This window comes from Mesoplodon bidens, assembly GCF_964165515.1.
Source record: "Mesoplodon bidens genome assembly, chromosome: 12".
In the NCBI taxonomy this organism is placed as follows: domain Eukaryota; kingdom Metazoa; phylum Chordata; class Mammalia; order Artiodactyla; family Ziphiidae; genus Mesoplodon; species Mesoplodon bidens.
In genome coordinates, this window is record NC_138168.1 from 68,171,836 (window position 1) to 68,243,924 (window position 72,089).

General features: G+C 42.5%; 1 protein-coding gene across 2 annotated transcripts; it reads left to right on the plus strand.

The window, feature by feature from the left end:
• Positions 1–18,170: 18,170 nt before the first annotated feature.
• On the plus strand, positions 18,171–33,996 carry TNFAIP3 (TNF alpha induced protein 3). Of its 2 annotated transcripts, none has more exons than XM_081250674.1 (9): positions 18,171–18,528; positions 21,980–22,289; positions 25,606–25,796; positions 26,419–26,566; positions 26,731–26,901; positions 27,983–28,163; positions 29,318–30,222; positions 30,894–31,075; positions 31,801–33,996. In XM_081250674.1, the coding sequence occupies exons 2-9, from the start codon at positions 21,995–21,997 to the stop codon at positions 32,083–32,085; spliced, it is 2,358 nt and encodes a 785-aa protein (XP_081106800.1). In that variant the 5' UTR covers positions 18,171–18,528; positions 21,980–21,994; the 3' UTR covers positions 32,086–33,996. The 2 variants fall into 2 exon arrangements, with proteins under 2 accessions (XP_081106800.1, XP_081106801.1); XM_081250675.1 differs by lacking the exon at positions 18,171–18,528 and adding an exon at positions 21,466–21,878.
• The last annotated feature ends 38,093 nt before the right edge of the window (positions 33,997–72,089 follow it).

Sequence of the window (72,089 nt, forward strand, 5' to 3'; positions counted from 1 at the left end):
GGAATTGATGTGAAATGTGGATACTGAAGTAACTGGGTCTCCTGGTGGGAGAGGGGAGGGGCAGTACTGAGGGAGACAGAGTAGTGCCCTGAGAGCCCTTCTTGTGGTTTTCGAGGCCCGGTGCCCTCAGCCCCCTCCTAATCTCTCTCCATCCTGCCCAGGCTGTGCCCTGCCACTCTGGTCCAGCTGGCCTTCTTTCAGTTCCTTGAATGCTCTGGACTCCGTTTCACCCCAGGGCCCCTACAAATATAATTTCCTCTTCTCAGAATTTAGAACCCACTTCAGCTCCTACTCTCCCTTCCTCCACTCCAATCAGATCTCTCTCTCTTTTTTTTTTTTTTTTTTTTGTGGTACGCGGGCCTCCCACTGTTTGGGCCTCTCCCGTTGCGGAGCACAGGCTCCGGACGCGCAGGCTCAGTGGCCATGGCTCGTGGGCCCAGCTGCTCTGCGGCATGTGGGATCTTCCCGGACCGGGGCACGAACCCGTGTCCCCTGCATCGGCAGGCAGACTCTCAACCACTGCGCCACCAGGGAAGCCCAGATCTCATTTTGAATGTCACTTCCCCCAAGAGACTTTCCCCAAGTCGTCAGGCCGTAAGTCTGCATTAGAACCCTCTCTTAGACTTCCCCATACTACCCCTCCCTTCTCAGTACTTACCACCATTGTAACTAGTTATTTCTGTCATGATTTGCTTACAGCCAATCTCTCTCGATGGTCAAGCTTTCTGAGGGCAAACAGTGTATCCGCCCTGTCTACCAATACAACTCCACTCCTAATAGAGTACCCAGTTAATTATTTTTACCTACCCTTGGTCCAAAGGACCGGAAACAGCACAGTACAATTGTATGGAGTATTTTGATACAAAACATTGAAACAATATTGCATTAAATGAATTTACATTACTGGATCACCTGTCTAAATGAATGTGAAGGTAATTGATTCACTGGGTGTCGAAATAGCTAATCTCCCAAATCAAGACACTAGTTTTATATAAAAAATAGAAGAAGCGTCTACCCAAAGGACTACCTTTCAGTCTTTGCCAAGGTACACCACTGCCAAACCAATCTTCTTTAAATACCAGTTTCATCACAGCTCTTCCCTGCTTCAAGTTCTCTCAAACTCCCTTTTCCCCTCCCTAAACAAAGCTGAGGTCCTCTGGTGACTTGCGGTGGCCTCTACAATGTGACTGAGTCCGGTTTTTTTTCTACTCAACTCAGGCAAGTTTTTTCACTCTCGCATTAAACTTCTGGGCTCATTTCTCACCTCCATGACTTGGCACATGTAGCTCTGGCACAAGGGTCTCTGCTGGAAGGCCCTTGCCCTTCTCCAGAACCCACCTGACACCGTCCCTGCCGTTTCAGACCTGACCGCCAAGGTCATTACTTGCCTTGTTACTGTCTCCCCCTTTGAATTGGATAGAATTTGATTATTGGAACCACAGAAGAGCACTTAACTGTATACAGAACTGGACTGCTCGGTATAGATGTTGGGCAGCTACACGTATCTCAGTATCTCCTAATAGGTACTAATAAATTCCTCATCATCTAACTGAAGTGAACCAAAGCTTAAAATAACCTAAATTACTTTGTATTCTCCAAACTATGATGTTGGTCAGGTTTTCTTTTTACTGAATGTCCAAACACCTGTAAAAATCATTTGCCTCAAGAATTTCTTTTCAGCTTAAAAAATTTTGGGAAAATGTATTTCAGCAGCCTTTTTTTTTTCTGTGGTTTTTCTTTTCTAGTCTCATGTAAGCAAATATTAGTTAATGCGGTATTGGGGGGTTGAAATCTGAACAATCTCTTTCTAGAACACAAAATCAACACTTTACTGCTGTAAGGATGGGTCCCCAGTCACTTACTAAAGGTCATATGGTGTTTATGAGTGAGGCCAGACTGAGGTTAGGAACTCCTGGTATTCCATGTATTTTTACAATTGACTGCACTCTCAAAACATATTAAGAAATTGCTACAAAGCATGTTTAAAGCAATTCAGGACTTTTTCTATGACTCTCACTTAACTAAACTTTTTCCGATGATTTTCTGGGCTGTATATTCCATAGAAATGGAATAAAATAATATAAATGGAATAAAATGCAGGCAAGCTCTGCACTTTACCTGCTGAAGGAATATTTCTCATAAAACTGAAAATGATTTCATTTTTAAATCTCCAGGAATTAAACCAGTAAAAAAGAAAACTGGAAGTCAAGTGCCACTTATGTGTAAAGTCCTTATGTTCATGATTATCATTATATTAATACAAATATTATTATCATTATATATAATTTTCTATAAATAAAATGTTAATTACGTGCAGGGCTAGAATTCAAGACATACCTATTACTCTACTGGAAATAATGCAGAGGTATACAGTCACCTGGAAGGATTTCTTGGAGAATTTAGAGAATTTGAGAATGTTTTGTTTAGCTGGGAAAGCTGACACTAGATCATAGTCAAAGCTTATGAATACAGTTTTTTATAACCATAAAGATATGCAGTTCTTTATCCTTTAAGAAAAGGTAACATAACATTTTTAGGTTCAGTGTCCTTCTCGCAAATTAAAAAATAAAAGTGGTAACGGCAATTCTGGAATATCCAGGAAATCTGATCTCACTGATGAGGAAGCTACCAAATATGGGCACATAGAGTGAGAGAATTCTTCAGTGCAAATTCTCTGAGGTATATGGAGTTGGGAATACCCTTATTAAAAATTCCTTTTCCAAATTGAATACAGAAAGATCTGTTTTATTGTTAGAATGTAATTGATGGGAAAAGCAATAGTCACGATGTGGGGAATCACCCAAAGTTTTCTATAGACTCACAGGATCCAAGTAATCAGAGGCACTAATTTTGGAAGACCTGGTTCAAGTGACTTTTCCTTCTGATCCACAACAGGCATCTTTCTGTTTCATGTTGCCTGTGCACAGTCCACATTTGAGCTTAGGGTCATCACCCACACAGAAAAGAGGCAAAAATATGTGTGCCACCTCCACCCGCTTCGGGTGGAAATGAATCTACATCAAGATACAGAATAGTCTAGACTCTGGCTTCAGTGGTTAGTAACCGTGAAACACAAAGACAAAAAGAGTATATCAGATTTGCTATCTGTCACACCCCCGAGGCATAAAAGAATTGTAAAGGCCCCTGACCCCGTTTGCTCCCTGGAAGAAGATTCCCCACCCCAGCACATCCCTGTGCCCCGCCAAGCTAATTTCATCCAGAGACCCTAGAACTCCTGGAGTGAAAACTTCCAGCGTGGTGATCAAGAGCAAGGATGCTGGAACCCAACAGTGCTGCCACTTAAACAAAGGGTGGCCTTGGGCATGTTACTTACTCTCTCTTTGTCTCAGTTTTTTTATCTGTCAAATGGGGATAATAATAGTGCCTACATTATTAAGTGACCATGAGGATTAAAGAGATTACTGCTTATAAAACACTAGAATATTACCAACCACGTGGTGAGTGCTGTGCCAACTATTAATTATTATTATTATTATATTAATACCAAAGTACTAGAACATTACCAAGCACATGGTAAGTGCTATATCAGCTATTAATTGTTATTATTAAATTAATACCAACTATGCCAACAGTTCTCTGGAGGGTTTCTCTTGTCTGTCTTAAATAGACATCTCCCTACGGGCTCTGCATTGACCTCACCCCCACTTTACAGAACTTTACTTAGTTCTCGCTTCCTCAATGTGCTTTCCTCAAAATTGGATGGCCGTTTATACCCACAGTGTGATCAGCGAATCCTCTCTCACATAATCTGAGCTGATCAGCTCTGATTAGATTAGATCAGATTCTGGTAGGTTCTTGTCCTCACATCCTGTTTCAGTCATTGATGCTAACACTGGAATTCTAACATCGTAATTCATCTCTGCTGGGTATCACAAAAGCTTTCTGTGCATTAGTTCATTTCTTTGTGTCTTCACAATAACCCGGCTCTTTTTAGTCCCACTTTGCACATGAGGAAAGTAGGACACTAAGATCTAAAGGCTTTTCACTGAAAGTGACAAGGCCTGTGACAGAGGTGGATCTGACTTCCAAGGCCTTTGCGTTCCCATCTCAGCTGCACATCTGCCAGCTCTTGCGGTTGCTATCAATCTCTGAAAACCTCAGACGCTGGACCATCCTTCACCTCTGTCAGATCAAGGCCATTACATTTCTAGACTGAATGGGAGACAGGAAACAATGGTCTATGAGCTGATCATGTTTGTCACATTTTTACATGATTGAAAGCAAATCAAAGGAAAAACAGTACTTTGTGACATAGGAAAATTATGTGAAATTCGTGTCAGTCTCCATAAGTAAAGGTTATTGGAACGCAGCCACATTCATTTCTTTACGTATTGTCGATGGCTACTTTCACAGTATCCCGGCAGAGCTGCGTAGATGTGACAGGGACCACGTGGGCCACGGAGCCGAAAATATTTACTATCCAGCCACCCCTACTCTAGACCTTTGCTCCTCTCTGTGTGGTTCAGAGACCAATAGCATCAGCATCACCAGGGAGCTCATTAGAAAGGCAGAGTCTTGGTCTCCATCTCAGAATCTGAACCAGAATCTTCATTCTAACTCAGTAATCCATCTGCACATCAGAGTGTGAGCAGCGCTGGTCTAGGGAAAGGACCATGTCAAAGAGGTTTGGGGAAAGGTGGTGGATTCTGAGCCTGACACTACTGTTCCAGCATTTCCTGTCTATGTAGCCTTGGGCATAACATGCAACTTAATCCTCAGGTTTCTCAGCTGTAAAGTGGATCCAAGACCATCTACCTTTAAGGATTCTGTAGAGGAGCAGAACTACTCTCCATGGTGGACCTACCCCAGTGACAGTCACATAAGAAGCATGTAAGTGAAACTGAATGGTAACTCCAAAGATCACGATCCCTGAATATTTGGGGCATGTGACTTACCTAAGAGCGTCCACCATCTTGGCTCCATGGAAACTGAGGAAACTGGCCAAATGTTTCAATGTATTTGATCAAAAGTGCAGACCAATTCAGTGTGTGCCCTCCACACACATTCATATGTTGAAATCTAATCCTTAATATGTTGGTAATTGGAGGCAGGGCCTTTGGGAGTTGATTAAGTCATGAGGAAAGAGCTCTCATGGATGAGATTAGTGCCCTTATATTACAAAAGAAGCTCCAGAGAGAGCCCTTGTCCCCTCCCCCATGTGAGGACACAATGAAAAGATGGTCATGTCTAAACTAGGAAGAGAGTCCTCACCAGACACCAACCTTGCCAGCACCTTTATCTTGGGCTTTGCTGCCTCTGGGACTATGAGAAATAAACTTCTGTTGTTTATAAACTACGAGGCATTTTTGTTATCGCAGCCCAAAAGGGCTAAGACAGTGTACTTGAGCAAAAGTGAAGACCTAATAACAATGTAAAGCTGTCAAAGAATGGGTAAGAAACTGCCTGCCTACTCCTCATCCTCCTAATTTCCCCCACCTGGACCCTTGACCACCACCTGCAGGTTCAGTCCCACCCTAGGCTCTGGGATAACCAAGTCCTTAGTCACTGTACAGGTGACCAAGCATCAGGTCAATTCCACTCAGAGACCTGCTGGCACCATGTGTCCTACATTCAGAAACAGGGTGTCTGCTTTATGAGTCATAATCACTCCACAAATACTTAGTTGAATGGCTCCTATGTGCCAAGCAGAGGGCCTCCTGAAGACTCACATATAGCTCCTAGGAACAGGTTTTCCCCTTACAACCCAGTTGGTATTAATTTCACCTGAGAACCTGCCTTGCGAAAATGCCAAATACTCCAGTTCCTCCAAGACCAAGTCCCAGACTTGATCATCCCAGTTATTCTAGGACTGAGGTCCTCTGACACCTAGTCCAGCCAGCATCTCCTGCCAATGCTGTGACCATGTGGATCTCCACTCCCGCTGCTCCCGGACTCTAGGCCTTTCCTCCTGTGGGATTTCACCAATGCTGACCTTCTCACTCAATGGTGGTCCCCCAGCTCTAGGCCCTCCACACCTGGAAGGAGTCTCCTCTCTGACAGAGCATTCTTCTGTATGCTTTAGTGATGATCCCTCATTCTTTACCATGACAAGCCTAACCAGCCTGTGTAGAAACAAGCCTAAGCTGATCACATCAATGGAAACTATAACAGGAACTCTGGCTTTGTTCATTCACCTTTTTTGATCATGGGACAGTCCTATGTCCTGTGACTCATGTTGAACTGCCTTGAGTGTGCTCTTCCCTGGGCAGTCAATTTCCCCTGATTCACTGGTCACATGCTTTTTCCCCCAGGGAATAAGTAATTCGACGGATCATCTTTCTTATTTGCTGAAATATTTCTTAGATGTTGGATAGGTTACCTGGGAAAGGCCAAGTGGAGGTGTGACACAAATGAATTTCGTATCAAATTAAGGCATTAAAAAAAGGAAGACAAATAATTGAATAGAGTCCTCCTTGGTATTGTTTCTATGGCACATTCAGATAATATGAAAATGTAAATCTTGTTCCCTGAAAGCAAATGCAGCTGAAAAGATCATTAATTTCCCCTAAGACTTTTTCAGGTTTATTTTCAAGAAGGACCAGGCACTGTACCCCTCAGTTGAGGTGTGATTTTATTAACAAAAAGAATACCTACACTAATAATACCTAACATGACAATGCTTCCATTCCAGATGAAGGAGCATGCTCAGACATGCAGTCAAATGGTATTTCAATTTATTTTACAGTTGATTTTGTTTAACTTGTTCAAACTGTGCTAAATTAAGCATTGTGGTTAATAGCACAGACTTCGGATAAACAAATCTCTAGTACCAGTTTTGTCAGTTTCTAGATCTGTAAACTTGACCCTCTTATTTTATCTGGAAAATGGGATGATCATACCCACTTGTGAAGATTAAACATGATAAAACAAATAAAACTTTAAGCTCAATATTGAGAATAAAATAAGTGTGCCATAAAGGTGTATAAAATACATGGATATGAAGCACCAAATATCAGAAGATGATAATAAGGCCCTCCATTTGATTGACAGCTGAACAATCTTAATCAAATCCTCTACTATCCTATGGATGGAGATTCTGTACCTTCAGAACAGAAATAAAATCTATATAGCATTTGGCAATATTTTCTTCATCCTGCACACAGTTGTCAAGGGAGATGTGAAATGCAAGTCCTATCCAGTCACCTCTGCCTGGGTGACCTGATACCTCCTTGGATAAGCCGGAAGCCATAACCTGTTTAGTTAACTCATGTCCAACAAGGAGGCCACAGATGCCCCCAGTGGGACTTCTAGTCACCTTACAAAACCTGCCACAGAGGTGAGTAGGACAGAGGGAAGAATGGCAAAGACAGGGGAATCATTGCTATTTCAGGGTAGAGCCAAGTATGAGTCATAATCATGGAAATTTCAGATTACTGAGAGACTAATTTATCTTAATAGATTAGTCACTCCAGGGTATGGCAATAAAGTGTGCATTTGTCATATATTATATTTTGTCAGCATGTGAAGGGCCAGGCACTGTGTATTATCTTCATTTAATCCTCACAAAAACTCTTTGAGGTAGGTACCATTATTACCCCTCTTCATATTATCTCCACTTTTTGACAGCTTCTACTGAGAGACACAAAAATAGTTAAACGGAAAAACATACCATATTCTTTATTTTTTATTTTATTTTATTTTTGCGGTATGCGGGCCTCTCACTGTTGTGGCCTCTCCCGTTGCGGAGCACAGGCTCCGGACGCGCAGGCTCAGTGGCCATGGCTCACGGGCCCAGCCGCTCCGCGGCATGTGGGATCTTCCCGGACCGGGGCATGAACCTGTGTCCCCTGCGTCGGCAGGCGGACTCTCAACCACTGCGCCACCAGGGAAGCCCAACATACCATATTCTTGAATTAAAAGTTTCAAAGTCATAAATATATAGTCTTTCTTTAAAAATTATAAATTTAATGCACTCCCCTCCCCAAAAAACTAATCAATTTTGTTGTAAGGGGAGGGACTAGATAAGTGAATTCTTCATATGAGAAAGTAAATAAGCAAGATTAGCTAGGAAAATTCTTGGAAAAAATAGAAGATATTATTATTAGATACTCTATCAGATATTAAATTGTTATTAGATACTCTATCAGATATTAAACATTCTAATTGTTAAAACAATGTTTTCTTTGCAAAAGACAAAAAAATCGGTAAAATAGTGTAGTAAGTCCAACCATATGTTGAAATATGTACAGAAATTTAGACGATGATAAATTCAGTTGGAGATTAATGTATTATTTAATAAGTGGTTTGCAACAACAAGGTGGCCACCTAGAAAAATAAAATAAAGAATAAAATAAAATAAAATTAGAGCCCGACTTCACAGCTTAAAATAAAATAAATTTCAGATGGATCAAATATTTGAATGTTAAAAATGAAGTCACAAAATATTCTGAAGAAAGTTGGGAGATTTTAATTTTTTAATTTCAGAATGATAAAGACTTTCTAAATATGATTTTTTAATCCTATATATATATATATTATATATATATATACTTGCAATTCATACAACAGATAAAAGACTATTTTTCATGTACATAAACAGTTCTCTTTTTTTAAATTTATATATTTATTTTTGGCTGTATTTGGTCTTCGTTGCTGCACGCGGGTTTTCTCTAGTTGTGGTGAGCAGGGGCTACTCTTTGCTGCGGTGCGCAGGCTTCTTATCGCAGTGGCTTCTCTTGCTTTGGAGCACGGACACTAGGCACGCGGGCTTCAGTAGTTGCGGCACGTGGGCTCAGTAGTTGTGGCTCGCGGGCTCTAGAGCACAAGCTCAGTAGTTGTGGCACACAGGCTTTGTTGCTCCGTGGCATGTGGGGTCTTCCTGGACCAGGGCTCGAACCCGTGTCCCCTGCATTGGCAGGCGGAATCCTAACCACTGTGCCACCAAGGAAGTCCATATAAACAGTTCTTATACTTTAATAAGAAGAAATCCAACACCCAAGAGAAAATGCACAAGACTTGACGTTTACAGAAAGGGAAATAAAGATGGTTCTTTAAAATGTGAAAGGATGCTCACCGTTAGTCATGACAAGAGAACATAAAACTACTATGAGGGGCTTCCCTGGTGGTGCAGTGGTGAGAGTCCACCTGCCAATGCAGGGGACACGGGTTCGTGCCCCGATCCGGGAAGATCCCACATGCCGCGGAGCGGCTGGGCCCGTGAGCCATGGCCACCGAGCCTGCGCATCCAGAGCCTGTGCTCCGCAATGGAAGAGGCCACAACAGTGAGAGGCCCACGTACTGCAAAAAAAACCCCAAACAAACCAACTACTATGAGATGCTATTTTTACCCAACAGTTTCACAAAGATTTCCATGGGAAACAGCACTGGCAGGCACTGCTGGTGAGAATATAAAGGGACAACCACAATGCAGAACAATTTGGCACTGTCTATCCAACTTTCAAATGCAAAGATCTTTTTACCCAACATTTCTACTTATAAAAGTATATCTTACAGAGATGTATTCCTGTGTGTGCAATGGTCCATCCACACTGCAGCATTGCCTCCCAGAGCAAAAGATTGAAAGCAGCCTAAATGTCCAGCGATAGTTAAATCATGGTCCAGCTATATAATGCAATGCTGTGTAGCCATTTAAAAAATTATAATAAAGTGGATCACATGTGCTGATATGGGTCAGTTCCAGGATATTTTAAGTGAAAAAATATGTAAGCCTGAGGAAAGAGCTTTGTGAAATTGAGTAACTTGCCTAAAATAACCTTGCTATTATAGGGTGGTTGGTACTAGAACCCCGTTCTTTCTTAGTACAAGGCCCTGCTTAAATGTGCACTGCTGTTTTGTTGTTGTGGAAAAGTCATGTTGTTGAGAAGATGGTGAGGTCAATGGATTACATGTCTTCTGTGACTCTATGGATCCACTGTTTCTTTGGGCAGTTTTTCAAGGAGGAGGGGAGAGGGTGTGGAGTGTGGAATTGACTGTAAGACTTCACTCTAGTTAACATTGTTTCTTGAGCAGTTTATTAAAGCTTTCCCCTTAACCTCTGTCAGACATAGTAGGACTAGCAGGGAAGGTATGGCTTACTGATTTCTCTCTGGGTCTCTGGGGAAGAATTGAAGCTGAAAGATCTAGTATTGGAAGCTGAGGGATCTAGTATTTCCTAACCCTTGGAAAGCATTTTGTACCCTGAAGTGAGCCAAGTACTTATGGCAAAATCTTTTCCATTCTGAAGGGAAAAGCCTTCAGCAAACAAGGGCATTAACAGTCCTTGAAAGATAAGTGGCAACATCACAATTCAGTTTAGGAAAGGAAATGAAGGCAGAATTCTTATCTAATTAAAACAGCCTGGGGAAAGAAAGTGGGCAAGGGGTAATTACCTACCTTGGCATTTGGCCCAGAAAAGAAAGGTATTTCTCTTCTTTCAAAAACTGTCAGGAAACTTCAAATTATAATGCTTGCTTTAGAACTGTAGGGAATTTTTTATCCCTGCATCCCAGGGTGCCTGACACATTTGAATTATTTGGCCCTTGGGATGCTTCCTTTAAAAAGCAATTATTCATTTTCCTATAGATTTTCACTTTTAAATTCTAGTTCCCTTGGTTTAGTCTTTACTGCTTTTATCAAGTGGAGGAAAACCCTATTTAGCAAAAATGTGCTGGTTTCCTAGAGATACTCAGGGGTTTTCTGGTTGTTGTGTGAGAGTCTTTTACTTTAATCCATTTGAAAGTTTCCAAGGCAGCATGGTATAGAATGTGGTCTGTTGGGCACCTGGAAACCTGGGGTTTATTTCTGGTCTGCTATTAACCTGTTATGTGTCCCTGGGCATATCACTATACCTTGTTGGGGTTCAGTTTCTTCATCTGTAAAATGAGGATATGTGCAAAATAAGATTAATTCTTATCAGGAATTGCAATATACAAAGTAGATGGAAGCAAAGCCTTTCTGGGAAATTAGGTGTGACCATGGAGGCTCACTCTTCCTCACCCATCCTGCATGGGCTTGAGGATGACCTTCAAATCATCTCCAAGGAATTCTAAGATTCCTGGGTAGGGGGAGATCTTGGTCAAAGGGTATTAACTTTCAGTTATAAGATGAATAAGTTCTGAGGATCTAATGTACAGTATGGTGACTATAGTTGATAATACTACATTATATACTGGAAACTTGGTTAAGAGAGTAGCTGTCAGGTGCTCTCATCACCAAGAAAACCATATATTATCTGTATACCAAAACATCATGCTGTACACCTTAAATATATACAATTTTTATTTTTTTTTTTTTGCGGTAAGCGGACCTCTCACTGCTGTGGCCTCTCCCATTGCGGAGCACAGGCTCCGGATGCACAGGCTCAGCGACCATGGCTCACGGGCCCAGCCGCTCCACGGCATGTGGGATCCTCCCGAACTAGGGCACGAACCCATGTCCCCTGCATCGGCAGGCGGACTCTCAACCACTGCGCCACCAGGGAAGCCCACAATTTTTATTTTTTAAAGAAGTAAATTATCATGTGGACAAGAAATCAAGTCATTTACATAAAATAATTGGTCCTGATAAAAATACATTCAGTGGATTAAAAATAAGAGTATGTGAATTAAAATTGGTTTACTGTACTATTTTTTAATGAATCAAAAAATTTAAATGTCTTATTGAAAAATAATTTTATATATTGGATAGTTTGAAATTTGCTAAGAGAGTAGATCTTAAGTGTTGTCACCACACACACAAAATGGTGACTATGTGAGATTATGGATGTGTTAATTAGCTTGGTGTCGTAATCATTTCACACTATATACATATAGTAAATCATCCCATTTACCTTAAATATATGCTTTTTTTGGTCAATTATACCTCAGTAAAGCTGGGTAAAAAAATGTTCATTAAAAAACTAAAACATTGTCCAAAAAAAGAAAGAAAAGAAAATTATCAGTCTTGATGGTTTCAAAAGTCCCATCAAACACAAATATTCAATAGTTCTATAATTCTATATTTGTGAAAAAAGTTAATGTATAAAGGAATTCTTGAACTACCTTGCAAAATAAAGGTGATACTCTTCCCCCAAAATATGGAAAACAAACATGAAATGCTTTGTTGTACCTTTTAGTCTGTTTAATTCCAAGCAAACATTGAAATAAAACAAATTATTCTTTCAAGAAGATGAACAATTAATAATAACTAACATTACTATGTGCCAGTCACTGTTCTAAGCACATCACATGTATTACTTTATTTAATGTTCATAATAACCCTAGGTCTTACTATTATCTCCAGTTTTCAAATATAGAGCTAAAGGAAAAGAAGTGAAGTAACTTCTCCAAGATCATTTGGCTATTAAGTGGCTGAGTTGAGCTTTGAAGCCAACAGTGTAATTCAAACCCTGTACACACACTTCCTTATTAAATGTAACCCACTGGAATATTAATTCATATACAATTTTCTTGACAGAACCAAAGAAGGATCAAATGTTGGAGTTGGAATGACTCTTAGGGATTAGTGCATCCAAATTTTCCATTTTATAAATGAGCACAATGAGACCAAGTTAAGAAGGCGAAAAATAATCTCTTGGCTCAGCTGAAAGTTTTAAAGTTTCTAAAATGATTTATATCAGAAATTACCCCCTTAAAAATTTAAACTAAAAATAAAAAGTAAAGTAAGTGTTAACTCAGAAAATAGCAAATAGATTCTTTAAGGCTTAAAGTAAACGATCATTAGCTTAGGAGGTTATTTACATTTTCTCATAGAGAGTTTTCCATCCACATCATCTGATTTAGCTCTAGAAAGGTACTTTGAAAGCACAGCCACATGCAGAGTTCTGCAAGGATAGTTCAGTCATCATAAAGCAAACGACTATAGTTAGGGGATAAGACATATTAGGTTGTGCGTTTCTAAGCGATTATAGTTAAAATGCCCAGGGCCAAGAATTTTTCAAGCCACCCAAGCAGTACAATAATTTTCCTGAAGTTCAAAGCCAGGAACGTATATATGAATTAAGTTCTTTCATTTAAAAAAAATGTTTTCTTTTTAATCTCAAATCTCACATGTGCCCAGGTTTGAATGTTTGACATCATTGAGAACCAACCAAAGAAGTACTATTTGGTTCAACCAGAGAAGCCAAGAACCGACGATGAAAGCGTCAAGAATCAAGGTATTTCTTCCTAAGAATTTATTTCAGAGCTGAAATGCAACAAGTTGAGTTTGGGTGGGGGGGGGTTACTTCTGTAAAATACCATGAAAGGCACTTGTTCCAGGAGAAAAGTTACATTTCATTCTGAGATGAAGCATGATGCCTATCTAGCCATTTTCTCTGGAGACCTGAAGGTGTCTCAAGACAGATTCAGCAGATTTATTTCAAGTGTGGAAAACCCAGGCAGCCTCCAAAGCATATATTAAAAATATGGCAATTGTAAAATTTCCTTCTAGGTTTCTAAACCTTCTATAATGAAAACTAGAAACCAATTAAAGCTAAAGTCTTAAGACTTTATGACAACAGACCCAGTTCGGAAAACAAGAGTGTTTTTTTCAGTAACATAAAACAAACAAAAGGTTAATATTTTTGCATATGATAAACTCATTTACAAATGGATTTTTAAAACTAAAGTGCATGAATAAACATTTTAAAACACCTAAACATTCGTTTGGGAGACTAGTCAACTTCCCTATAATCAAGAGAATAATACACATGCATAAACATGCGCGATAAGCACACCGGCAGAGGGTCCTTGCTTCTCTGCCCTGCTGATGTTTACTCATTCTAATAAGAAAGAAGAGAATGTCTGGCTGGTTCATCTCAGGTACATACACTTTTTTCCTGCGATGCCCCATGCACATAATATTAAAAATTAATAAATGTTTGTAGACGTTTTCTCCTGTTAATCTGCCTATTTTCAGTTCATAGACCCAGCTATGGAACCTAGGAGTGTAGAGCTAAAGTCTTTCCTCATTTACACAGTGAAGAAGAAGGGGGAATGTAATTACATCAATAAATGTAGGCTATAGTCAGTGAGTAAAAGAAAGAACATGTGTACATTTAATAGGATGAGGTTGTTTGCCCCACCCGCCATGTTGATATCAAATCCAGGGTATGCCTTGCAACTCTGGCTTCTCAGAATCATGGAAATACAGCTGCTTCTCCTCCAGCCTGCTAAGGCGCTTGGAATTTCCACCTTTAAGCTCTGGGAAGTTCTGCTGTCAACAGGAATGTTTCTCAAGAAATATAACACAGTAACACGTTGCAATCTGTTCTTGAAAATGGACACAAATTACCTTATTAGATTAGCCAGTCCCAGAAAACAGGCCCCTGGGAGAGAATGAAAGCCAAAATCCTTCTTTATGCTCATGGGGAGTAGGCCAGGAGAGAAGGCAGGGGTGACAAGGAAGCAGGATTATGGGCACCCCAAACTGGATGAAGGGAATTGAGAGACAAATGAAGAAAAAGGCGGCGCATCAAAGGCAAATTTTCACAATGGCTTGCACTATTCCACATAACAGGAACTAATTTATTTCAGTTAACATCCAGCTTACTATTAAACCCAACCCCGCACACCAGCTGGTTCCTAATAAAACCCATTTTAGATCTTTCGGACATCATTCATACTGGGTCATTAATAGAAGCCTCCACAGAAACGGAAATGAAACCAAGAATTGAATATTTACATTCATAATGTAAAATAAAGTTACTTTGGCAAGTGTTTCAGCCAAGTGTTGACAGAAAGTTAAACCAGAATTCACTGGGGAATGAATTTTCTGACAAGTTTCAGATTTCAGTACTCCATGCTTTCAGGCAAAGTAGGATAAAGAGGGGTTGAACTTGGCACTAAACCAGCTCCCTCCCTTCTAGTGGAGGATCTTTGTTCCTGTTACTAGTGACTCACTGGGTTACCTCAGTTAAGTCCCTTCCCTGTGGTGGGTCTTGGTTTCTCCATTCACCCCAGATAATCCCTGTAGAGGATCTGAGGTCCCTAGATAAGAAGTAGCATTTCAGGAAAATTTGGCATCCATAGGGTGATGAAACCTGTGACATCATTATCCCAGTTCTCCTTGGAGTTATAGCCCACAAAGAACTTCTATTGTCTTCTCAAAACTAGCCCTGATAACAGCCTTGAAAGTGCAAACATCACACTTCAATAATCTCAAAACTCAGCCCAGGGTTATTAAAATTTGAAGCAGGATTTAAAGCCACCCTGCCATAACTAAACTGCCATACTTACATAAGGCTATTTCAAAATACGTTTAATATGGATTTTCCTTTTCAACAGAGAACAATGCCAGGAAAAGGGGAACAATTGTACCACAGACACAAAATGTTCGATTTTAGTTTAACCCATGCCATGGAATTCCATACACTTTCAGAAATACGCTGTGGCTGTTTCTTAAGAAAGACTCATGGACTGAGTTTTGAGGTGAGCCAGATATGGGTCCTCTTCCCAATTGTCACATCTGCCTCTCTTTAGTCAGGTTTCTCCTGCCCCCTTCCCCACCCCCCCTCCACTCCAACCCCACTATCTTGGGATGCACATCTTTTTCATTATGTGGTATAGGCACACAGGCCACAGTCACAGTCCCACAGACTGTCTAACTCCAAGAGGTCATGTGTGCTCATTGTATGAAGTTCACGACATGTGAATGTTGGCACCACAATAAAAATGACACATAACTTGGGAACTCACCAAAACACTCCACATAACCAGAATTCCTCTTCTCTTATAAGGAGACATTTTTTTTTCTCCTATGTGTCCACTCAATAAATATTCATTTCTCTTTGCAGAATTCTGTTCATCTTGATAAGGTCTATCGCAGAAATTAAAGTCCCTTGCAAGGCTTTTATACCTCTCTGGTTTCAATTCATTCCACAGATTTCCCCAAATTTTATATCCCCTTTCTGATAAGGAGTTTCTCCTTCTATACTCTCCCTTCCTCTTCCACTCTTTCTTTCTGATTTACCAAGAAAATTCTTACTGGTCTCACCCATGTGTTAAGTATGAGAAAAGGAAAAGTGCACACCCACAGCTCGGATTTAGAAGACAGAAAGAACAGTAAAAACTAGAGAAGGGCAGGGCTAAGAATGCCTCCTCACAGAGACCATCATTCCAGTGGTAGAACTATGGAAATGGGGGTAGAGCTAAACTGAGGGTTACAGACCACTCCTGACTCTGACTGCCATTACCTTGTCACAAATCCTGGCAGGCAAGATGGTATAGCGGCGATCTCAGGACAACTAGAAGTGACAGATATGAGCGTGGTCCTTCAGGCTTGTTACGCCTGCTATTGCATTCCTAACTCATGAAACCAGGGAGCAGATGGAAACCAGAAAAGGGGCAATGGAAGCTACAGGAGGAGTTGAGGGGCCAGAGCCAGACCGTGATGCACAAGAACAGGCGCATTCTGTCTCCAAAGGAGCACAAAGGGAGAGGGGTCTGAGGACTGAGGATGTTCTTTTGCATACATCATCTTTTATCATCTCCACTAGCTCAGAAAGTTTCCTGAGGATGACACCAAGGCCTGTCTGGGTCCCAAGAACGTATTCTGGCCCTGCCCAGGGTCCACGTTTGGTTAAGTGAGTGCTGTAAGTTTATGAGGCTGTGGCCAGGGTACAAACAGAGGCCCTGAGACTTTAAATTTTGTAGGATCTTTTCTGAGAGTGATTATTTTCTGAGAGGACCTAACAGTGTGGGCTTTGGAATAAGGCAGGCCCAGCGCCAGTCACAACTCTGCCACTGATTGTGTAGACTTTGGGCGAATGGAGTAAGCTTCTTAAACTTCAGTTTCTTCATCTGCAAAGTGGGGTTGTGAGACTTCAATGGCAGAATGCATTGCCAACACTTAGCCTACAGCCTGGCATATAGTAAGGACTTGATAAGCATCATCATCACCGTTATCATTATTATATTACTAGCTTGACTATCCATTGTTTGAGTGTTGGCAGCTGAAAACATTTGTGAATGAGAGGACGACAAATACCAGGTGGTTTGGAGTTGGAAGAAACTCCAGCCATTGGTTTCAAACGACCAGCACCAGCCCTGGGCCCTTGGTCACTACGGACTCTCTAAGTGCCATTGGAAAAGTGCCACACTCCACGCAGCCTCCAGCCCAGGCTCTGCAGGTTCTTACTGGAGAGAGGAGTATATTTTTACAATTCAAAACTTGAGAGATATGGCCTGACAAGTATACCTAAGTCTACAAGGGGGCAGTGGTACAGAATACTTCAGTCTGGTTCTAGTCTAGTCATTCTAGAAAATGAGCCGAGCCAAGGGGGAGACCAAGACAGCAAAAGGACCTAGTGCCCCCTCTCCACAACTCATGTTCCTGCACAGCCAAGGTGGCTGACACCTATTTCTACAGGACACCCTCTAGGTGAAGACACTGCCCTTAGAATGCTGTTTAATAAGGGGGTGTGTGGGGGGGGGTAATAAGTATTATCAGCCATTGGCATCTTGGGGTGAACTGTCATCAGGACCTCTAAAAAGACTCCTAATAAGATCTTAGGGGGATGTGGCAAGGACAGTAAAGGACTAGAAGTGATTTCTCAACTGAAATGCTACCTGAATGGGATGCCCCCCGGGCTCCTGGTACGCAGAAATGGAGATGGGAAATCAATCAAGTGAAGGACGGGGTTGATAGTGGTTCTGATTCCTAATTTTATCTAAGACTGGCTTTGCCCCTGCGAATTTCGAGTCTGCAGGGCCACGAGATCTGACGTCACTTGGAAACGGCATCGCACCAGCCTGAGGTCCGGGGCTGTCACGAATGCTGCGGATGGGGACCAAGGGCTGTGACTGCATCTTTTTCTCGAAATCCCCCCGGGGGGCCAGAGTTGGGCGCTCCCGACGAGCTCATCACGTGCGCAGTTCAAGCTTTGCAAATCCAGCGGAGGCCTGTGGTGGTTTTTAGGGTTTTCTTTCTTTATGATTTGCCTTCTTGTTCTCCACAGTTGATGATTTTCTGCAGAAAAACGGCTGAGAAAAAGAACCTATTTCATTTCCAGTTCCCATCACTGCGATTTCCACATGGATGTGACGTTGAGTCCAGCTTCCGAAATGCCCAGGTGACTCATGCGGGGACACCCCGGGGCGGGGCGCAGGAGTTTCTCGGGCGTCGGGCAAGGCGGGGCGGGGCGGGGACGGGGCGGGGCGGAGCGCATCAGGCCTCCCGCGTCTCCTGCGCCCCCTAGCGGCAGGAGACCACCGGCTCCGGGCGCCCGGCCCGCGTCACGTGACTGGAAAGTCCCTGGGTGGAAATCCCCGGCTGTCCGCGGGCGGTAAAACAGAAAGGGAAAAAAGAGAACTGGCAGTCTGCAGCCTTGGCGGCGGCTAAGTGCAACGAGCTAGGGGCCGCGGGGGGCGGAGCGGCAAGAGCGGCCGCCGGGGAAACTGCGGCGGCAGCGGCGGCGGCAGAAGAGAGACGCACCCCCGGCCGGCCCGGCCCGCGAACTAACCCAGAGCAGGGCGTCCATGGGGCGCCGCCTCCACCTGGCCCCGACCCCGACCGTGACCCCAGCCGACGGCGCACGCCTGTCCTGACCTGGACTTGGGGTTTCTGCAGAGGATCGCGTGTCCCGAAGAGGTAACCCCCGCGTCACTGTGCCGTCTCCCCCGGGCAAGGGCTGCGGGTGCGAGTTTGGCAGCGACCCGCGGGCTGGCCCCGTCGACCTGGCCTTGGTTTTGCAGCGGTTCCAGAGGGGAGTTTGTTGGCCGTTTGTACCCGGTGTAGGTTCTTCACTGCTGAGAGTTGAGGGGGCCGCGCCAGATGTTGGGGTGACAGCCGGGATTCAAGGATCCAGCCAGCTGTTTCTTGCAGATAATGCAGAGAACTTGAAAGGCAGCTGCCTGCGGGGAGAGTCGCTCCCGGGGCCGCTTGGTCGCGGGTGGTCATTGGTGCTTTGCTCTTTGGCTTGTCTTTTTTGGAATCAAGCTCTTCATGCTTACGGCTACGTAGCCCTTGCAAACTGCTGTGGCCTCTTTCCAGATTGTTGTAGCACCAGCCCGAAGGTGTGGCATGTCTCAAGGGCAGCAAAACCCAGGGGGCGGGGAGCCAGGTCAGCTCAACTTCCCAGGGACGGCTTGCAGACACTGAGAGTTAAGCAGTGTCAGAGAAGTATGCGTGTAGCAGTGGGTGGTCGGCCTGCCTTTGGGGGCTCCAGTTTAGAGCATCTGCAGGCCCCTATCCCCCAGTCAGACTGTCTTTGTCAGTCGGGGTCGTCCCACATCCTGCCACCTGGCCTTTCAGGAAAGCCGTGGTATTAAGTAAGGAAGGAGCTCAGAACTTGTTGAGACCGCTTTGTTTTCAGTTCTCCCAGCCTCTGATCTTCTTTCCTTGGAAAGCCGCTCTGGTCAAGTATCTCAGGGCAGCCCTCTGAGAGAACCAGTGTTTCAGGGTCCTCTGGACCACAGCCCTAATGTCCCAGAGTATTAAACAGCCAGTTACTGCTTCGGTCTTGGTGGTCTAAAGTGCTTCTTTATTTATTTATTTTTCCAATTCTTTGTACAATTTTTGAATTTTTGGAGGGGTACTTTCCAAAAAGTCGATATTTGTTGATAAAAAGCCAATGAGGTAACAAACATGAAAGAAATGTGATGGGTAATATTGTATGTCTTTGCATATAAGGACATTACAATCATAGCTCAGAAATTCTTTATCACAGGTCAGATTATTCTTTAATCTTAAGTGTGGAGAAGATTATTCTTTAATCTTAAGTGTGGAGAAGTCCAAGTCCTAGGCAGTTGGGCAGTGGGTTTTGATTTCTTTTAAGGAGGCAATTCTGCAGGCCGCGCGAGGCTGAACCTATGAGTGAGGTGACACCGGGCTATCAAATGTTGACATTTGCGTGTCTTGCCTATGGTTCCAGCTTTCACTGTTTGAGAACTTTGCTGAAAGATCTTAGGTGAAGATGAAGATAAAAGAAGAGTCAAAAAAGAGGCTACAACTAGCTTGTTTCAAATCTTCCTCTTACCTGTCTGTTTCCTTGTGTGAGCAGCAGGCACTGCCACCACGGGAGTGGTGTTCTGAGATTAGCAAGGGGCGGGTGTTGGAAGACCGGGCTTCTCAGCAAAGCCCTGACCCTGGATGGTGTGGGACCTACCTGAGCAGGACCAGTACTTCAGTTGCCGTAGATGGAGACTCAGGTGGTCATGTGATTTCAAGCCGGGGAATAAGGTTGTCTTTATCTTTAGCCTCAGCATCAAGCTGATGGTCAGGCAGTAGTAGAAGTATGTGGTCAGGCAGTGCTTGTTGAGTGATGGGTGGACAAATGAATGACATCGTGAAAGAGGCATTTGCCACGCCACCAAGGGGAAGTGTGTGTGATATGTTTGTCCCTTTGTTGTGTCTGTGGTCCTGCCATGATTTTGCCCGTGGTCCTGCCATGATTTTGCCCAAATCCACCTGCAAGGAATATCTGACATCAAAGCAGAGATTACCATTTGACCCAGAGAATGACTTCTTCCAGGCGTCATCCAGCTATCAGATAAGGAATCCTGAGCTAAATCTACCACCAGAAGACTCCTCAGAAGCAACCTCAGGGTCTTCTAGTCCACCTCTCTCCTTGGAGAGGGCCATGAGAAGTTAGACCATTTTATCAATGCCTTTGAGAGAGCCGAGACCCACCAGGACTGGCTTCTCTGTAATCTAGGTTTCTTCTCCCTCTTACATTGGTTTAACTTCTTTCTCAGCTAGAGGCTTGCCCTGGTAAAGAGTATGACACAAGAGTGGGATTAACAAATGCAGTGAAACTTCCTAGGGCCTCTCTTCGTGCTCTGAAAATGTCTTTGTCTTCATCTTGGAAATCAGGATGGATGGCAGGGCACCCTACTAAGGGCCAGTGAGCGTGAGCTGGCTCTCCGCAAAGCTCTGCTCTGTGAAGATCCCACGTTACATCATTCCATCATTCCATGCTGTTGGCATGGGTTGGGGATGCTGGAGTTTGCCCCCCTCCTCGTTCATTTGTCCTGAGTGGTCCCTCTGGCTGAAACTTCTTTCCTTGTCTGCTTCCAGACTTTTATTTCTTTCCACCAGTTGATTTTGCTTGCAGATTTCAGGGTGAAGACAGGGTGCAAAATCCATCTGAGTGTTGGTACCTGGAGGACGATAATAAAATTTGGTTGACGGTTGAGTTGAAGTAATACAGCTAATTCTGTAATTATATAGAATATAATTCTGTACTTCCAATATCTGCTCTTGGAAGTATAGAATTTATTATTCTATTATTGTTATTGTTATCATTATTCTGTTTTTTATCCTCACGTTGTTAAGTTCAGTGCAGAGGTTCTGAAAGACCGCTGACCGTTTGCTCTTAAAATTACAAAACACCTTGCTGGGAATAAGCTTTTGTGTTGGTTATAAAACATGCAGTTTAACTCTTTGTATATTATAATACATTTTACAAGTAAATGCTTTATAAATATTTCTTTTGGGGACTAAAGAGAAAAGTCCAATCAACAGCCTAGGTGGCAGCATAAAATTGCAGGATTTTTCGCAAAATATTTATTGTCTTTCCAGTATAGGGAGGGAGTGCTTGAAAGAGGTAAATCAAGACTTTGCCTAAGAGCAAGGGCTGCTCGGTGGTGCTGTTAGGAAAGGAGCCAGACTCGTCAGGACTGCATTGTGCCTGTAACTGGCATTCAGGGCGCCTAAAATCCAGTGGCTGCCTCAGAGCGGCATCAGGATGGAGTGGGATTTTCAGTCCGTTACGAGGCACCATACCTGTTGCTGACAGACAGGCTTGGCTCCCTGACAAATGTTACTGAAAACATGGGTTATTCCCCTCCTCCTCGTTGCCCACTGCCCGCCTTCCTTCTCTTGTTTAGACTAATCTTTAAAAGTGATGTAACTTAAAACAGTCCGGTGTGAGTTCATCTTTGGGGCCAGCTAGTATCCTGGGAGTAGAGGTGACTAAGATCTTTTGCCTACCGCTTAGGGTAATGACAAGATCAAACACTGGGGTTTCCTGCAGGCAGGTATATAGGAGTCATATCAAAGCCGAGCTAACGGCATGGGGTTTTCTTTCCCTTCTCTTCAGGTGTTGGAGAGCACCATGGCTGAGCAACTCCTTCCTCTGGCTTTGTATTTGAGCAATATGCGGAAAGCTGTGAAGATAAGAGAGAGAACTCCAGAAGATATTTTTAAACCTACCAATGGAATCATTCACCATTTTAAATCCATGCACCGGTACACACTGGAAATGTTCAGAACTTGCCAGTTTTGTCCACAGTTTCGGGAGATCATCCACAATGCTCTCATCGACAGAAACATCCAGGCCTCCCTGGAAAGCCAGAAGAAGCTCAACTGGTGTCGAGAAGTCAGGAAGCTTGTGGCGCTGAAAACAAACGGTAAGACATGCTTTTGTCTGGGGGCTGGGGTAGCTCCCACCGGGCTGGGTGGCCACTTATTAGAAGGTAATAACACCAGTCCAGATCGAATCTCTTAAGGCCGTAGGTAGGTACCTTAGTATAGCGATTCTATAAGGGGCACGTAACGAAAGCAAGCTTGTTTTGTGAATATTTTAATTAAGGATATTTTCTAGTGTCTGTTAGACAGCAGAGCGCACTGAGGCTTTAAGAATGCATTTCTAGACACCATGCGCCTATTCAGTATATGTGTCTGGTACGTAGGTATGACTTCTGTATGTAATTCTTGCAACTGTTTAATCATCTGTGAAATACCCTTCCCTGGCCAGTAATGGAAATATCAAAAGGCTCTGCGTTCAAAAGGAAAGCATTGTGTGAAAACCGGTAGCGTTTCCCACTGTCGTGAGAAACTGCTGGTGATGATGGCCTTACACTTCTTGAATCAGTGACAGTTTATGGGTTAACCAGTGACTGTTATCAGCTCCTCCCTCACCTGGGTTCTGTTGCCCACAGTCCCGTGATAGGAACTAGAAAGGTACTTGAGATTCTTAGCACAGGTTTTAGACCTCTACTGCATGTGTTTTTAGGGATTCCTAGTACTGTACGGCATTTCTTGCTGTCTGTGACTGTCTACCCAATGGCCGTTTATGACTAGTAGGTGTTTCCTGTTCCAAGCTTGACTGTTTTGTTTTTTATTTACTTCCTTTGAGCAAGAGTATGCACGTCACAGAAACATTCGAGCATACTGTTTTTCATGCAGATACAAAATTCTACTTGATAAATGCAGCGAATTATTACAAGAAGCAAGTAGACTGCTTATAGTCTTAAGTAAGGCCTTTTTCTCAAAAGTCTCCTGTCCTTAGATCAGTGACAATCCTAAACCATCCCGATCAAAATAATACGTCGAAGGGCAAAATTAGTACATCCTTGTTGACAGTGAGATGATAAGGACGTCAACTTAAATCAATTGGTACGTTCACATTGGCCATTTTTGACTTGGGCAACTTGGCACGATTGAGGGACATGTTTTTTTCCTTTGGTTCTGGGAGTTAGCGTCACCTCAGCGTCTTGCTTTTATTTTTGAAGCACAGGTTCTTAGAAACATAGAAAGAAAACTGGGGCTATGTAGTGTTTATGTTGTTCTTGGCATTAAGTCAAGTGATGCTTAGAAGTAAGTAATTATGTGAAGTCATCATCAAGGGGTTTATGGTCCTGACAGTTTGTGGTTTTAACTCTCTCCCATTTGGTTACAAAAAGAGGTGGGAGAGTTGGAAAGAACAGATTCTGCCAAATTAGAAATGTGGTAGAAAGAGAAAAAAACGTATTATCATGAACTGAACTGAGATTTTAGGGTTAACTTGCTCTGGTTCCTTAAGAGAAAAAATGGAATATAAAAAGTAAATACTTGTTTTGCAAAGATAGGTCATTTAAATCAAGGATTCATGCTACAAACAAAACTACAAAAGCAAGTGCATTCTGATATCATTTTCTGAGAAGTAAGGATTTTTAGGCTCAGGATCCTTTTATTTCACCACTTGCAAAAAAAATTCCTTAAAATTCTGGAAAAGGAAGAAAAGATATTTAGGGGAAGGAAGGAAACAAATGACTTTTCCTCTCTGATTTTTATTAGCACTTTTTTTTTAAGCCTTCCCCCTATAGGAGGGCTCTACAAAGTCAATGATCTGTTTGGGGAGGGGGTGATTCACAAGTTTGCATTTGAGGATATGAGACTGTGGTGAATGAGGAAGGGAGTAGGTGGCATAAAATTGAAACTTCATGTGAAAAATTCCAACGTCTATTGGCTGCAGCGATTTCACTTGTATAATGAGTAGCCCTATTCCAGCTCACCCTGACCACACCCACTTGGAAAGTCCAGAGTGCACTTCGCACTTTAAATGTCTACACACCAGAACAAAAAGTACAATAGCTGTTGCTCAATTGCTAGTCAAATAACTTAGCGCTGGGGAATTCCAGATGTTACTTAGGGAATTTTATGCTGGTGCATCTCAATAAAGAACTGAAAGTAAGCACAAGAAGAAAAAAAGCCTTATCTTTGCTCTAGATTTTGCAAAGGGGAAATTTCAACAGAATGCAGTTGTTGCTACATTTCTGCCAAGACACAAGCCTTGAGCGATCTTTTTGGTTCATTTGTTTGAATGTTTATTTAGCTATTTTTTCTAAGTGTGTAAATTGAACGGATACTGGCTGCGGATACATTTTTGAGGGTTTTTTGTTGTTGTTGTTGTTTACAGTTGACTGTAATTAAGATTTGATAAAATTTCAAATAGCTTTATTGCCCCATAGAACAATGTAAGAACACGATTGAACTTCTCTTTATAAAAACAATTATGCACTTCCCAAAAGAGACTAAAGAGTTAACTTTTTAAATATTAAACAGACCTCCAAAATGTTTATTCTTTGGAGTTCAAAAAGCAATGCAGTCTCATGAATTGTGGATTTTAACCTATAAAAGTAACAAAGTGATAGAATAAAATTAGACCTATCTTTTTCTCAAAAGGCTCAAAATTCCTCAAGTGCCAGCCCTAAACACTGAATTATTTTCAAATGTAGACATCCAGGCCCTCTTTAACTCTGAGAAAGGACTCTAATTGCTAACAGGCGGGTTCACACAAGGCATTTCTGGGGGTGGGGTGGGCAGGCAGTAGGTAATTCAGTCTTCTCAATCCCACTTTACAGACCAGGAGAGGAAGCTCCCAGGCCCCAAAGGCTGTGGTGGGATGGTCAAGTCATGTACCGCTGAGTCATGGCCAGGCCATCCCTGTCTAGTAAATGGAGCCAGACCAGCTTCCTGGTTTGAGCATGTTACCCTGGGGGTTCTCGCTCAGAGTCAGAGAGCAATAGTGCCAGCGTCTTAGCCAGAAAATCAAGGCATGTTAGAAAGGAGTGGACTTCAGAGATCATAACCCAATGTCCTCATTTCCAAAGAGGAAAAATACTCAGAGGTTAAGGAATTTCCCCCCAAGGTCACCTAAGCTAGTTAGGGCAGAGCCAGGCTGGAACCAAGGGCTCCTGACTCTCAGTCTCTGGTTCCTTGGCTCTGTTAGTATCATTCATTAAAAATCGGAGTTAAAAGAATGATATATTTTTTTTTCGTTAAAGCTGTCATCACCTTGTGAAATGTTACCAGCTGGCCCTTCGCCTAAGACATTAAACCACTGGCGTTTCTCACAAGCGCTATTGGGTCCCCGCATGGTAGCTGTAAGGCTAGTTTACTCTGTGAACCCCTGCTAGGCCTTAGATGTAGATTTGCTTGAATTTCCTTCCCTTCTGTCCTCAGGTGACGGAAACTGCCTCATGCACGCTGCTTCCCAGTACATGTGGGGTGTTCAGGACACAGACTTGGTCCTGAGGAAGGCGCTCTTCAGCACCCTCAAGGAGACGGACACCCGCAACTTTAAATTCCGCTGGCAGCTGGAGTCTCTTAAGTCTCAGGAATTCGTGGAAACGGGGCTTTGCTACGATACCCGGGTATGTTGTGTTTCCTCATCAAGCATCTATTGACAGAGCTCCATGGTGGCAAAACAATACCTTCGGCCAGTCCCTGCTCTCAAGGAGCATGTGATTTGCCGGGTCACGTAAACTTGGCAAAGCAGAGTCAATGGAAAACACCAGAAACCTCCTGTGGGATGGACCTGAGGCTCTTGTCACTGCTTCCCAGCTGGGGAGTCATCTTAGAATGATCTTTCTGGTCTTGGGCTTCCCTGTGGCGTTTTAGTTGTTTTTCAGTTTGATTGCCCTTCTCATGCTTTACTGAGCCAGCCAATCAAATTCAGACGGGTGCCTCCCCATTTTCAGTCACAAGTTTGGGATTTTTGTGCACATTTGGATGAGGAGCGTTGACATTATGCCTCATCAGGGATTTTTTTGAAAGCAGGTGCTGTCCCCATCCTCCCCTACCCTTGAGTTTGCCTTGTAGTGGAAAAAAGTAAGGGAAGAAAACCAAAGTGGGGACAAAAGGGTGATCGTTTAAGTGATAATTTCAAGAAAGGGTAAAAGTAAGCTGAGTGATACAAGTGATAAATTATAGAGTGAAGCCAGAATTGTTTTTTAGTGCAGAGTACATGCAATGATTTCTTTTCTGTCCCCTTAGAATTGGACTGATGAATGGGACAACCTTGTCAAAATGGCATCCACGGACATACCAGTGGCCCGCAGTGGACTTCAGTATAATTCACTGGAAGAAATACACATATTTGTCCTTTGCAACATCCTCAGAAGGCCGATCATTGTCATTTCAGGTGAGATGCCTGCTGAGGGCTTATCCGTATTTAAGTGCTTTTCAGCTTTAGTGCTTTACCTCTTAGGAAAACCCATGCTACCAAAGTTACAGGAGACCATAGTTAAATGGAATCTGATGAAAGCCACGGAGGGCCTTATCTTTTCTTTCTCTTTCCTTAAACAGACAAAATGCTGAGAAGTTTGGAATCGGGTTCCAATTTCGCTCCTTTGAAGGTGGGCGGAATTTACTTGCCTCTCCATTGGCCTGCCCAGGAATGCTACAGATACCCCATCATTCTCGGCTACGACAGCCAACACTTTGTACCCCTGGTGACCATGAAGGACAGTGGACCTGGTGAGAAAACTGAGCATCTATTCACATTTGTACTTGCTGGCAGATACTGGTACACCCCGTTCCTCCTGAACATCAGGGTTTGCTCTTTTGCTCCTTATGGAGAGTCTCATTTAAGTATATTAGTTTTATTTAAATACAGCGTTCTGTCAGTTGCTTAGCAACAGTGATGCAATAGCAGTCATGGTAATGCGCCCCCAACTTTTTGTCTACAGTTTGGGAAGTCCTTTCAGCATGTTAGTGGCAAGTAGGAGATGATGTCTGCTACTGCTACCATTTGTTAACTAGCCCGTAATACAGGGCCTGGCATGGGGCAGGTAAATGTCTGGCAGGTTAGCTATGATTGTAATAGCTTAATGAGGAACTAATAAGGCACTTTACAGATGCTCAGGTACATTATTTTCTTTCATTTCGTCTTCACGGCATCCCTGTGGATGCGATAGCCTTACAGTACAGGTGAGGCACTCGAAGCTCAGAGCAGTTAAATAACTTACCTGATGGCACAGAGGTGGATGGTAGCACGGCCAGGACTCGAACCCGGGTCGGTCTGGTTCTGAGTGTGGGATTTGACCAATAAGATCTACTGCCTCCAGGCTGCTTAATATGCTGTGGGCGTCCTGGAAACCATGTGGGGGTTTTTTGGTTTTTCTAAATTTTATTTACTTTTGGCTGCATTGGGTCTTCGTTGCGGTGCACGGGCTTCTCATTGCGGTGGCTTCTAGGTGCACGGGCTCAGTAGTTGTGGCTCCCGGGCTCTAGAGCGCAGGCTCAGTAGTTGTGGCGCACGGGCTTAGTTGCTCTGCGGCATGTGGGATCTTCCCGGACCAGGGCTCGAACCCGTGTCCCCTGCACTGGCAGGCGGATTTTCATCCACTGCACCACCAGGGAAGTCCCAACTATGTGTTTTTTATTAGAGTTGAGCACAGTTTGTTTCCCCATTTGATTTTGTGACTAGATAATACTTTTCCACTCTGTAATTGTATCCTTTCTGCATTTTCAAAATGTAGTCGTTCTATATATGGCCTCGCACATAATCTCATTTAGTAGAATCATATTTTGCTGATGTGTTGTTTTTTTCCCTCAGAAATCCGAGCTGTTCCACTTGTTAACAGAGAGAGAGGAAGATTCGAAGACTTAAAAGTTCACTTTTTGACAGATCCTGAAAATGAGATGAAGGAAAAGCTCCTGAAAGAATACTTGATGGTGATAGAAATTCCTGTTCAAGGCTGGGACCATGGCACCACCCATTTAATTAACGCTGCAAAGTAAGCAGTTTGGTTTTCGCTCTATCCTTTGTCATCTCTAAGCTGCTGCTACCCCCAAGACCAACAGTAAAGTTATTTGAAGCTGGTTTCCTCCAGCGTGAAACAAGTTTAGGGGCTTGTGTGTGAGTCAGAGACAATCACTGCAGGTAGCACTAACTTGGGTTTCACATGGGAACAAGAAATTTATCCAAAATGATTTTTCTGCATATCTGGATGCTGAGCGTCAGCGCTGTGGCTTTAAAAAGTGCATATTCACATCAAGGATGGGTTGTTGTTTTTTGTAATTACCCTAGTGCTAGACTAGCAAGCGAAAATTCTTAGAAACAAAACACTCATTCTCTTGGCTTCTGGGGAAGGCAGACACACCAGACACAGACTGAGCTGTAGAATGTGTTTATGTGGCAGGCACGTGACTTGGCCACGTGGGGTCGGGAGGAGAGACCCAGAGTGCAGGTTGTACAGGTATCAAAATTGTAAACACTGGCTTGATGATAAAGAGATGCCCATTTCCTAGAACTTGAAATGCACAAGACCGAGAAGACCTAAGAGAATCGGTTTCTCAAAGTGGAGATGAACAAATTACAGAGTCAGAAGTCAGTATGTAACGCCTGATGGTGTGTCCGCCTCTTCGTTACTGCTCGTGGCAGTTACCGCTAGTAGAGGCCAGGTGCACGTTTAAAATTAATAAAATAAATTAATAAAGAAAAATACAGAACACGTTACAAGGTAGTTTGTACTATAAAGTAAGCTCATCCCAAATGAATACCCTGAATAACGTTTCACTAGAAATTTGATCTCTGAGAAGTTAGAAAGTAAAAGTGACTTTTTCAAAGAGGAAGAGGGTAATTAAGTATAGAAGCAGCCCCTGAGTAGCCCTTTCTTTAGAATTATCTATAATTTGGGGTGGACCAAAATTATTTAAATAAGACTGATTCTCGAAATAATGACGTCTTCTCAACAGTATTGGACTGTGTTACGTTAGAGGTGCAAAGCCTTCATCACAGGCTGCATTTCAGTGAACGGTTATGAAGTTATTACCACAGTCCACATTTTAAAAGTTTGCTCTATGATCTAGTGGTGTGAAGTTGTGTGTGTGTGTGTGTGTGTGTGTATGTATAGGTGTGTAGTCTCATGTTTTTCCTTTTGGTCTTTAGGTTGGATGAAGCTAACTTACCCAAAGAAATAAACCTGGTAGATGATTACTTTGAACTTGTCCAGCACGAGTACAAGAAGTGGCAGGAAAACAATGAGCAGGGGCGGAGAGACACGCACCCCCAGAATCCTCTGGAACCTTCCGTCCCCCAGCTTTCTCTCATGGACATCAAATGCGAAACGCCCAACTGCCCTTTCTTCATGTCCGTGAACACCCAGCCTCTGTGCCACGAGTGCTCGGAGAGGCGGCAGAAGAAACACACCAAAGCCCCAAAGCCCAACTCCAAGCCGGGCCCTGAGGCGCTGCCCCGCCTGGTGCTCGGGGCCTCCCGGGGGGAGGCCTGGAGCCCCGAGGAGCCCTCCGGGGGTCCCCACTCAGCCCCTCCGACAGCACCCAGCCTCTTCCTGTTCAGCGAGACCACGGCCATGAAGTGCAGGAGCCCCGGCTGCCCTTTCACCCTCAACGTGCAGCACAATGGCTTCTGCGAGCGATGCCACAACGCCCGGCAGCTTCCCGCGGGCCACCCCTCGGACCCCGCGCAGCATCTCGACCCCGGCAAGTGCCGAGCCTGCCTCCAGGACGTCACCAGGACGTTTAATGGGATCTGCAGTGCTTGCTTTAAAAGGACTACAGCCGAGCCCGCCCCGAACCTCAGCTTGAGCAGCCCCCTCTCCTGCCACCAGCGCTCCAAGTCTGACCCCTCACAGCTCGCACAGAGCCTCTCCCCGCACGCCTGCCGGGGAGCCGGGCCCGAGGCTCCCTCTGGCCGCCGCTCCCCGGCCGCACGGACTCCAGGGGACAGGACGGGGACGAACAAGTGCAGGAAAGCGGGCTGCATGTACTTTGGGACTCCAGAGAACAAAGGCTTTTGCACGCTGTGTTTCATCGAGTACAGAGAAAATAAACGTGAGTGAGAGGATGGGTTTCACCCCTGTTTCAAAACCCCACGTAGAAGGCAGTTTGCCCCTGAAATTCAAGAAGGGAGCCCCTTCAAGAAGGGGCTGTGGCACTTGAGTGTGCCTTGCGTGGGGGGGACAGTCACAGTGGCTCTGCCGGCACACCTGGAAGCAAAAGCACAGAACAGCAAGTTCCAAAACCCACAAGAGCCCTGTGGGTAGAGTTCAGAGAATTTGTTTTTATAAGGTCATGTGGTGTAGTGTTTGTAACGCAGAATTTAGACGAGACTTCTTTTTGAAACTCTGGCATACTAGAGAAAATTCAAAACCCGTTGAGTGGTAGCTGGAAAGAGAGCGGCCTTCCCTGACGTCCTAAGAGCCCATTTGTGGTTTTTGAAATCTCAGATTTGAAAGAAGGACGGGCACTTAACGTCTCTGCTTGTTCTGTTACTGCGACCGACCAGTGCGGCATGTTCCAAAGGGAGAGATCTGTAAAGTCAAAGATGTTTTTATTACAGTATTATTTCTGTTGGTTATTCTGCTAGGTTTCTGAAAGGTTGGGCTCGTAGGTAGAGCGCAGCTGGTCTAATCTGTGTTAGGAACCTGTCTGTTTCTCGGATGTCAGCATCCGTCCGCTTGGTGAACCGTACGTGTTACTGATGAGCCTCTGCTCTGTTGTAGATTTTGTCCCTGCCTCAGGGAAAGCCAGCCCCACGGCCTCCAGGTTCCAGAACACTGTCCCCTGCCTGGGCAGGGAATGCGGTGCCCTCGGAAGCAGTGTGTTTGAAGGATACTGTCAGAAGTGTTTCATCGAAGCTCAGAATCAGAGATTTCACGAAGCGAAAAGGCCTGAAGAGCAGCTGGTGAGACATCTTGAGGGACTTCCCCCTCTCCTGTGGGCCCGGCCTCCTCGCCGGAGTGATAAGCAGGCTGTCCTCCCTGCTGAGTTCCAGGGAAAAACCACGGGAAAAGTCAGCCTGGCCCCCGGGGCTGGAAGCGCAGCAGTTCCTATTGATTTCCATGGCTTAAGCTTACTTTAGATTCATTTTAAGAAGCAAATAAAACCAGCCGTGGAATAAAACCTGTTAAAGCCTCCGAAAAGCCAAATGGCGATCAGAGACTTCTTGGATTTGTAGCAGAAGTGCAGACTTTCTTAAGTAATCCTCTTATTATGAGATAGAAGGAAAAGGCAGAACATCCCGGGTGCCTCCACTTACTGGCATATAAGAAAAGCAAACATTCATGGATAGATGCCTCTCCTACTGGTTGGAGGGTGGTAGGGAATCTGTCTAAATGAGGGCACCTTAGCATTAATCCAGAGGGAAGCGAGCCGGGCCAGGCTTTGCCGGACTCCGTGTTAGGGTTGGTGGTTCCACCGGGCCTCCCTGGGGCCAGGTCTGTTTTCGTGGGATGGGGAGGAAAGGCCCTTGGAGGCTCCCGTCCATAGACCGCCTCCTGTCCGCTTGGTCAGGCAGGTGCCTTCACCACACCCCAGCCCTTTGTAGGACCCACACCGTCAGATGAGATGGCACCGTGTGGTCCCTGAACAATGAATGTGACAGTGGTTCTCTCTGCTCTCTCCACCCAGAGGGCGAGCCAGCACAGAGACTTGCCCCGAGCCACCCAGAGCACCTCCTGGTCCAAGTGCACGCGGGCCACCTGCAGGAACGTGCTGGCCTGCTGCAACCAGGAGCTGTGCATGGAGTGCCAGCACCTTGGCCAGCGCGTGGCCGCCGGCGCCCGGCGGCCCGAGCCCGTCCCTGAGGAGCCCCCCACGCAGCGCTGCCGGGCCCCCGCCTGTGAACACTTCGGCAACGCCAAGTGCAACGGCTACTGCAACGAGTGCTTTCAGTTCAAGCAGATGTACGGCTAACGTGACCCGGGGGCCAGCCCCAGCCCGGAGGGGCCTGGAGCCTTAGCCCACGTGGTGCTGTGCTCCCAGCGCCCCGGTGCCACCCGAGGGTCCGGCCCTGCATGGGGGGCCAGGGTGTCTCTGAGCAGGGCGGGAAAGAAGCTCTCGGTCACCTGCCTGGAATCTGAGCGAAGCGTGTGACTGGCCGCGGGCGGTGGGAGCTTCAGCCCAGAGCTCCACCTCCTCTCCTTCCAAGCGGCGGCCAGGAACCTCATGGACTCAGAGCGCGTGCCAGGACCGCCGCCTCATCCTTAGAGAAAAGGGGAAGGACGCAGGTCAGGCGGGCTGGGAAAGTCGGAGCCAGTGCCCCTGCCCTCCAAGAGCATTTCTCGGAGATGCGGAGCTGAGGCCCACAGGCCCTCTGCCGGAAGCTCGGGAAGCTCAGGGGTAACGGGCAGCCTCAGAGTGCCGCTCGTTCACGGTTTCACCCTCCCTGCCCCGTTCCTTTCCCACGGACGTGGCAGAAGCCAAACCGTCCACGGACTGTGATGCTGAGGCTGCTGAGACTGAACAAGTCCACGGTGAAACGCACACCAGCTGCTCTTTACGATATGCACCTTGTAAGACCCAGAATATTCTCAGTGGGCAGATGTGTAACTCTTTTGGTTATCACTGTCTTTACTTCTAAAGCTTAACTTGAACTGAGGTGAGCATACACCTGGATACACACATAATGGCCCCTTATGTTACACATGAGGGAATTTTGTTTGTTTGTTACGTTGCGCTGCTGCCCTAGAAGTTTAAGTAAGAAGACTGACTGATAATAATAACCTATTTTCTGGTTGTTGTAGGGGCTAGCACGACTCGTAGACACAGCCCGCCTGAACTCCACCAGCAGACTCTTGTGTCTGTGTAATCACTTTATTTATTTTATTGCAAACTTTAAGGTTATTTAAGTGAAGCTGTTTCTTCTGGTCTGCAGAAATTGCTATACTGTCTTCTTGAGATAACATACTGGCTTTCGGTCATGTTATAGACACAGCAAACTCCTGACCACAGTAAGGGAGTCGACCTTTTCCACACATTTTGGAAAGAAGAAGTTGCATCGAAAATAAATTCATTAAACTCTCATGCTTCCTCGTGAAACTTTGGCCAGAGCCACTTCCCAGCCCTCCGATGAGAAACCCTTCTCCACAGTGTATAGATGCTTCTGCGTATCCTACCTCCTTAGAGGGACGATTGGGAAGGAGCAGGGATGAGATTGGAGAAGGTCACGGGGAAATGTGGAGCCTTTGGTGATGGTTTTGTTTGCTGTGTTAATGCTGTGTGCTGGGGTGCAGGGCAGTGACCTCGTGGCCACCTTAGCATTGGGACAGCACAACCTTGTAACCATGAGTACGAGGACATTTCTTTCTGTCCTTGGCCTGCAGTTTCTCCGTGTGTTTTGTGTTAACTCTCATACTTGTTCTAGAAAAAAAAAGGAAGGGAAACACATTGTCCCCAGAGGTAAAGGCTGCTATTTTTGCGGGGAGGGGGTCTGGACTTAGAACCTGAAAATTTGGGCAATCTATAACTAATTCTCCATGGTCTTTACTTGTCCTCTGTGATGTGTTTTCCCCTTGAGATACCATAAGCCTTTTTCCTTGACAGATCTCTTTATAATGTCTTTCTAAAGATTTCACATAAACTTCAGGCTTTTCATTTAGTTCTTTTAAAGTTGCTATTTTAATATTTTGTGTATCAATATTTTCATTCTTAATGTGAATAAATGGGATTATTTATACTTATTATAGAAAACATTTGAAATTTGCACATCTAGTTGTCTCTCATAGAAAACTGTTGACTCTGTCTTGGCTTTCTTCAAGTTTTCCTAAATTTAAATGTAACTTTTCACAGAAGTCAAGATTAAAAAGTAAATTATTTAAGAACAAATTTTGATGTTTTCTGTTTACGCATGATGAAAGAAAAAGGCCCCAATACTAAGACCACAGTTCCCAAACAACTTTATTTCAAGGAACACCTGGGCAGGGGGTACATCTCTCACCCATCGGTATTAAGAGAACTTACTGTTAAGGGTAAGGCATCCGGTTTAACAGGGAAGACATGGAGGCCCAGAGGGAAGTAGGAAAGACGTGCCAGTGCCTGTTCCCTGTGCTCCTCTGAAGTTTCCTGCCCTCGGCCTTACTGAAGTACAGAGAGAAAAGACAAGGGGGAGCAGCAGAGAGAGACAGGAAGGAAAGAAGTCAGAGGGGAGGAAGGAGTATAAGACCTCTGGGTCAGATCTTAGAAGAGGCGACCTATGACTGTGATGGCCATGAGGACTGGCGGCACCAGTGTCCTGGGAAATCATAAATGGCCCATTCTTCCACCCAATACAAGTGTACCTATAGAAGATTGATGCCGAAGGACTGTGCAGCTCCTGGAATCTCTCTCTTTTTTTTTTTTTTTTTTAAAGCTGCCCAGGAGATTCTGATCGTCAGCCAGATTTTAGAACCATACATTTAAAGAAATATTTATAATATTTCTAAACTTACTGTGGAAAATTGTAACATACAAGAAAACAGGTAAACATATCGTGAACCCCCATATACCCATCACCCAGTTTCAACAGAAACATCTTGACACGTTTGTTTCATCCGTCACCTCTTTGCTTTTCTGGATTATTTTAAAGCAAATTTCAGATATTGTGTCCGCACACTCACAAATCAGTGTGCACCTCTAATTGTTAAGAATGGGTTCTTTTTCTACAACCACCATTATTACACCCAGCTAACTTATTTTTAATACCATCCAATTCTTAAGTTTGTATTCTAAGTTCTCACATTTTCCACTATACAGAGTCCTATTGCTTTTGATTGCTAACATTTCTTAAGGCTCTTTTAGTCTGTGACACTCCCTTTTTAAGTTTTCATGCTATTTTTTAAGGCGATTAGGTCACTTGTTCTGTAGAATAACTCACATTCTGGATTTGGCAGATTGCTTTCTTCTGGTGTCATTTCACTGGTCTTTCTAGACTTCTTCTTAGATTCAGGTTCAATCAGGCAAGACTCATTCACAGGTCAGGTGACGCTGTGTGTGTCCCATGACACTCCATCCTATCTGAGCTGTATGAATGCTTACCCAGAGAAATCACAAAACCTTGAATTGACCTCTTTTTCTCCATTCTTCCTCTGTCTCTCACCCAACATTAAAAATTACAGCCCTTCAATCAGCATGATGAACATAAGCATTTGACCATAAGTCATCAGGATTTCTAAAATAGGAAGTGACTTATAATTAGCAAACTATCTCTGACTCAGAGAAATGGCACAAAAAATGAAATAGGGCAGGTTTGGAGGGCAGCAAGAGAGCCACTTAGGGCACATCTCCAATCTGGAGTGGTGGATGGACCTCAGGGTTGGGGACCCTATAAAGCATATGTACAACTTTATCTTGGGGTGCGTACATTATCTTTCTGAAGTGGAGCCAGTGGCTTTCTTCAAAGTCTCAAAGAAATCGATGACTTTCCAAAAAGGCAAAGGACCTAGGCGTGGTGGGCTGAAAAACAAGACTTGGAAGGAACGGGCTTTGCTTCAGCTTGCCCAGATCTTTACTTCTAACACTGTGGAGTATCACCTTCATACCACACATGGGTGGAAGTTCAGATCATCCGAAACCGAAGACGTAATGTTTATTCCTGCCCTCTTCCTTCCGTGCACAGGGAAGGGCATTATCAGCTTCCATGCCACCTCTAGACGTTTTCCCCATCCTCCCACATCCAAACTTCTGTGAAGCGTATCTCCAAAATGTCTCACAAATCCATTCTTCCCACCTTTCCTCCTGCAGCTCCAGCTTGGACCCCAGCCTCCTGCTGTCTTATTTTGCCTCTGGTCTCTCCTTTCTAGACAGTCTCTTACTAGTTACCTACGGACCTGGTAATGCTTCTCCTTTAATTAATATTCCCCCATGGCTTTCTACTGCTCCTAAAGCCAGGTGCGTGCAACCAGGAGTTGCAGGAAGAAAACAGGAAACCTCTGAGTTCATTTTGCTGATATTTGATATATGAATTACTACGGGTGCTCTCCCCTTGTCAGCATCAGGGGGTCACTGTCACCCAAGCAGTCCTGAAGTAACTGTGAGTTGCTCAGCTCAGAGGGGGTAGCAATAGTGCCTTCATTCACTGACTTCCTGCATCTTGATACAAATAAAATTTGACCTATCCTTTGTTACCGTGATTTTATTACTGAAACTGATGTAGCTGTGTCACCTAGACACTCTCTTACCTGCACACTTAAGCTTGGAAACAAAAATACTCTAGTCTGATTAAAAAGTATCCAAAGGAAGACTTACAGGGGGTTTTGAACCTATTTATTGGAAATCTGGATGTATCTTTACACCTTCCCAACTAACTGAAATCAAAGAAGATTGAAATTTATTAGCTAAGTTTAGACAAAAACTTTTGCATAGTTGATAGCTGGAAATGAAATTTAATTCATTTTGAATAAGGAGGCACAATGATTTTTTTTCTTTCTCTCCATCTTCTATTGTTTCTCTATCTTCTGTAGGTATCTTTTCCAGCTCAGTCAAGGATCACAACAAAGTGAATTTAGAATCAGACTTTGGAATGGCTTTGTTATAAAGCAATAGATAATTTTTTAAAATAATAAAACATGTTTAAAAATTTTATTTCTTATTTAGAGCAGAAGGTATTTTTACCATTAATAAAAATAGTTATTTGAAAATATTGCTTGATTCATCTTTATCTGTTTTAAAATTCCCATATTTTCTGATTTTTAATGTTTTATATAATATAATAGTGTATTTTAATTAATTTAAAGTAACACACATACTGCGAATGCATGCTCAAAAATGTTTTTTTTTTTTTAACGATGGCCCCTGTGTCTTTTTTTTTTTTTTTTTTTTGCGGTACACGGGCCTCCCACTGTTGTGGCCTCTCCCGTTGCGGAGCACAGGCTCCGGACGCGCAGGCTCAGCGGCCATGGCTCACGGGCCCAGCCGCTCCGCGGCACGTGAGATTCTCCCGGACCGGGGCACGAACCCGCGCCCCCTGCATCGGCAGGCGGACTCTCAACCACTGCGCCACCAGGGAAGCCCCTCAAAAATGTTTTTAAAGATGGTATGAGATCAAAAGCCATTGGGGTCGAATTCCAACATGCTATGCAATGCTCTTTACAATTTGAACCAACTTAACTATTCATTCTCATCTTCTGCCACTATATTATATATATCTCCTGGCCTTCTATACTTTCTAGAATAGGACACCTTTTTGGTGTCAGGACCCCTTTGCCTCCTTACAGATGATTAAGGACCCCAGAGATTTTTTGTGTATGTGTGTTATACCCATTTATATTTACCACTTTAGAAACTGAAACTGAAGAAACCTCAAAGCACAAAATACACAAGCAAACATCCCATTAGCTTCCAGAATGACAACATTACTACATGTCATGGAACCTCTGGAGAATTCCACTGAACACTTACGAGAGACTAAGGGCAAGAAAGGCATATAACACCTTGGTATTGTTATAAGCATATTTTTTGACTTCACGGAGTCCCTGACAGAGCCTTAAGGACCCCCAGAAGCCTCCAGATCACACTTTCAGAACCTCTGCTCTAGAACAATGATTCTTAACCAAGGGTTCTCATGACACTAGTAACACCTGCAGAAATGTTTTGGGAATTCCCGCGTCTGTATCCCGCCTCCAGCCCGGAGTTCAGTGCATCTAGTTGTCCCTCTGTATCCTTGGAGGCTTGGTTCCAGGACTCCAGAAGATACCAAAATGCCGGATGCTCAAGTCCCTTGTATAAAATGGTGTCCTACTGTCAGCACTCTGTATCCACGGATGTGGAACCCACAAATAACAGAGGGAGGGCCAACTGTCCTGCAGGGCAGGGGCCTGGGCAGATTGGGTTGCACCAGCCCTGGTTTAGAAGACCTTCTCTAAGCAGTGGACTCTGTACTTTTTTGACTATGTGCCCCTACCATAAAAATGTTTTGAGCATGTACTCCCACTGTATGTGGATATATTTCTTTATAAATTATATACATATATTGCCATATCAGTGTATCCTGTGCTTTGTAAAACATGCAAAAAACCAAGGAAAAAAAACTAATTAAGAGAAATCCTACCATTTTCCTGTCACGCCCCCAGTGAGTTCTCTGCACACTCTTTTTTTTTTTTTTTTTTTTTGTGGTACACGGGCCTCTCACTGCTGTGGCCTCTCCTGTTGCGGAGCACAGGCTCCGGACGCACAGGCTCAGCAGCCATGGCTCACGGGCCCAGCTGCTCCACGGCATGTGGGATCTTCCTGGACCAGGGCACGAACCCGTGTCCCCTGCATCGGGAGGAGGACTCTCAACCACTGCGCCACCAGGGAAGCCCTGCACACTCTTTGGAGACAGCTGCTGGAGACCATTCTGCAAAGGTCTCTACCTTTCTATCTTTTCTTGGGAAGTCTTTCCAGAAGCCCTTTCTGCCTTCACTCCCCTCAATCTTCTCCCTTCACCAGAATCTGGCAGAGTTCTTACCTTCTCTTCTGCATGAGCCCAGATATCATGGAAAGAACTTGATATTTTGTAAAAGAAAGTTTAGGTTCAAACCCTGGCCCTATTGCCTATTAGCTCTACAGACCTGAGCAAATTGCCTCATGTTTCTGAGCCTCAGGTTTCTCATCCATAAAATGCTCATTAAATGTTTTTTAAAATATATTGGGGAACTTCTCCCCCTTTCTATCAATAATCAAACTCATGGTTCTCAACCCTGGGGACATATTAGAATCACACAGACAGTTTTTAAACCAAGACAATGCCCAGATATTTCCATCCTTAATTGGCCTGGGAGGGCTGTCTCGGGTTTTGCATTTTTTTTAAGTTCAGGTGAATCTAATATGCAGCCAGGGGTTGGAATCACTAGTAGTCCAAAGAGTCCTATTTTCACAGAGACAATAAGAGGAAGGGCACACAAGTATAGTTAGTGTGCAACTGGGGCAGTTAAAGAGGGTGGTACCTTCTTTCAGGTGGCGCCTTCTGCAGGTGACCAGCTTGTCATCTGAACCCCTACTAGGTGGCATTTCTTTTTTTTTTTTTTTGGCATTTCTTATCATTGTGAATCTTCTTTGGCATGAAGTGGCATAAAAGCTCCATCTTCCAGAGGCAATATCACGTTAACCAAGATCAGAGATACGTTACTGCATTGATAGTTTACATGAGAACAATTTTCTACCAAAGGCATACAAACACTTTCACCTCTGGTCAAGGCATTCCTTGCTCAGAGGCTCACTCTGTGGGAATCATTCTTATCAGGAGGCCTGGTGAGGCTGGAATTGGATCCAGGGGAGCTAGTGACTGATGTCATGCCATGATGCATTCTGCTGAATGTTGGGATATTCCCGTTTCCAGGTCTCTGACAGGTCAAGTCTTCATTCTGTGCACCGCATGTGTTCTCCCTGATACTGTCTCTTGCATATGGTGCTGGGATGGACCATGTCTGCTTTTGAGACCCTGCCTATTCTTTGTGTCACCACCTGTGCCTTCTGATTGGTCCTCTTTCCTCTAATCATGTCAAACCTTCAGTTAGGCCACAGTCTGTCTCTTCTGGTGACTTTGTACATTTCTGAACTGCTTTAGTGTTTAACACACAGAGGGATATCCCATTTCCAAGATACACCCCCCTCCAGTCACTACCTAGGAATCTTGGGTTAAAAGGTGGTAATTTGGAAAATCCTTAGAATTTATTAGAATGAGATTTTCAAATACCATTGTGTAGTTTACTGTATTAAAAATGGCATCTGGCTGTCAGTCGACACAAGAATCAAAGTAAGAGAAGACATCATTTACAGCACGAGGAATCATAGCAAACAGAAGCATGAATTTCCTAATATTAAGAAAAGGGGAGGGACTTTCCTGATGGTCCAGTGGTTGGGACTTCACCTTCCAATGCAGGGGGTGCATGTTCGATCCCTGGTCAGGGAGCTAGGATCCCACATGCCTCACGGCCAAAGGGCCAAAGCATGAAACGGGGGCAGTGTTGTAACAAATTCAATAAAGACTCTGAAAGAAATGGTCCACATCAAAAAAAAAATCTAAAAAAAAAAGAAAGAAAAGAAAAAGGAAACATGGAGCCTTGAAATGATTTGAGAAAGGTGGAATAAATCCCTCTCTCACCATCCTCCCCCCACCTCCAACCTGCCTCCTGCCTTTAAAACAGTGCTCATCTACTTATCTGTATCCTAACATCTTCCCATCCTATGATTCAGTGAAAGTCTGTTCAGGTTTTAGGAACCTGGACTTCATTCAAGTCCTTGCCCCTGAAATCCTCCAGGTCCAGGAGGTTCCATATGCCCTCTCACCAGCAGTCTGATGAAGGTGAAATCAATGAAAATGTTGGCTGAATGTTGAATTAGTTTCACGAGCATATAATGCTTCTCCGTGAATTCCAGTTTTATAGTTAGATTTTCCAGTAGAATGATGAGTCAGAAAATAGGAAGTAGCTAGCACTTCATACTTTTCATAATTATCTTGAGCAAACTTAAACTAAAAATGGCTAGATAGAAGCCTGGTTGTTGTTTTATATCTTCTTGAGAATTTCAAGATATCATCAGGTGTGTGGTTTTTAAAACAGGCACTTTAAAGTAAAAATACTAGCTACCTGTTCCTCAGTTTTCAAAGTATTATGTTTTCTAACTCATGCCTGAAGTTACATTTTATTTAAAACACAGTATTCAGAATGGAGAATACTTTCAAAATAGGAGACTGATATTTTTATCTGAGACTGAGACCTACCGCTTTCCAATACCCATAAACAGACTGGAAAAGAAAGCATGCAAAAATATTGCTGGTAAAAAAAATGTATTTAATGAATAGATATTTAAAAGGAATGATCTTTTTCACATGGGGAAAAAAAAAAAGAAAGAAGGAAAAAAAAGAAGGAGTCGTTGTGCAGAGCGAAAAGGAAATTGTTGACACAGAGGCTTCTGAACCTACAGAAGGATCAGCTCCACTGTCCCAGGAGAAGCTACACACCCTTAGAGGCAGCAGAATAGTCTGTGGGTCTGTGGAAAGTGTACCACAATTATTTAACCACAGAACTAGGAAACATATTACTTAGACTGACTTTATGCTTCTTTTGTCGTCTATGTGGGATTTTGTTTTTGTTTTTGTTTTTGTTTTTGCTATATGCGGGCCTCTCACTGTTGTGGCCTCTCCCGTTGCAGAGCACAGGCTCCGGACGCACAGGCTCAGCGGCCATGGCTCACGGGCCCAGCCGCTCCGCGGCATGTAGGATCCTCCCGGACCGGGCACGAACCTGTGTCCCGTGCATCGGCAGGTGGACTCTCAACCACTGCGCCACCAGGGAAGCCCTGTATCCGATATTTTTATTTTTTGAGTAATTATTTGGAGGTTAAAGTGTTGTCCTAAAAGGCTTAATATATTAATCTTTCATAGTGGAAAGTGGGCTGCCTCCTGAGATGAATTGTAAGGTCAGTTCAAAGTGGAGGTTAGTCATTGCCAGCCCTGTCAGGTGGAAAGAACACTGAAATAAAAGACAAAAAGGTGTGTGTTCGGGTTTCCCTGGTGGCGCAGTGGTTGAGAGTCTGCCTGCCAATGCAGGGGACATGGGTTCGTGCCCCGGTCCGGGAAGATCCCATGTGCCGCAGAGCGGCTGGCCCCGTGAGCCATGGCCGCTGAGCCTGCACATCCGGAGCCTGTGCTCCGCAATGGGAGAGGCCACAACAGTGAGAGGCCCGCGTACCGCAAAAAAAAAAAAAAAAAAAAGGAGATGAAGATAGGAGAGGAAGCCGGAATTGCTGGGGATTCACCTGGCTATAGAACTGGGTCCGAAGATGAGTGGCCAGATTTTCAAGTTATAGTGTCTGAAAGGATATAGTAAACTTGATATGGTATCACTATCTAAGAGGTCCAGTTTGGGGCAAAATAGGACTCCAAGCAGCGGTGATTTTCAGAATCAGGTGCTTGGCAGGGTGGAGTGGGCTCTATCTGTTTTGGAATGATATCACAGCAGTAGCACAAAGTCCAGGCAGTAGTATCCCCCACACTAGCTTGGCACAGAGTAGGCAATCAATATATTTTTATCAACTGGACCAACTGACTAATAGAATAAATGAATAAATGTCTGGCAATAGGAAAGCATGTTGCCAAGGTCCCAGAAAAGCTGAATCCTGTTCATAACCTGGCTCCAGACCCATATGGGGAATATCAGTGTTAATCAGGATGAGCTGCCCAATGACATGGGATGAGCAAGCTCAGTGCTGGCTGGAAGGAAGAGAAGGGATGCAGTTCAGTGGGCTAAAGATGTGGGAGCCCACCCCATACACAATGGCTTGGCTCCAACAGAAATTCAAGATGGCACCTTCGGGTAGAGTTGAGCCACCTGGCTTGGTCAGGCCAGCCGGGTCAGGACTAGGATGGATCTGAGGACTGGCAGGTGCCTGAAACTTAATAGGAAGATATACATTAATGTATTGTCGTACTGAGTTTTCAAACATTAACTACTCACCTAAAAAACAATGAAAATTTCTCTCTGGGATTCACAGGGACTTTAATATGGGTTCATTTTTAATAATTATCTTAATATACAGCCACTAAAATGTCTGTTTTTGAAGAAAACCTGGGAGATGCTAATGAAGTAATGAAAGAAGTAGATAAACAGGCTATGCTCCTATATTTATAATTCTGAGTGTGCGTATGTTCAACAAAATAAAAGTACACTCTGTTACCATCATACATCCTTCCTAAAAGGTACTGAAGTTATAAGTATCAACAAAGTCCAATAGAGTATTTTTAAATGCAATGTTAAATCATAAGACATTTTTGTCCATTTACCCCAGTTCTGGGGATGGCTGGGAAAGAATGGAATGCACAAAGATTAAATCTCAGTCTTCTTCTTCAAGTATTGTTCAATAAATGTTAATATTATCAAGAAAAGGTTGGGGCCAATTTTCTCTTTTAACAATGGGAACATACTTGTAACTGAATATATATATATATATACTGAAAACAGTCTATATTTAAGTAATTTACACATAGCTTCAGTGAAATGCACTTGATAGATAGGGTCATATTGATTTGTGATGTTAAAATCCAATGCAGAGGTTTCCCAGAGAAGGTAGGAAGGAGGTGAGGTGACCTCTCACTGCTTCTCTTGGCACCAAGAGCACCAAGCTCTCCTCCTCAGAGGAGGACCATAGTCCAAACACCTTTCAGCCCCAAGTCATATCTGGGGTTCCTTTATTCCTTTGTGAGTGAACAGCTTTGGGCACTCTCTAGAGTGCCCTGTCATGGGCTGGAGAATAAGAATAGTGAATTTCAAGTGATCACAGAGAGTCGAGTTTTGAGGATTCTCTCATCCTCTGCTCGATGAGACAAACATCCCGTACAATTGTCTACGCAGCTGTGTTGTCAATATCGTAATTCACCCTCCTGAGGTTAGAGCATCCTGTGAGGTTTTAGCACAGAGTGTTGATTTTACTCTGGTGGTCTGGAAGAGTGCACACTGCCTGTTAGTGGGAAGCTCGCCCACTAGAAACATATCACCAATGGATGCCATCCTAAGAATGTCTGTGAAAGGCTGAAAAACTAGAGTCAATAGAACATCTGCAAGTCCTCAGCCCCACTACAAGCGAACAGGATTTCCTCTGGGGGGGCGGGGGGGGGGAATGTAGCTTTAAGTAAGTCTTTCAGGTTTTGAAAACCCAGAAAGCAGACACGGGGACCGGAAATTGAATTTATTATTAGACTCTTATCTTAGAAATGTATAGGGCAGGAAAGTCAGCCCAGTACCCTGGAGTTCCCATCTAGTCTGTGGATTCTTGGGGGGCACTTCCCAGAAGGTTCAGGTGCCACAGACACCCCTGCGAAGCCACCGTGGAAAAACTCTCACTGTTCCTCTGATGTCCAAGGGGGCTACACTGCCAGCTTCTCAGTCACTGGAGGTTTCTCATTCCAGGCCTAGATAAGGCAATTGCATTGAAACGATTGCATCACCTTGCTGCAGACAAGCATGATTAAATAGATCTGCTGGAAAGACAGAGGAAGGAGGCTGATTACAGAGTTGAAGGAGTGTCATCTATGGTAAAACACCTTTTTCCTTTAGTTAGTAGCAAAATCAATCACAGATGGTGGTAATTGCTACAACACGTTTTCAGTGATGGTTTGATATCTACATTTCTAGATAGTGTTTCCCATTCTTTTCTTTCTTTCTTTCTTTTTCTTTTTTTTCTTCTCTTTAAGCGACCTTAAAGAAACTTAAATAAAATTTTGACCGAGGGCGGGTAAAGGGGACACGGAGTATGATAGTCACTTTTGTTCCAGTGTTAATTTTCAAAAACTCCAGATGTCTAATACTGAAAGCTGCTCCAGAGCGCACAGAGTTAAAGAACTCGCTACCTACCCCTCCTCGGGCTGCAGGGCTGAATCACACTGGGGGAAGGAAAGTCTGTCTCACAGAATTATTAATTCACTACTGTGATTTCTTTCTCTGTTGCTAAAGGGGAGCTGGGGGAGGGGTGTGGGAAGTCGAGTGGGCAGCCAGGAAATGTGACATTTGTCTTGGTTCCTCACGATTGGAGGAAATTCTGTCTTCTTTTGGTTCAGAAATTTTAGCAGCTTAACTTTTTTGTTGTTGTTTAAATGTTTGACTTTTGGCGATGGAAGCAACCCCAAGCCCACCTCTCTGGGGCTGTAAAAAATACTTTATCAAATGATGTCATTCAGATGGAGAACTGCTAAGAAAAACCTAACCCTGCAGGAGCCAGGTCCCAGCCTGCCTCTAAATCCTTGTGTAATTTAAAGCGGCACTTGTCAAGGGAGTCTGATCAGACCTGTTACCTTCAGTCTCCTCTTTGAACTTCACCTCACTTTTCTACTTTATCTTCTTTTGATGAGAAGTGAACATTAATATGAATGATCTTCAATGCCTGCTCTCTGAAGACCCATAGTCACTAAGAAGTAGTCAGTGACCAATAGTCACTAAGATACTGGACAAAATGTAAGTGCCATGTAAATAAATGCCCCTTACTAAATAGGCTGTGAGAAAGTTTAGATGATGTGCAGCAACTATTTTGAGTTATTTGGATAAAACATAGTCCTCAAATTTGGGCACAATATTATAATTAATACAGCACTAATTTAATATAACCTCAGTATATTTCATTTCAAAAGATTGTAATTTCTATTTCTGTTTATTTTTAATAACTTTTTTCCATTTTTAAAGAACTTTCCATCTTTAAAGAACTTGTAATATATTTTATTTATGTATTTTATTTTTGGCTGCATTGGGCCTTCACTGCTGCGTGAGGGCTTTCTCTAGTTGTGGCGAGCGGGGGCTACTCTTCGTTGTTGTGCGTGGGCTTCTCATTTCAGTGGCTTCCCTTGTTGTGGAGCATGGGCTATAGGTGCATGGGCTTCAGTAGTTCTGGCACACCAGCTCAGTAGTTGTGGCTCGTGGGCTCTAGAGCGAAGGCTTAGTATTTGTGGAGTACGGGCTTAGTTGCTCCACAGCATGTGGGATCTTCCAGGACCAGGGCTTGAACCCGTGTCCCCTGCATTAGCAGGCAGATTCTTAACCACTGCACCACCAGGGAAGTCCCAGAACTTGTAATATATTTTAATAATGAATTAAATAAATAAATAAAGCCACACGTATTGCAAACTTATTATATGGCAGTCCATGAGCTGGGCTTAAAAAGAATATCTCATTTAATTCTAACAAAACATTATGAGTTAAGTATTATTCCCATTTGACAAACAAGAAAACTGATGCTCAGAAATGTCACATGGCCAAGTTTAAAAATGTGGCTTATCTATCTCAAGAGAGAAATGCTACACTAAGAGGAATGTGTAATATTTTTCTCTCATTTTCAATGTTTGTATTCTTTAACAAAAGACTCTAAATAAACATTTAATACAAAAAAAGCATATTTACAACTTATGTATAAGTTCTAAAGAACAATAATAAAATGGGTAATTGTATACCCACCTCTGGGCTGAAGAAATCAGACATTAGTAACACTTTTGAAGTCCTTTGTACCCTTCCCCAGTCCTATTTTTCTCCATCATTCCAGAGACTGATGATTTCATTCATGGGATTGAGCCATCTCCCCAGTTAGAGAGTAGGCTTCTTGAGAAAAGCACTTTGGTTTTTTGTTATGGGTTTATGATTCTTTTGTTTTTCTTCCCAGTTTTACCACATAGGAATTTATCCCTAAACAATGTATTGCTTTATTTTGCTTGGGTTTGAACTTCATAAAATGTCTTTCATAACTAGCTCTCTTCATTCAAAATGCTCTATGCTGATAAGAATGGTGTGCAGTTCCTCATTTTCACTGCCACATAGTATTCAGCTGTAAGAATATACCCCATTTATTTATCCAATCTCTCCTTTATCTGCATGTGTTGCTTCTGGGTTTTGCTGTTAAAAAAAATATTATAATAATGTTATTGTCTAAATCTCCTGGTACACATGTGCCATATATGTATACAGAGGAGTATAACTGGCAGGTTAAAGGCTATGTGAATGTTCAATCTTACACAATGATGCCAAGTATTTTTTTAATATTTTGAAAAAGAAGTTTTACATTTATACTTCTAGTATTTTAGATGTTCCATTGTTCCACATTCTCATCAATGCTTGCTGTCATTAAAAGAGTTTTCGATTTTTGCCAGTCTGGTAGGTCTGAAATGATAGCTCATTCTGAATTTGGTATTAATTTCCCCAATTACTAATGAATTTGAAATTCTTTTCATATACTTATAATCATTTGAGTTTGCTCTTCTGTGACGAGTCTGCTCACATGTTTTGCTCATTTCCCCAATGTTTTTCTGTTGTTCTGTTTGCCATTTTCTTAGTAATTTGTAGGTTGCCTTTTTATATTCTTATTACTATTTTTTCATTAGACATATATGTTGCAAATACCTTCTCCAAATTTTTGGCTGGATTTTCACAAAGAGAAAGTCAGTTTTAATGTTGGCAAATTTAATTTTTTTCCCTTTGTAAGCAAAAATCTTACCTGCAAAATCTTTTCCTTTCCAGAGGTCATAAAAATGTTATCCTATATTTTCACCTAAACATTTTTAAGCTTTTTTCCCCATATTTAAATAATTAATATCTCTGAATTTGTTTTAGGGATATAGTAAAGAATAGTGAGGAATTTTTTTTTCCATGAATTCAAGGGAGCCACATAATCTGAAGCAAGACCACCTGGATTCAATAATTAAAATGTTACAGCATTCTCCATTGCATTTGTGCTCCTCTTTTGAAAATGATATTTCCATGTACCTTATGGTTTTTATTGCTTTTATGACTACTGACTTTTTTTTTAATTTGGTTACTTTTTCTAACTTGTTTGCTCTTATATAAAAATACTATTGACTTTTAGGTGTAAATTTTCTGTTTTAATAAATTCTATAGATTCTTCTGTGTTCTCTATGAAAACAGTTATATCATCAGAAGTGTGATTTTCTATATAAAATAGATAAACAACAAGGACCTTCTGTAGAGCACAGGGAACTACATTCAGTATCTTGTAATAACCTACAATGGAAAAGAATCTGAAAGAGTATATATATGTATATATATATATGTGTGTGTGTGTAAATATATATACATATATATTTGTATAACTGAATCACTCTGCTGTATACCTGAAACTAACACAATATTGTAAATCAACTATACTTCAATAAAAAAGTATGATTTTCAAGTCGTATGTGTATGTGTATATGCGCACATGTATAAGGATACATTAAAGACTAAAATGTATCTATTATTCTATTATTTTACCACTGAAAAATTGAAGTCCTTTTGTATATTTATTGCGTCATTTGTCCATATACACAAACTTTCTATAGCATATATTTTGATATGTTTTCTCATTTTTAAATAATATCTATTAGATGAGAAAACTTAGAAAATAGGCATAACAAGAAAATCAAAATCACCCATAATTCTACCACACAATTTAATAAAATTCAACAATATATACTTTAATTACCTACTATGTATCCAAATGCAGCTATTTATTTCCTATTTTCAAAGATTTTGCTTTCTAATGAATAACTACTGTAAACTTTTTGATGTTCTACTCATTTGGTCCTTTTTCTAATGATAAATTCATATTTTTAACACAAATGAGGTAATATTGTACATGTAATTATGTAACCTGATATATTTCATAAATAATATATGTAGCTTTTTTCACATCACTGAAAATTCTTCTGCAATATCATTTTTGATGAATGCATATTATATTCCATTATACATGGAATTATATTCCATGTATATTATATTATATTCCATTGTACATGGAATTATATGCATATTTGTGTTATAATTAATTATTTTGTTGCATACATACTGTGTTCAATTTTTTGCTACTATAAATAGTTATAACTTTGCACTGTTCTATGATGATTTCCTCAGAAAAATTGCTGGAAGTGGAATGCAAAATTCTAAGTTTTTAAAAAAATTGTATTGCCAAATTGCCTTCCAGAGATTATGTCCTAATATGAACGTCCACCAACAGTGCATCTGATCCGTTCTGTAATCCCCTCTCTCTCTCTCTCTCTCTCTCTCACACACACACACACACACACACGTCTCAAGACTCTAAACTTGAATCATTAAATGGAACCAAAAAACTTCCTAAAATTTTCACTAAAACTACCTGGGAAAACTTCTTGCAAAATTACCCACCCTAGAAATTGTTATGCTTGCTCCCACTGAGTTTAAGGAAAAAAAAAAAAAAAAAAAGGATTTTCTCAGGGCAGTTTTCACCAAGATGACTAAAGTATAAAACTTTATTTTTCTTTATAAGGTTGAGAGAAGCTTTTTATTTTAATTTTATCACATCTGATGGAATTCCTTCATGTATTTATTGCTTTGTTTCTAAATATAAGTATGACAAGCTCATCTCTGTCTGTGGTTCTGCGGGGGTTTTTGGAAACAATTTTAGCTTCGGGCATACCCCTGAACGTGGGCAGTGCCCACGCACTCTCATCTCAGCCTCCTCTTACCCTTTTGGGAAATCCTGATACCCTTATGGGGAGAGGTTTTTTTTCTGCTTTTTTTCTTTTTTACCACTCTCAACTCAAAGAGGGGTTTTCTTCTATCCCCAGCCCAACTTTAACTTACACAGTTTTTTAACAGGTAGTACTATATTGAGAATGCTTGTTCTGCAATATTAGTTCTCACCCGTGGAGACACATTAAAATCACTTAGGGAGTTTTTTAAATACCCATCTCTAAGCCCTACCTCAAGATTCAGATTGAATTTTTCTGAGGCGTCAGCCCCGGTCGTTGGTGTTCTAATGTGGATTCTGTCGTCTACCCCTGTCACCATCAAAATGACCTCTCCAAAGAAGAATGGGCTTAGAAAAGGGAAAGCAAGGAGCCGAAGAGAGGATACTCATGAAGCAGAAGTGAAAGACTCTCTTTTTGTAGCCAAGCAAGATGTTAAAGTAGAAGAAGGTTAACTCGTGTCGGTTTAAGAAAATTAGATAATGTAAGAATTATTTCATCATCGTGTTTGGAACATTCATTTCAGCTCGGTGATCTGCTTGGTAAATCATGAGTGTCTTCCCAAAGTGTAATTTTAAAGTTTATTACTTCTCATTTCCCTTCAAAGAGGAGGGAAGAAGGAAAGTATAGGGATGGGGAGGGAGGAAAGGGCAGGAGAGAGGGCACAAAAAATGTGAAGGGTAAAAATAAGGGACAGGAGAGAAAGTGTGAGAGCAGAAGAGTACAAGCAAGGGAATAGCAGATCAACGGTGGATAAGAGACCCCTGTGAGGGGCAGGAAGCGAGGTTCATTAAACACTTGTCAAGCGAAAAAATTCAATGGAAAAGAAGGAGGTCAAAGTAGAGGAAGATTGACGGGAAAGGAAGAGGGAAACAGGCAACACCGGTGCTTGGGGCTCACCTCAGACAGAAAGACAAGGCAAAATATAGGTCCCCAAGAATCGACCTTCCCATTTCCTCCTATGCTCCTAGTCTTATAGTGCAAGTGGCTCTCATAAGAAAAGATAATTCAACTCCCAGTTCTTAAACAAGACAGCAATTACTCAAGACATCATAGATGGAGATGCTATAATTTTCCTCAGTGATCTGTTTATCTTACAATTAAATTTTCCTCAATTCTTTTCTTTAATAATGTCTGTGCATTTACAAATTAGAAATAAACATTAGTTATTATTCTCCTATAAAAAAATGAACGTATATTTAAGTATCTTTCCTATAACTTCCATCTATCTACCTTAATTCAAGTGGTAAAAGAGAAGGTCTGTGTTTAGGGGCAGGGTCGAGGTGAGAAAATTTTGTTTTGTAAAGGTACCAGGTACCTTTCTTAATTCTTCTATAGGAGTTAAGAATGCTTGTAACGGCACATACAGAAACACCCATGATTTCAGTTGTATTGTTTATAAGAAGCCTGGAGATAGGTACTTCCAGGGTTCACTAAGTGTCTCAATAACTTAGGTTCCCAAGCGATGCATCTGTCTGCTCAGCCAGCCTCAAGGTGCTGTCTTTGTCCTTGTGGTTTTGCTTCATGGTTGTAAGATTTTGTCCTCAACTCAGCATCTCAAGCAGGTATGGGGGACAAGGGTAAGTTTCTGTCCTGTTAATCAGAAAACAAAATATCTTTCCCAAAACTCCCTCCACAAATCTACTCAGTGCTTTCTTCACCGGAAATGGGCCCAATGGCCACCCTCAGTTCCAAGAGAGTGTGAGAAATAAATTCTGTGGCTGTTCAGCTGCTGGGAAGAGGGATGGGAGAAGGGGGCTGAGGGTGGCTTTGAGGAAACCCAACCACAGGGACGTCCATCTCTCACCCCTCCTTTGGCTGGGGTCCCTTTCTGTCCTCCTCTCCTGCTTCATGCCTTCAAGCACCATTTCCAAAGTCTATTCCTTTTATAGAAACACAAGCCTATGGAATTTCCACCTATTAAAATAAAACCCAACACATCATCATGTATTTTTTAAATATTATTTTTATAATACTAACAACACGATGTTTTCCTGGGGGCATTACTTACCTAATAGGTTACCTAGGTCCCTTGTCTCTTCCTTGGCATCTACCACCTTTAAAACTCCTGACTTCAAATATAACATGACTATAGCTGGTCTTGCAAGAGCTATGAACCAATCATTTGAGGGTTAATTATTGCTTTCATCAGTTAAGCCATGTATCCACAAATTCTCCAACGTCTTTAAAATCTCCCTCCACCCCAATAATCTTATTCTTTTTAGCAACAGAAAATTGTCTGTTCCTATTTTATTTTCCTATAAATAAATCTCAGTTGTTTTTATTCTCAAAGAGTGTTCCTTATGGGCATTCAACGCTTACTGCCCACTAAGAAATCTTCCCTGACCCTCCAAGGGTGTCAAGGCTTGAAAGCGTTGGAAACTGGGCTGTGTTCTCATAGTTTCCACGTCATGTATATTGTAGACACCACCGTGAACCCCGCAGTGCATGGGAGCATGCTGTATTCACTTCAGCAACCCACTGAGCCCAGCTTAACCTCCAGATTAGAGTGGCCCCTTTTCACAGACACTGGGAGAATGCTGATTGAATTGAAATGAAGGGAAAGGATCTGAAATGCCCCATTTGGCCATATGACAGTCAGCTGGTTGCAGCTGATTGACCCAGACCAGGTAATGATCTGTAGAGCAAGTCCCTCCAGAGCTTCCTTCTGCCACAATCTCTCACCACGGTGTTCTTCACCAAAAAACTCCCCTCCCATCAAGTCAAACAGAAAAATAAGCAGATTTAGGCAATGAATGGAAGTGAGGATTGATGGCTAAAGCCATACTCCTTTTTGGCATCTTCGCTGCTCATTTGTGCTGGGGAAGCACTTTTATGCTACAAAACAGGTCGATTGGCAGGAGGACAGGCAGGAAATATGTTAGGGAAATAACAGAATTCTGGAGCCAAATTGCCTCTCTCCTGCCCCTTAAGCTCTTCTTCTTTGGTGGCCATTCTTTTCATTTAAATTCATTTCCTATTTAGAGATTCTTCTTGGGCAGGCCCTGAGGGCATCCTAACGAATTAGTCCAGCAAGCACAGTGGCTTCCTTTTTTGTCGGCCTGCAAGATCCGCCATCATTTTTAACTCTCTCTTAATCAAAGTCTTTGAAATCAAATTGGACTATATCCAAAAGCAGTCTTGTCTATCAGTACAATTGAAAAATGTACTTCTTGGGGACTTCCCTGGTGGCACAGTGGCTAAGAATCCGCCTGCCAATGCAGGGGACATGGGTTCAAGCCCTGGTCCAGGAAGATCCCACATGCCACGGAGCAACAAAGCCCGTGTGCCACAACTACTGAGCCTGCGCTCTAGAGCCCGTGAGCCACAACTACTGAAGCTTGCATGCCACAACTCCTGAAGCCCACATGCCTAGAGCCTGTGCTCTGCAACAAAGAGAAGCCACCATAATGAGAAGCCTGTTCACCGCAACGAAGGGTAGCCCCCCACTTGCTGCAACTAGAGAAAGTCCGTGCACAGCAACGAAGACCCAACACAGCCAACAATAAATAAATAAATAAATATTGAAAAGAAAAGAAAAATGTACTTCTTGAGAGCTTGTTTGGAGGTTCTAGCAGGGGATCGCAGCTACTCTTATACCCTTGACCGAAGAACGGTCCTCCTCTATGGGGAAGGTCATCATCCTGAAAGGAGCACGCAGCTTTGGGAGGGACACACATGGTGAGGGAAGAAGGGGACACCCGCCTAGCCAACGAGATTGGCCGGATCAAGCCTGGCGATCAATGGGGTAACAGATGTCGCAGCCAGATCGCCCTCACATCCAAACAAAGTACTTCTTGGTGAAAGACTTAGTTCATTAATCTCATCTAACTTTATGATCACCCTTCAATGCACCGCCTTAGCATTTGTATTCCCAACGTCTCCTTCAATTTCTTATTTAGTGTGAGTGAATGTTATCCCCAGTTAGAAAGTAGGCTTCTTGAAAAAAGGACTGTGTTGTGTCCTATCACGTTTTAAAATCCTTCTACTTGACAATATTGTTCCACCTGCTAATGTGCTCATCATTCTATTGTTATGTGTGATGGATTTAACCTGCCCCTGTCATAGACAAATTCTGACCTGTAAGACACTCGGTTCAGTATAAAGTCATTTGTATTCTTAGCACTGATCCATATATTGTAAATGCTGAGAGGTCCTAACTGCCTGTTAGATATTCTAACAGGGCTGGACTTTTGCAACCAGGCTACTATATTTGCAATTAAATGAGTGAAAAGGACACTATAAAGATCAGTGCTGACCCTGGAAAAAGTTGCAAATGAGACACTTTTCAATAAAAAACATGCTTTAAATTATGTCACATCACAGGAGACTGGAGACAAGGAATCAGGCTGGCGGCAAAATCAACAACACTAATCTCTCTAGGTTTGAGTTCCATCATTTTTAGTTGTCTGCCCTTTTGTTCTCCTGCTTTTTGGATCGTGATGAAAAATGATACCATAATGGTGGATACATGTCATTATACATTTGTCAAAACCCATAGATTGTACAACACAAAGAGTGAACCCTAATGTACACTCTGGATTTTAGTTAATAATAATGTATCAATATGGGCTCATCAGTTGTAAAAACTATACCACACTAATGCAAGATGTTACTAATAGGGGAAATGGAGCAGGTGAGAGAGCATATGAGAACTCTGTAATTTCATTTCAATTTCTCTGTAAACCTAAAACTGGTCTAAAAAATAAAGTCTATTAATTTTAGAAAACTAATGTACATTAAGTGTCTAAAACACAGGGAAGGGACTTTCCTGCTGGTCCAGTGGCTAAGACTCTGAACTCCCGATGCAGGGCGCCTGGGTTCGATCCCTGGTCGGGGAACTAGATCCCATATGCCGCAACTAAGAATTCTCGTGCCACAACTAAAGATCCCACATGCCACAACTAAAAGATCCCGAGTGATGAAACTAAGACCCGGCGCAGCCAAATAAATAAATATGTTTTAAAAAATAAATTAAACACAGGGAACACTCAATAAATAATAGCTATTATTATTCAGCATCTCCCTGGTGAGTACATCCATGACACAGTAACTTCCATAGCTGGCTAAGGGTACCCATTATGTTAGAGTTTCTCAACCTTGGTACACCACTGGCATTTAGACTAGATAACGTTTTATTGTGAAGGGCTGTCCTGAGCACTGTAGGATTTTAGCAGCATCTATTCTCCCCTAACTAGAGAGAACCTGCTCCCCATCAACCCTCATCTTCATTCCATGACAACAGAAAATGTCTCCAGACTGTCCAATGCCCCCTGGGGGAAACAAAGTCACACCCAGTTGAAAACCACTGCATTAAGAGCTTTCGAAGAAAAATAAAAGGGCTCCAGAGATCTTAACCTGTACCTCTGTCATGCTAGATGAGAGTTTCCAAACTCTAAATATAAAATGTATGCCACTAGAAATAAATTCTACCTGCTGGGGATTTTTCATTTCATGATTTTGGCCTTGGGACCAAGATAGCTGGGGACCTAACCTGGTTTGGCATTACTTGAAAGCTGAGAGGCTATTCAGTCTCTGCTTTTGGAAGTTTCTTGTCCAAACTGATCCAAATAAAACTAAAACCATATGGCTAGAGCAGGGGTGTGATACTTACCTTTTTACCCTCATCCTTTCGATATAAGCACAGGAGCCAAGAGTGGCAAATATCTTTGCTGAAAGAACATTTTCAACCTGTTTTGTTTTGTTTTGTTTTGGGCTGTGCCACACAGCTTGCGGAATCTTAGTTCCCCAACCAGGGACTGAACCCCTGCCCTCAGCAATGAGGGCGCAGAGTCCTAACCATTGCACCAACAGGGAATTCCCTGTTTTGTTTTGTTTAAACAATTATTTAGGACATTTTGATACATTGTGGCATTTTCCTCCCAAGAAAAAGGGTTTTCAGATTAGTAATATTTTTCATCACTAATCTCAGCCTTAGCCCCTAAACCTCAATCAAAGGGTCTGGAGAAAAGCAAAAGAGCCTGTTTGTTATTTGTTAGGTTAAAAGGGGATTTTATGGGGGCACATTAATTGGGTCGGATACCCTATGACTATCTTCTTGAAGTTTGAAAGCTGGGAGTTTCCAGGAGATATGCTAATCTTGATTTGCCTGTATGAGTTTTTATTAGGTACCAGCCAAAAGATTGTATTTATTTGTTTATTTATGTAAAGAGTGAGGGATTTCGACACTAGGCCCCAGTCCAGGGGAATTCATGGTTCAATAAAGACCAACAGCCCAGACAGGGCTAGTGCTTTCCCCACAGGGTTTCTCAGGATACCCTATCAAAGGAAAAGAGGCCTCCTAAGAAAGAGCTTCAGATGAATAATTCCTTCTCACCAAAACTCCTTAATATAGCCAAAAGATACTCTAGTTAGATGGGGAAGGAGGAGGGGGAAGGTGGGCAGAGGATAAGTAGGAACATGTGTGAGATGGGGGCTCAGTTGGCTCCATCCTCAGAGAAGACCCTTGGTTACTGTGCTTCCCGGCAGGCCCACTTCTAACACTGCAGAGCTTCCATGGGGCTTGAAAGGTTAGTTAAGAGTGTTTAGGGTTATGGGTTGTATGCTAGGCCAGCATGTGGCATCAGATCACAAGACACAGAGCCACCCATATGTTATTCTTCAGCAAATTTATTTTTTATGTGTGTGTGAAACACTGGGCTCTCTAACACACAGGAGCTAGATGATTCTTCCAGTAAATAAACACATAACATCAGTCATCTAAATCATCAAAAGACTCCTACTCAGAGATTTCAGTAAAGAGGGCAAGCAGTTAATTCTGGCCAAGTATCAGAACCAATGTGTGGAATTTTTTAATACTACGGACACCCAACTTCTGCTCCAGCTCTTCTTAAGGATATCCCTGGGGTAAAGTTCAAGAATCAACATTAGTTTGAGGTTGGAAGCCAAGTTTACATAGGCTATGTAAAAACAGTAGTTACAGAAGGTCACCTGACCATGTGTCTCATCTGGATGGCTGATGAGTACCAGTAGCACATGCCATGCCCTGTCTCTGGTGAGGATACGAAGCGGAGAACAAAGGGTGCCTTTGTTCCGTAGTTCACCTTGGATGGCCGTGGCCTCAAACCTTCCGCACATATATCTTACTCTCCATAAAACTATTATCATAGCCAGCCTCCTGTTTGTGTTTAATAAATGAACGAATTAAGGAAGCAGCTGTCTGATTCCATTCCCCAGGTCCCTAGTTCTGTGTTATCAATCGGTACCTACACACATATTAAAAGAAGCAATAAAAGTTTGAGATTCCTGAGGGATCTGGAATAATCCCCCATGGGAAAAAATAGTTCTTATAATAGCTCATGTGTCTGAAACTTGGAGAAGCCCTGCCAGAAGGTGACATTTTTAGGGAGAAATTGAGCACGTTCAGGATGTAAAAGGTCCTTTTATGCAGACAAACATCCTGTGTGAAGAAAGTTTTAAATTTACATTTAAAAGACTTATTTAAAATTGAATTAGAGAAATTGTATAATAAGCAAGATGCCTTTGGCCTTGTCAAGGGAGAGCTGGAGGCGCCATCTCTCAGGGCTGACAGGAGCACCAGCCAGCACAGTGACTCTTAGCCCTGCCCCGTGATGCACGATGACCTCTGGGGTTCATAACCCCATAATCCGTGGATGACTTCCTGATGCTGTCCCATAAAAGATATGGTCCCCAACGGAGGGGCATTCGGATTCACTACTGGGCAGACTCTGCCTCTGGTGGAGTCCTGTGCAACAGGGTTCATGCAGATGGGCATCCTGAGAGTTCAGCTGCAAAATTTAATTGTGACTGAAAATTATCTCAAAGGTCAAACCATAATCAGATGGGTAAGTTGTGATTCTGCCACTAAATAACCCTCTGTGACTTTGAGGATGTTAATCAGTTCACTCATTCTTTCATTTATTTGTTTGTTTATTCATGTACTTATAAAGTACCTGTTATGTGCCAAAAGATATGTCAATAACTGGGGACACAACCATAACTCAAACAGAAAGCCTCATGCCCTTGCCTGGTGCGGAAACAGACATAAAGCACCACACGGATACGTGTAGAATTAGAACTTATGATAAGGATTGGGAAGGAATGGTATAACAAGAGGACCCCTCTGTTAGGCTGAGGGGTAGGACCTCTCAGGGTCATTAAACTGAAACCTAAAGGATAATTAGGACTCAGACCAAAAGGTGTGGGAAGAGGGTACCAGACATTGACAGGGGTGAAGGCCGGTGTTCAAGGGAAAGAGTGTTTGGAGAAGTAGCCATGGGAGTTACAAAGCTTTGCCTCACAACGATGAAAATGACAGCCCAAGGATTCTTAAGCAGACATGAAGGAAAATGAAAGAAGGAGGTGCTGAAAGAAAAGAGAGAGTGAGTGCATTGGGTCAGGCTCAAGGCTGATGAGATGGCAAACTGTTGGAGTGATGGAAGTCTAGCCTACACGCTAAAAGGATGCGATGTTCTCCTTGGAGAAGTTCTCCTATGAACTAGTAATAGAGGTGGTGTCCAGGACATGGCAATGGGGTACGGCTGAGGTGGAGTGCAAGAGAAGTGTACCGTAATGAGGAGGTCGTAGGAAAGGGCCGGTAGGATGGGCTCTATGTCAAATGGATCTCTGGGTTATTTATGTTTTTTAGGATAAAGACTAGTCCAGGTGCCAAAGTCTTCAGTGGGTGAGGACAAGTGATCAGGAGGCTTGCAGACAATCACCTCACTCCCCTGGGGGGAGCTCCTAGCATGTTTTTCAACATAGTGAAAAACATGCTAGACTTAAAATCAGAATACCCGGGTTCAAGTTCTGGCCCTGAGACTCTCTAAATGAGCCCTTACCTTGGACATGTCACTCTGAGCCTCTGAGTCTGGGTTTTCTCATCTATGAATTATATAAACGACCTTCAGAAGTTTGGTGAGAGGCGGGAAAGGGATGTTGTGCCTCCCTAGGGAAGTACATCAGAATTTCCAGGGCAGTGGTTTTCAACCCTCCTTGTACATGAGAATTACCTGCATTTGGTCTAGGTTGGGCTAAGCTTTGGAATTTTTTAAAAGGTCCCCCAGTGATTCTAATGAGCAGAGTTTGGGAACCATTGCTCAAGGAAAACAGATGTCAATGTCGTTTAAGAAGCTTATTCAATATACACCACTAGAATATAAGCCTCATTTCCTTGTTTTGTTCACCAAAATTACTCTAGTACCCAGAATATCTGACACGTAGTGGGCACTCAATAAATTGTGTTTGGCAGTATCTTGATTATAAAGCAGACCAGAGCGCTTCCCCAGGGATACAAACAAAATCAAAATTGCTACTGAAATTCTTATTCAGTTACTTAATTCTCTGGTCAATCCTGGCCACAGAACTGCGGGTGAGCCTGTAGCCTCAAGCATAATCCTAAAATATTAAGTAGAATTTGTTTACCTATAATTAACCTCCTTCTGAAATGTCCCTCTCCCCACACACTTACACAAAATGTGACCTCGATCTCATGAGAGGTCTGTATTCAGGGAATTTCTTTTCATCACACCCCCGGGATGACTGAAGCATCTTTCTCTCTCTGCTCCCACGGCCCCTTGAGCCTCATCCTAATCCCACAGCCATCACAGACTGTAAAGATGGTCTGTTTGTAAGTCTGTCTCCTCCCTGTATGCAAAGTTCCCTGAAAATAGAGAATTCGTATTTTCCTTGTAATTCTAACACCTACTGATGGTGATGATGATAATGATGATGATGTCCCTGGCATCGAAACCATATTTTATCATATAATGAATACATTTTTATACGGTCTGGGACACAGTGGGGATTTTTCTCATTGCATTTCCCTTCTGATAGAGAAAGAACCAGGAGTAAACCACAGATGCCAACCAGAAATTTACTCTGTGATGAGCGGTGGGATAACTTAAAAGGTTTATACTTTCCTGGGACAAAGATAAAAGGGAAGGAGTGGAAGGAATCTTTGGTGGGCACCTAAGAACTGGCTGGTGGGCTCAGGTTACTGGATTTTCCCAGCCTTCTTTGGGGAGGTCAGCCAACCTTGGCAACAAAAGCACCACGATGAAAGGAGAGCTTGCTGGGGTCAGAGGTATTCCTAGCTGCAAATTCTTCCACCATGTGGTCTCCCAGAAATAACCGAAGAATGAGAATTGGGAAATTCAGTCTCCCGTCTTGTTATTAACCAGCTGAGTGATATTGAGTAAGCCACTTAAATGTTCTATGGGGAAGTCTTTTCATCCATAGAAGAAATGGCTAAAAGTTGTTGCCTTACAGTGTGGTAGTGAAAACAAAAACTAGGTACTACGTGTAAAACCTCTTTACAATGAAACTCTTCAGGTGCTCTACGAAGTGAGAGAGTTAGCAAAGCACTACTCATACCACGTCAGTAACTTAGGTTCCCCAGGGCTTTGCTGCATGAGCTCCACGGGCAAGGCCCTCATATGAGCGGCTCCTCGGTTCAGCACATGGCCTGGGCATTAAGTGTGGCCAAGCTGTTGCCCATGTGGCCTGTCATTTGAGCTGTGAATGGTGCTCTTGTCTCCCCTGAGAACAGACAAGAGCCCAAGGGAAATACAAACTTTCCAGAATACTTCAAGCTCTCCACTCCCACCCTCACCTGAGCCCCCTCTCCCACTGTAAGGTAATAATTAGAGCCTCTTTGAAAATGTTAAATTACCTGCTTAGGCCTGCTAGACCTCCTACTTGTGGATGGAGGGACAGAGCTGCCAGGGGCCCTAAAGAACTGAGCATCACCCACAGTGGCCTCCTCATCCTTGTTTTTTGCAGTTCTTCCTCCATGCCCACTTTTGCAACTTTTCCTCTTTATCCCTCTTGATAAAAATCCAAATTGCCCAATAGCTGCTAATCCACAAGAACAACTCCTCCTTCTTCAGAGAACCATCTTTGACCAACCAGCCGTGAAGCTAGCTGGACTTCTGCTAAGGCCCCATAAAATAGTCCACCGTCCGTCTCCAAGGTAGAGAGTCTGACACCTGGCATTCTAAGTGAAGGCTTATGTTAACGGTGTTCTCGCTCGTTTTCTTCCTCTGCTCTAGGAGGCCTACATTCTGCCTTTACGGCAAGTGGGTGCCAGCATAGGCGAGACATGGTAGTTCTTATTTTCTGACTTCCTCCCATAGTCAGTAGAACAAAGGCATCTTTCCTTCTCTTCTTGCAGTTGTCATCATTTAGATGGGGCTGAGCCTTGTTGGGGGGAGAAAAAAAATTTTTTTCTTCTACCCATCTTAGGTTCTCCAGCTGGGACACTGTCAACTGGACTGACAAAAGACAGATTAACAAGAGAAAAACAAATTTATTAACACGGGCATCGCACCTCACATGGGAACACTCGGGGATGTGTGACTGAAAGGGGTGGTGAGAACTCGGGGTCTATATATCTTAACTTAGCTGGGCAAAGGGAGGGCACTTATGGAAAAGCAAATTACTTTTTGGAAAGATAACTGAGCCCTTAAGAGAATAGATGGGAGATATGATTACTTGTGAGATGTCTGTCTGGATGTGGTATGGTCTTCTCTGCTCCCAAAAGAGAACATTAGTGTTGCTCCCAGAGAAAGAATTTATGACCTTTGAGTTCTTCTGAGAGGTTCTGCTTTTAGGCAGAAAAGGGATCTCAGGAATTCAAATGTTTTCATGTCAAAAGAATTCTTATGTCAAAGTGGCACGTTTGGGGGGTGGAACATCCTGCTTCCCTTTAACTTTCTAGACCAAATTACTACACGTCGTGTTATGGGATTGACTTTGAGGACTAAACAAGCCTTCAACCTTGCTTTGGGCAGGGCTGGGGCTAGGGTGCATTGACTGAAAAAAACAATGTACCACATGAGAGTTGTGAGCTAAGTTTTATTTGGGGCCAAATGCGGACTAGAGCCCTGGAGACAGCCTCTCAGAGAGCTCTGAGGAACTGCTCTGAAGAGGTAGGTGGGGGGGCAAGTCAGTTTATATATATGATTTGGCGAAGGGGGTACGTGAAATCAAGCAGGCATTTTGGCAGAAGGTTGCTGCCAGTCACGAGGAGCAGATGTCACCATTAACGATTTTAGTGCTTTTCTAGATATGAGAAGATGTGAGAAAACGGGCTCATAAAATCTTGTCCTGAAAATATCTAACTATCTGAAGGCCTGTTCTGCCAGTTTTCCCCAGAGCACAGAGTGCCTCATTCCTGATCTCAGCCCCAGATTCCTTTCAGGGGGTGTTGAGGGTCAGCGACTACAGTGGCGAATGACTTTATTCTTGTAGATCCAGATGGCAAGTGACAATTTTTAGTTGGCAGGTGAGACGAGTGAACACTGGCCTTGACTGCAAAATTTAGGTGGGGTAGAGGGGGCAAAACCCTATCATCAAGATAGATAATATTTTAATGCTGTATTTTAAAAAATAAAAAGCAATGGAAAAATCCAAGATGAACAAATAAGAAAATTTTACACTAAACTAGGATCAGTATTATTGAATACAGGCCACTGGTCTAAGGGATCTATTTCTTTTTCTTTTTTTTTTTTTTTTTTTTTTTTTTGCGGTACACGGGCCTCTCACTGTTGTGGCCTCTCCCGTTGCAGAGCACAGGCTCCAGACGCGCAGGCTCAGCAGCCATGGCTCACGGGCCCAGCCACTCCGCGGCATGTGGGATCTTCCCGAACTAGGGCACGAACCCGTGTCCCCTGCATCGGCAGGCGGACTCTCAACCACTGCGCCACCAGGGAAACCCTTCAAGGGATCTATTTCTGATACAGATGTGTGCTGACTGCTTCCTTGTATGGGAACTTACCTCCAGTGGGGATTTTCCTAAACCACAGCATCCTCAAAAGTCTCCCATGTTCTCCTCTCCTTCCTTCGCCTGCGAGTCCATCCTCACGTGCTTCACACCAGCTGCCAACATTTTTCAGCCACGTGCTAGGCAACGGGCCAAGATCTTCACATTCATGATGTCCGGTGACCCTCACCACCTGCAGTAAAGCAGGTCCTGCTGTTACCCAAATTTTATGTTTTACAGTTGAAAAAGCTTCAGAGAGGTGGTACCACAGACACAGGTGACACAGCCGGGACACAGCAGAGCAGAAACCGGACTCACCCACCCTCTATACTGCTCCTCACAGATTAAGTCCTCCATCTTGTCTTTTCTTCTACTTGTCATTCATCAACTGCAGTCAGGATTCCCTTTCCAAGACCTCCTGACTTGTCTCTTTAGAAGCTTTATGTTGAATTAGAAGCTTTGCTGAAATTTATCTTGCCAAAATGGAAAGGCGGAAGGGGCGTTAGAGAGAAAGCATTTAATCCAAAGCATTCAATTCCCTCAATTTGCAAAATAGGAAACTGGGTCCTGGAAGGGCCATGTGACTTGCCAAGTTGGCCTTTTGGTAACCCCAGGAGAACCTGCTCTGCAACTCTGCCTTTCCTCTTCCCACCAAACGAAGGCTCTGTGTCGTACTGTCCTGCCTGAGTCCTCCCGCCCCTGTCAGTCCACTGGGAGTTTTTCCACCAGTTTCCAGGTTGTGGGCTTTGTTTCGATGACGGCTCTAGTTTTCTCCTCTTCAAGCCCACTTACTCCCTACTCCCCAGAAATGGCCATTGATGGCTTCCTACGTGCAAGGGGTTTTGCTGATATTTTAGGCGGCCCTCTGAAAAACAAATCAATAAATGTCTGGCTCAGAATAAAGCTTTGGGGCTTGAAAAACAAAAAGGGGGGGTGTTGGGTGGCAGGTGGGATGGGATCCCATCTTCAGAGAGAAAATCGTCTCAGGATTTATGGTCCTAGTTTGCTTCCAAGTTCAGTTCTGGGTTCCGATAGCCATCTCTAGACTAGATGCAGCTCTGCCATGGAGAAGCCCTCCAACATCCCAAACTGCTCTTTATCCGGACCTGGCAGTTCCCCTCTGCTGTGGGAGCTGCAGTGACAGCCCTTAGAGTTAGCAGAGAAGGGAGGACTTACAAGGTTTCATTAAAATGTATCTAAATCCCCTTTCTCCCAGAAGCTCATTAATAGACCAGCTGGTCAACCTTTTGGAATGCACCTTGGGACAGATAGGATAGATGAAGGGAAACTTTCCATGAGATGAGAGGAATCTAGTGCCTTAGAATCCCGAAATGGCCCAAGCCATTGGCAGGCTCGTATGTCACACTGGTACCAATGGTTCCCAAATTCCATCCACAGGGGAGCTTTACCCAGAAAGGCTGCCCTCTGGGAATGTTCCCACTTATTCTGCCAATGATAAGTAAGTTAGGGAAAAAGAACCAGAACATTCTAAAACATTCTGTAAAATTTGGGGGCAAAAATGCACCAAAACAGAAGGAATTAGTCATTTCAAGTGGATGGTGTTCAGGTAAAGGAGACTTTTTAAAATATTTGATGGAAAACTCTAACCACCAACCTGTGAATTTGGCATCACTGCTCAAGGGAAGGGACAGGAAGTGATTGGGACTTCTGGATCTTCCTTCCACTTTTTAAATGGAAGCAAAGAATCATCCTCTATGAGTCCTTTAGGGTTCAGCAAAAAGAGCTTCCTCCCTTGTCCTGGTTTTGTCCCATCAGCTCCACTCTGGGGCTACAGAGAGGCATAGCACGTTACAGTCGCACAGAAAGTCCTTTGCAGGAGGGATAGGAAATAAAATAGAAACTGGATTGGACAGATCATGCACCTCCCTAAATCCAAAATTAAATCCACATCGATACATAATCGCTCTAAACTTCACCTTACTGGGTACCCAGAACACACCAGGTAAGTGCTACTAAACTATATGTGAGAGATCACCTGAGATTCCACATAAAGCCCATCTTTGAAAACCAACCTTTCCTTATGGGGCTATTGCATTTTAAAGGGCTTGTTTTGGGGTTTTTGGTTTTATTTTTTTTTGCTTGTTAAAAATAAGTTTATTTTTACTTTGTGAGCAAAACTGCTCATAATAGAATTTATTTTTTTCCTGATTCTAATTTTGCATGATGTGTAACTGATGTTCCATGTTACATGGAGATTCCTGAGGCTTGCTGGCTCCAGACCAAGTCTTCATGGCTCCCAGGGTGGTGTAAGCAGAGCACAGCTCGATGAGGGAGAGGCCCTCACCATGGCACTGAGAAACTGCTGCCCAGATCTGGGACATCTCCTTGGTGAAAACCACAATATAAAAAATTTGAAAAGTACAGAGAAGTCTGAGGAAGAAAAAAAAAAAGTCCCTTATCATTTCACCACTTTCAGCATTTTAATTAAAATATGTGTTTGTCAATGCAACAGCTCTTTCTTTCAGAGAACATCTTGATTCCAAATGGAACCCCCGGGGTAAATCAGACCAGAAAATTTTGAATTCTCGTGCCATGTTGCAGATGGACTGTAAAAGCCACGATGGGGCGTGGGGAGGAGAAAGCTTCTAAATATAACAAACTTCCCAAAAAGGCAATCAAACCTAACTGAAGTCGTACTATTTTTGAAAGTGGAAATCCCCTCCTTCACCACACAAGTCAGTGGTCGAGCCGTCTAAGAATTGAATTTCTGTGCTGCCGATAGGACAGAGCGTCCTTCGGTGAATGCCACGGTCACTCCTCTTCCTTCCTGCCGCCCACAGGGTCACTAATAAGCGCTATCAATTAAACGTGATACCTGGTGCCCGGGGAGCTGAATCCCATGTATCAGTGCGGTTCCCACTTAAACAGATATTCCCTTTCATGCATTTCATTTTAACCCTCATTTCAGTTCTGTACTAGCTTCTGGACTTCCGCCAACACTTCTCCTTGAAACAGTTTGTATTAGCTTTAAATATTTTTTTAATAAAAGAGGCTTATATTTTGGAAAATATACTTGGTATACTTCTCTAACTTATAAAGAACTGACGGAGACATGTGGCAGTTTCTTTTTGCAAATTTTAAATGTAGGAGGGAGATAGCAGTCACTTTAAAAAGAAAGTCAAGCTTGTCCACGTGGGGACACTCCCTCAAGTTCGTTTCCATGTTCAACTTGAATTGGGCTATATTTAAGGTGCCAATTAGCCTGCCCCAGACACTTCTACATTCTTGATGTTCAGGGCTACATCCTCACCAGAAACTGGTTTTAAGACAGGCCGCTGCCACGTACAGCAAAGCCCCTCACACCTTCCTCCCCGTCTGGCCTCTGAGGGACAGGGGATGAGCCCCGGACCACCATCAGAGCAAACTGCTTCTGTCACCTACTTCCAGGCAAATTCTTCCAAAGACTTTGTTTTTTTAGAGCAGTGGTAGGTTTACAACAAAATTGAGAGGCATTTACAGCGATTTCCCATACACCTTCCAGACAACGTTGAGACAGCTTTTCTTCATTTATTTTCACTCTTAAACCCTGACACAATACAATGATATCTCAAAAGCCCCTAAGTGTTAAGAGAAAATAGTTAAAATCACATTTTACATAACTGAAGACAGGCATCTCGTGGCTTAGTAATGTTCATCACTGTAATTCCTTACTTCTTAATGTGCTGTTTACTTCTGTTGCTGTTAGATTGAGTTTCTGATTTTTTTCAGCCAAGGATGGGAAAGAGTAGAAGTGAGGTGACCCCACAGCAGGGACCAGAGGCAGCCTCTCAGGCCACCCTGTGTACTTTTTAAAAAGACAGGAATAAAGACACAGACCTACTAGAGAATGGACTTGAGGATATGGGGAGGGGGAAGGGTAAGCTGTGACAAAGCGAGAGAGAGGCATGGACATATATACACTACCAAACGTAAGGTAGATAGCTAGTGGGAAGCAGCCGCAGAGCACAGGGAGATCAGCTCGGTGCTTTGTGACCGCCTGGAGGGGTGGGATAGGGAGGGTGGAAGGGAGGGAGACGCAAGAGGGAAGGGATATGGGAACAGATGTATATGTATAACTGATTCACTTGGTTATAAAGCAGAAACTAACACACCATTGTAAAGCAATTATACTCCAATAAAGATGTAAAAAAAATATTTACTTTTTTTTCTAATGATGTAGGTAATTCATGTTTACTTAGGAAATGTTGGAAAAGATTTTAAAATATCAAGAAGGAAATTGGATTACCAGTATGGATCATCTCCCCCAAATTGTCACTCTAAACATTTTGGGAAATAGTTTTCTGACACTTTTTTCTATGCCTATAAGCACATATTGCCACCCTCACCCCTCTTATTAGGATCATGCTAGATATACTATTCCATAACTAATTTTTTCACTTGCTATGCTGTAATCATTTTCCTATCATTAAATTTATTCATCTATTGTTTTGTTTGTCATTATAAAAGACCAGAGAAATAACCAAGGCAGTTATTAGTCCCATTTTACAGATCAGGAAAATAAGGCACAGAACAAACAGTGCCCTTTCTCCCCCATCAAATTAAAAGAGCAGTAAAGCACAAATTGAAGGATCATTGCTATTCCTTTGCAAGAGATAGAGGCATTAGTGATATGTAGTTGCTATACGTAATCTCCATCCATTATTCTTTCATGTATTTTTCAGGTTCGGCTTTTATTTTATTGAGGTATAGTTGATGTACAATATTATATAAGTTACAGGTATACAACATAGTGATTCACAAGTTTTAAAGGTTATACTCCATTTATAGTTATTATAAAATATTGACTGTATTCCCTGAGTTGTACAATATATCCTTGTAGCTTATTTATTTTCTACATAATAGTTTGAACCTCTTAATCCCCTACCCATATATTGTCCCTGTTCCTCTCCTCTTCCCTCTCTGTACTGGTAACCACTAATTTGTTCTCCATATCTGTGAATCTGTTTCCTTTTTGTTATATTCATTAGTTTGTTGTATTTTTTAGATTCCACATGTAAGTGATATCATACAGTATTTGTCTTTCTCTGTCTGGCTTATTTCACTTAGCATAATGCTCTGCAAGTCCATCCATGTTGTTGCAAATGGCAAAATTTCATTATTTTTTATAGTTGAATAGTATTTCATTGTATATCTATACCACATCTTTTTTTTTATTAGTTTCTGCTTTATAACAAAGTGAATCAGTTATACATATACATCTGTTCCCATATCTCTTCCCTCTTGCGTCTCCCTCCCACCCTCCCCATCCCACCCCTCCAGGCGGTCACAAAGCACCAAGCTGATCTCCCTGTGCTCTGCGGCTGCTTCCCACTAGCTATCTACCTTACGTTTGGTAGTGTATATATGTCCATGCCTCTCTCTCGCTTTGTCACAGCTTACCCTTCCCCCTCCCCATATCCTCAAGTCCATTCTCAAGTAGGTCTGTGTCTTTATTCCTGTTTTACCCCTAGGTTCTTCCTGACATTTTTTTTCTTAAATTCCATATATATGTGTTAGCATACAGTATTTGTCTTTCTCTTTCTGACTTACTTCACTCTGTATGACAGACTCTAGGTCTATCCACCTCATTACAAATAGCTCAGTTTCGTTTCTTTTTATGGCTGAGTAATATTCCATTGTCTATATGTGCCCCATCTTCTTTATCCATTCATCCGATGATGGACACTTAGGTTGCTTTCATATCTTGGCAATTGTAAATAATGTTGCTATCAACATTGGGGTGCATGCTTCTTTTCAAATTAGTGCTTTTATTTTTGTCGGGTATGTACCCAGGAGTGGAATTGCTGGGTCATATGGTAGCTCTATTTTTAGTTTTTTGAGAAACCTCCACATGGTTTTGCACAGTGGCTGCACCAATATACATTCCCAACAACAGTGTGCTAGGGTTCCCTTTTCTCCACATCCTCACCAACATTTGTTGTTTGTAGACTTTTTTTTTTAAGTTTATTTATTTATTTTTTTAATTAGTTTCTGCTTTATAACAAAGTGAATCAGTCATACATATACATCTGTTCCCACATCCCTTCCCTCATGCATCTCCCTCCCTCCCACCCTCCCCATCCCACCCCTCCAGGCGGTCACAAAGCACCGAGCTGATCTCCCTGTGCTCTGCGGCTGCTTCCCACTATCTATCTACCTTACGTTTGGTAGTGTATATATGTCCATGCCTCTCTTTTGCTTTGTCACAGCTTACCCTTCCCCCTCCCCATATCCTCAAGTCCATTCTCAAGTAGGTCTGTGTCTTTATTCCCGTTTTACCCCTAGGTTCTTCGTGACATTTTTTTTTTAATTCCGTATATATGTGTTAGCATACGGTATTTGTCTTTCTCTTTCTGACCAACTTCACTCTGTATGACAGACTCTAGGTCTATCCACCTCATTACAAATAGCTCAGTTTCGTTTCTTTTTATGGCTGAGTAATATTCCATTGTCTATATGTGCCACATCTTCTTTATCCATTCATCCGATGATGGACACTTAGGTTGCTTTCATATCTTGGCAATTGTAAATAATGTTGCTATCAACATTGGGGTGCATGCTTCTTTTCAAATTAGTGCTTTTATTTTTGTCGGGTATGTACCCAGGAGTGGAATTGCTGGGTCATATGGTAGCTCTATTTTTAGTTTTTTGAGAAACCTCCACATGGTTTTGCACAGTGGCTGCACCAATATACATTCCCAACAACAGTGTGCTAGGGTTCCCTTTTCTCCACATCCTCAGCAACATTTGTTGTTTGTAGACTTTTTGATGATGGCCATTCTGACGGGTGTGAGGTGATACCTCATTGTGGTTTTAATTTAGATTTTTCTGATGAGTAACGATGTTGAGCATCTTTTCATGTGCCTGTTGGCCATCTGTATGTCTTCGTTGGAAAAATGTCTATTCAGATCTTCTGCCCATTTTTAATTATCGTTTGTCTTTTTGCTGATGAGCTGTTTATGTATATTGGGTATTAATCCCTTATCGGTCATATCATTAGCAAATATGTTCTCCCATTCAGTAAGCTGTCTTTTCACTTCATGGATTGTTTCCTTTGCTATGCAAAATCTTTTAATTCTAATTATATCCCATTTGTTTATTTTTGCTTTTGTTTCCTTTGCTTTCGGAGACAGATCCAAAAAATATTGTTATGATTTATGTCAAAGAGTGTTCTGCCTATGTTTTCTTGTAGGAGTCTTTCATATTTTTTTAACTGAAATGTATTTGACATACAACATTGTGTACGTTTAAAGCATACAGCATGTTGATCTGATCCATTTATATATTACAGTATGATCGCCATTTAGCATGAGCTAGCATCTCTATCACATTATGTAATTATCCTTTTTTGAGGGGGTGGGAATAATTAATATCCAGTCTCTTAGCAAGTTTGGGGTCTATAACACAGTATTATGTATAATCACTATACTGTACCTTTGATCTCCAGGATTCATTTATCTACTAGTTGCAAGCTTGTACTCTTACATAACATCTCTCTGACTCCACAAACTACCTGCCCTTGGTAACACCATTTTACTCTGTTATTTATTTATTTATTTATTTATTTATTTATTTATTTATTTATTTATTTTGCTGTGTTGGGTCTTCGTTTCTGTGCGAGAGCTTTCTCTAGTTGCGGCAAGCGGGGGGTCACTCTTCATCGCGGTGCGCAGGCCTCTCACTATAGCGGCCTCTCTTGTTGCGGAGCACAGGCTCCAGACGCGCAGGCTCAGTAGTTGTGGCTCACGGGCCTAGTTGCTCTGTGGCATGTGGATCCTCCCAGGGCTCAAACCTGTGTCCCCTGCATTAGCAGGCAGATTCTCAACCACTGCGCCACCAGGGAAGCCCTACTCTCTGTTTTTATGAGGTCAGCTTTTTATATTCTTTATTTATGTTTCTATTTATATGTATTTATGTTTACACTAGCTGTTTCCTATGCCTGGAATTTTCTTCCACTCTACATCCAAATAGCCACTCCCTCACTTCCTCCAAGTCTTAGCTCAGACTTTCTCAGTCCAGAGCTACACAGACCCCCCCTATATAAAACTGCAACCCCTACTCCCATCTCAGTATTATCGATTTTCCTTACCCTGCTGTTTTTTTCTTTCCATTGTACATATCACTTTCTTTATACTATGAAATTTACTTATTTATTATGTCTATTGTCTGTCTTTCTCCCAATAAACTATGAACTCCACAAGAGAGGAGATGTGTTTCTATTTTGTTCACCTCTGCATCCCTAACAGAGGGTAGGCATGCAAGAAATATTTTTCTCATGAATAAGTGAATGAAGATGGGCAATCACCCTTTCTGACAATTGTATTTAGAATTACTGTGGTTCATAGATTTTTTCCAAAAAGATTCTTTCCAAAAGATTCACTTATTTCACTTCTAGGAATTGCATGTTTATGTTATTTTGTCACTTATTTTGAATTGTCTTTTTCTAACTTAATGGGCTTTTTTATAAATTAACTGAATCCTTTATCTATCAGATATAGTCTACATATTCAATTCTATTCTCTCTTTGTCTTTTAAACATTTGACATGAATTTGACTAGCTACTTTTTCCTTCAAAGAAATATAAGAATATGAATGTTCTTTTTTATTATCTAGATGAAACAAAAGATGTTTATTTTATAGCTAAACTTTATGATGTCTTTTTGCAACAAAGACTTATTTTCAGGGATCAAGTCTCTTGACCAAATTGCGGTTGTAGTTAGCAGCAAGGACAGGAAACTGTCAGCGGATGACTTTGCACAAAGTCTTGCATTTCAGGAAAAGGGAAAAAAGAAAGATAATTGCTAGGCTGGCTTTAAATCACTTGACCTATAGCAGAATGCTTTGTAAGTCAGTGAGAAGAGACAAAATATGTTATTGTTGATTTTTCCTTTGTTTTTTGATAAAACAGAAAACCCAATTAGTTCTCAGGATAACCAAGCCATGATTCTATGAGCAAAAGATAATAATTTTTTAAAATAGTGCATTCCGTTTGTATAATGATTTATAGTTTCAATGTACTTTCATAAATATTATCTGATTTGATCCTCAAAAACAAAAGCATTTTACAGAAAGCTAATTCTGGCAACCAGTATCCCATGTTGATTCTATGTCAGAGCCAGACCCCACGGCTCCCAAGGAGGATTTCCTAGTCAAATGAAAGATTTAGAATTTTAATAAATTAAAATATTTAAAAAATGATATTAGAATATGAAGTTGAACAGGTTGAACCTAAAAATAGATTATTTCTCCTTTTCGTTCTAATAAAAGTTCTTGTGTATCTCCTCCTGTCTTTCAAAACACACTGACATCTACCTAGTGCCTATTCTAGCCCTGGGTCAGTATGTATGATTCACAGACTACAAGTCAACAGTGTCAAGAGAAAAAGGCATCTGGCAAATCTTACTCTGATGTTTTATAGTCTCTTAAATTTTGAGGACCTCCTTTCTCCATAATACATTCTTCTTGGATTCATAGGTTGAAGACATTTTTTTTAAAGACCCAAAAGAACAGCAACAACTTTTAGATAATAATCAATGCATTTTTATTTTAAAAGTGTATAAGATCACAAAGTGACACCTATGTATCCAAAAACTCTTGAATCATATTCAAACATGTGGCATTCCTATTTTATATACTTTTATTTTCTTCTTAGAGAAGTCATAGTAAAGACCATAATGAAGTTAAATAAGGGACAGTCTGTTAAAGTCACATTTACAAATATCCCTGGTGAGGTGTCCATACACACAGGGATCCACATATTCTCTGAAACACGGGACTTCCTTAGCTTTATAAATTAAGCCTGAGTCCACATCTGGGCACATGTTCCATACTCAGCTGGCCCCTGCCATTCTTAATAATCCTGCTTGTGCCAGATATTTTTAATCTTTTATGTCATCTGTTTCCAAACACTGTTTTTGTTAAGGCCTGGCTGAGTTACCCTTTCATTCAACAGCCCCTATATTTGCTTCTCAGTTTGTGATTGCTGTGTGTCAGAGTTTGTGTTTCAGAGTTGGTTTTATTACTTTGAGGCATAAACTCAGTAGAGGCACCAACTCTCCCCATATTCCAAATAATTCTCGCCTTGGGCACTTCTTTAGTATTTGGCCTGAGACATGAGAAAACCTTGTTCAGCCTAAAGAAAGCTGACCAGCAAGACTATGTATCAGCCTCAGTCTGGAGACCAACTCATATCAGCATCGTCTCATGACAATAAACAAAGGACTTCGGGCAGCCTGAGAGGGAAAC

Coding starts and splice junctions, on each gene's coding strand:
- TNFAIP3 (XM_081250674.1), top strand. CDS start 21,995: ATGGCTGAGCAACTCCTTCCTCTGGCTTTGTATTTGAGCAATATGCGG. Junction 30,223..30,893: donor CGAGTACAGAGAAAATAAAC/GTGAGTGAGAGG, acceptor GCTCTGTTGTAG/ATTTTGTCCCTGCCTCAGGG. Junction 31,076..31,800: donor AAAGGCCTGAAGAGCAGCTG/GTGAGACATCTT, acceptor CTCTCCACCCAG/AGGGCGAGCCAGCACAGAGA.